This window comes from Maniola jurtina, chromosome 12 (genome assembly GCF_905333055.1).
Source record: "Maniola jurtina chromosome 12, ilManJurt1.1, whole genome shotgun sequence".
NCBI lineage: Eukaryota > Metazoa > Arthropoda > Insecta > Lepidoptera > Nymphalidae > Maniola > Maniola jurtina.
Window position 1 is genome coordinate 11,533,448 of NC_060040.1, and position 59,785 is coordinate 11,593,232.

Genomic DNA, 59,785 nt, shown 5'->3' on the forward strand with positions numbered 1-59,785 from the left:
ATATAAATGACTAAAGGACGGAACGGAATTCGTCTGTGGTGGCGTTTGCTGGCGCGCGTGTTGTGCCTTTTTGGAGTGTTTTTTTGTTAGAAGTGGCCGGTTTTTGTGTTCTGCTGGTGTTTATTGGTAGTGGAACTGACTGGGAAGCGCTCTAAAGGGGCGCCGCATGTATGTCGGCGGGCGCCGGCACAGACGAAGTCCATACTTATACATTAATTCCCTAACTTGACATTGGCTAATCAGTGTAAAGCCAGACGAGAGAGAAAAAAAAGGACGGAACAGACGCTGAAGGCGAGCGGTCCGCGACGGAATGCTAATTTATATGCATTTAACATGTATTGGCGTTCGGACGCGGAAGTTCGGACTTCGGCGTCGGAATTGCCGTCAAGTGTGGCGTAGGCCTAACAGAAAGTGGAGTAATCGCCGGAGGGGGTCCGCGATGGCCGCGACCGGGTAGAGTTCGCGACGCCTCACGCCGGTCGAGCCTCGAGCGAGACTCGAAGTCGAGAGTCGAGACTCAGTCAGTTCCCGCCTTTTGCCGGCAAAGCTCGTGCAACTTCGTACGCGAGACACGCGCCAGCGCTAATTCTGAAAGAAACAAAATCTCGTTAAGGTTTTCGTGAATCGTGATGCTATTGTACTTCTGATTAGCTCGAATAAACACCGAATTTTTCCGGGTGAGTTTTTCCCTTAATTTCTCTCGTTCTTGTTTTCTTTTTGTTTCTGTTTTATTGTTGTCATTTTGAAATATTGTTTTTCTGGAGGGTAGGAGTGATTAGAGTAGAGGGTAGAGGGAGGGTAGAGTAGAGGGTAGAGTGATTTCTTTAATTATTCTTATTTTAATACACCTATCTAATTGTTTTTCTTTGTTAGTTTTTATTTTTGTGAAATATGTATTATTATTTGAATGAAAGTAAATAATAATTTATTTTATACAATTTGATATTTTGACAGTTTTCCAGTGCAAAAACTGACACAATATCAAAAGTATTCCCTGAAGTTACGAGGGTTCCAAACGCGCCCAAGTCTGAGTATATGTAGATACTTATTTCGGGATAGTATAGGTACCTACTTAAAATTAAAAAAAAAAACTACTAAACAGATTAGAATACGCTTTATTTCAACGACATTAATAACTTAATATTAACTAGGTACTTTTATACACTTTTTATATTCGGGACATCCAAAAGAAGTGAATTGAGAAAATTTCCTGACGCTTCTTCAGATTTTCTCTTTCTAAAAGCGTTTACTTTAAAAAAAGGAGAACATTTCCTTTCCCGATTTCGGTTGGAATTTTGCAATATTTCCCGTTTCGGCAGGTAATCGGCATGTAATCTGTGAAATGAATTTATTTCATGAAGCATAACTTATATCATTTACTACAATGAAAATGGTTTTGGAAAGAGATAATCAGCAGAAAATTTTCCCAGTGTCTCGATAATTCATATTCGTAAGGGATGATTTACCTATGCTAGACCGTGCCGGGCCCGAGCCGTGCCTCGTCCGAGTCAATTGGCAATTTGTTGTCACATCAGACGGTTCTGTGTCCGAGTTTCTTGACTCTTCATATTAAATTGCAATCCGTGGATCGGCTGTGCGTCGGACGTGCCGCGGATGAGGCACGGCTCGGGCCTGGCACGGTCTAGCATAAATCATCCCTAACAATATGCGCTGTCCAGCCAATAAGGTTTGTAATAACTTAAAGACAAACTGCTGAAGAGATTTAGGTGTAAGGTTTTAACAAAATATTAGTGAAAAGTGACGATATATTCTGCCAGATTTTTTAACGAAAAAACGCAGTTTCATTATTATGCCAGAAATTGATTTTAGTAATTTTGTACTAATAAAGTAATAACTAATATCAACAGCTAATACGCACAATGCAAAGAACGCAAAAGACAAATGAAACGATCTCCGAATACATACCAAACTTCTGACACGCAAGTTTATGATTTAATTTTTTCTGCCATCACCTCTCTATCTATTAGTTACTTAGGCGTCCATCCTGAACGTCTTCAACAACAACTTACTTCATAAATAAAAGCTATCGGAAACTTTTCCCCACGTCGGAGTTGTAAAAGCTGTGGTAATATAATGTAATTATTCCGAACGCGTTTGCCACTGCGGCCACATTTCTCATAGTTTCATACTTCCTAGGTATGATCGGATTACAAAAAGTTCGTATAATAGCTACCTAGTGCATTTCTTCTTGATCATAATATTGCCTCAACTTTTTATTCGACTGCGGCGTAAACTAAAAAGAGGGTTATGTGTTTGACTTGTGTATGTATTTCCCTTCGTATCTCGCTCGTTACTACTCAAAGGCTCAGTCGATTTTGATAAAATATAATATGTCATTAGATTCGTCTTGATGGCGCTAGTGTCAAAATTTTAATAATGTAAGTATGTACATAAAATTTGTATAAAATCAAAATGGCAGATTTTATGCGCTTTAAAAAGGCGTGGTCTGAAAAAGATACAGTCCATACCGCAGCCGGTATTTGTCGGAATCATTTTAAATTAATTACTAATTGTTGATAAATGCTTGTTTTTCCTTGTTGAATAATATTATAAAGAGCTAAAGTTTGTAAGTTTTGATGTTGATGGGTAGGTAATCTCTGGAAGTAATGATCAAATTAAGATTTTTCATTTTTTTTGAACTGATAAGCAGCCTCATTATCACTGAGTGTTATAGGCGATTTATACGAAGTTATGGGAAAAAGCTAGTATAGAATAAATAAATATTTTTTCATTATTTCTACAAAGCACAAATGCAAATATTTTTGTTACAATAAAGGAAATGAGACCAATAAAGCGACAGTACAAAAGACACTTCAATAAAATAAGAATATACCAACAATGATTTCTATAAGTTGATCGTTCCACTCTGTATAAGATGTAGGCTGTCATGTAGGTGCTTACAATAATAAACAAAACCTGTAATACATAGGTACTAGAAATACTATCCAGTGCGATAAATCGGTAGTGCGAGTTTTCTCGAAATTTTTACTTCACGATTTTTAGTAGCCCACTGTACTTTAATAAGCTATGCCCAGTTAAAACATTACTGTTTACTAAGATAATACACTGATCGCGAGCAATTTGTTCTTATCTATTGAGGAGTTCTGTTCTCCATCTCCACCACCCACCTGCAAAGTATAACCTTTCAAATTCAAAAAAAAAAATCCAAATCGGTCCAGGCGTCTTTGAGTAACAACTTCGGGGAACATACATAAAAAAAAGGTTCCGACGAATTGAGAACCTCCTCCTTTTTCGAAGTCGGTTAAAAAGGTAATAATGCGGTGGGTTCCCAGATGCTTCTGCATGCGACTTTACTAAAGAGTTTTCGGCTCTTAATAATGCTGATATTAATGATAATAATCGGGCTCCGAGGCACAAAGGAAAGAGTCACCTAAACAATTTATCGAGACGAGCCGGCAAATAACAAGGGTATTCTTGACTGATCATCACTTTCCCTATCTATTCTATTAAAAACCATAACAAAATAAAGTTGGAAATCAAACTGCGATCGTTTTAATAAACGCTGAAATATTAGAGTTTTGTGTTTCTATCGCTTTGCATATTTTAATGTTATTGTAGATACATTTATATTCATGAACTCAGAATTTTCTCTTCTTTCATTTGACACCCCACTCGATACAATAGCAAAAATTATTATTGCTATTGTAGTAATAGTGCCCCATTATTTTGATGTAACAGGTCAATTTTTTTCGTATAAAATATAGCCTATGTCACCCGAACATTTACAACGAATTAATTGACACCTCATTCATCAAAATCGGCCCAGTAGTTTAGGCACTACGTGGAACATACAGAAACTGGACACAAACATACATACATACATAGACTTCTAAAATCATAACCCTTCCTTTAGGCCGCAGTCGGGTAAAAAAGTGATAATACAGTGATTTTCTTTGTAAATATCGTGATTCTTTGCGTGAACACTTTAGCTCACATTACTGGGGACACACTTGGTGGGAATTGCAAGTCGTTTAACATAGCTTAGCGATCATTTACCTACTTGTGAATTTGGTTTTAATGTATTTTATAGTCTCAATCGTTTTGAAATTGCCAATTCTTCATTAATCTTTGAGATAAGAAAATACTGTTTATGAGGTTTACATGAACTAAAAATTCGATTTTTAGTCTGATTAAATAGTTTTTTTATTTAATTAGTAAAGTAGTAAATTTAATTAGTTAGGAAACTGTCAGTCAAACGGATACAACTTTCGATAAGAATTAGTAATTTTAAAAGCTGGTACGGAAAAATATAATATACTTACCTAAGTAGTATAATTTTTAAAATGGCAAATAATCTTAATTACCTAATTAAATTTCAATTTAAAAAAATTGATTTATTAAATATCAATATCATGATCCACCCATCGCCGTCCCACTACTGAGCACAGGTCTCCTCTCAGAATGAGAAGTATGCTGGCCAAGTGCAGATTGGCGGACTATATTTATTGGAAAATCGTTGAATATACATATATAAATATAGATAAAAGTGAAAGGTTTCGAATCATGCATAACAGTAATTTACTATGAGATTTTAAGCGTCAAAAACATTAATAAACTCATTACATGTACGATGGCATAAAGTGTAATAAACTTCGGAAAGCAATCATCTTGTAAAGAAAGGCATAAGATAATTCACATGCCGCAATTTATTTATGTCTTTAGAGTTATAATAAACTTGTGATTACCCTTTACGCGAAGTTTTGTAATAAGTGCCTATAGACGAGTATGCAAATTGAAAATTAATAGATTTGCTGATGATGATTTGTAAACTAAAGATTTGATCACAAGCTAAACCCCGGCATGAGCTGCAATACCTCTTCCATTTTCTTGTAGCACCTGTGTACGTTTATGCTGCTATGTCAATAACTTTCACGCAAATGTCAACAACAACTGTACAAAGTTTCAATCGGATGAACAAAGTGTTAATTATAAGACAAACGTGCAAACAATTTTTTTTGCATAAAGGTGATTGATTGTCTTTCAGGTTTCCAAATCATCATTTCAACCTCCTCTCAGAATAAGAAGGGGTTTTGTCATAGTCCACCACGCTAGTCAAATGCGGATTCGTAGACTTTACACCCCTTTGAGAATATTATGGAGAGCTCTCAGGCATGCAGGTTTCTGCAGGTTTCCTCGCGATTTTTCCTTCACCGTTAAAGCAAGCGATAGTTGCGTAAAACGCACGTGTAATTTCGAAAAATTAGTGGATTGATACTCAGTCATTATCACTAAGCTATCACTGCTTTTGGCTAAATGTTGGAATACTACAAAATGAAATGAAATAATATTTTCTTATTCACTGCCTCGTTAGTCGAAAAATTGTTGAGAAAAATCTCGACTTTAATATTTGAACGTTGATAATTGAGCCAAAAAAGTTTGTCTGCGGGCAAACTATCCAACTGCCGTTTTCAAGGCTTGGCTTGGAAAACAAATAAACTCCACTTTTCAGTTCGTAGGCTTGCTTCTGTATTGCAGGCAGTGTAAATAAGAATAGGGAAATTTTGAATTTTCACGGACGTTTTACCCAGAATTTTCACGAAATATCAACAAACCGTCCCGTTCCTAAAACTCTTGATTTTATTGAATGGGGTATGTTTTGAATCGAACTGAGCCATATAGATGCCTCTAGGCAATTCGAACCTTAGAGCCCATCTTTCCTTATCTAGGTGTTCAAATAAATTAGAGTTAAAGGAAAACATCTTGAGACCATAAAACTGAGAGTTCTCCATATTGTTTTCAAAGGTGTGTGAAGTCTGCCAATCCGTACTTGGTCAGGGTGGTGAACTATGGGCTAAGCCCTTTTCATTTTAAGGCACATGGGCTAGCAAGATCGATTGATGATGTTTATGAATAGTCACTATGGACGATTTGACGATTTTGCCAACAAGCTAAGCCGATTCCTAATATGATTTTGTGCACTTAACAAATCAAAGCTCCTTTCGACTTTTGGCTTGTTGGTGCATTGCAGGTCATATAAAAATTAGGTCAGTACGACTCCAACGCTTCGCGCTTGTCAAGCCTCCAATAAGTTATACAGTAGTGATTTACAGTCCCCAGGGATTAATGTATCACTGTAAATAGAGATAAAACATTATCTCTATTTATTAAAGTACCTAGTTGTTTAGCTCGCGAGCATTTACCAATATTTGTGTTTGTATAATGTAATACCTACAACCAACTATTATTTATTAATAGGTAAATCGACATGGGGTTTTCATCTCACGAGTACCCAATTAAATTAGTGGTTTATTAGTGAGATGAATAGATTGGTCTCTAGATACGACAAAATGGTCATCGTTCATTCTAAGTACATTATGTTATGCTCATACAGATTTAGTGTCAGCTTATGAAGTACCTAAGTTTTTGACGCGATTTTAGAGTAACTTAGATAGATAGATAGAAAACTTTATGCACATAAAACATGAAATAACCAAGACAAAACAAATAAATTAAAAACTAAACTAAAACAACTTACTATTAACTTAGATATTTCTTTAAACGTTAATTTTGCCGAAAAGGACCGGTGTTTTGAAGCCGTTATAGAAGTGGCACCACTAGTTATTGGCTAGTGCCCATAGATTAAAATCTCTACTTTAACTATATCCATACTAATAGTGTGTCTGTCTGCCTGCTAACTTTTCACAACCCAACAGTTAAACCGATTTCGATGAAACTTAGTACAAAGGTAACTTGCGTCGCGGGGAAGGACCTCTTGCTATTTTTTATCTTGGAAAATAAAAGATTCTTACGGAATTATTAAAAAAAACTTAAATCCACGCGGACAAAGTAGCGGGCATTATCTAGTTATAATATGTATTATGATAAAAACTTTATATTGACTCATTTTCAAAAATGGAATTCCGCGTATGCTTAGTTTTATTATCACACGCACAATTTTTTTTTTGTATTTTTTTTATTTTTTTTTCAAAATAAAGTTACATGGTAAAGCTTTCTTTGTGCTTGTAAACGCTTGACGGCTTATCTGAGCACTGCACATTCCTCACTTAGATAACTTAGGTATAAACACAAAGGCTACTAACTAACATAAAATAAATAAAACAGGGCATAATAATATATTCCGTACAGCTACTTTTTATTTTTACTATAAATCTGATTCACTGATTTCAACGAAAATTGTCACAAAGCGTAGTTTTTAAGCTTTTACTACGAGTACTTTCATGTATTCATTTATTATTTACAAGTTCATGCCCGCGACTTTGTCCGCATGGACTACACACATGTCAAACCTCTATTTTGCCCCTTTAGAGGTACTTAGAATTTTCAAAAACCTTTCTTAGGAGTAGTTTGAGCTGTGCATTGATAGATCAGTCAGTCAGCCAGTTACCTTTTCCTTTTATAGATTTAGACTCTGTGAATGTACAATTATTATCGTTATATTATCGTATTTGAAATCTGTTTTCGCATTTATACACCATTCGCAATCTGGATTGGAAAATGTGAAAATAGAAACAGAGGATGCAATAATTCAAACAGGAGATTGATCAGGATAGTTCTAAAGTACCTCCAGCTATTCTAGCATCAACACTTTATATCAAAATAGCTTTATACCATATCGACCTTTAAGTCAAAGGGAATAGAGAGTAAGCCAGTCTGAAGGGATTTGATATGCTTGGGAGCTTGGTGGACTGTATATTGATTGCAAATGGACGAGCGATCCGGATAAAAAAGTTATCTTCCCATTTCAGTCGGCTAAGCACATCGGGTTCAGCTAAACCAGTATACTGACATGAACTAATTAAAAACAATGGTTTGTTCACGTTTGTTGGCTCAGTTTTTATTTATCTAGCTACTTGCTCTTCATGTCCTTTTAACGATTCGTTTTTTCTGGTGTACAATAGTGTTTGACTGGTATCTCGTATCACACCTTATAGATAGACTGTAATTGTCACTACAAGGCATAAAATATAGGGATGTCTAATACCAAATACCTAAGAGTCTATTACACCTGTAAGTTTTACACACATAAGTACCTTCCATGTTTAACTTACGACAAAAATTTTATAATTTAATTTCGTCATTATACTTCAGAATTGTATTTATCAGATCAAAGTAGCATGGGTACGTGTCGTCATTATATGTATACTAATTACCAAACACCCTGTATATAGCGGTATAATATTTTAGCAACATAGGACAATCATATCATATTTTCATATTATACATACTATGTTGCAAGAAAGCCACAGCAACTTAAGTTGAATGTAATAACACAGAGCTTCAATATTTCTTGCTCTGGGATGTGCTAGTGTCCCATTTATAGGTTTCCTCATTATACCTACGACCCGATATCGGATCCACTTAGAATAAATTAGATTATTATATTTTTTACTCATTTAAGTAGATAAATGCAAGCAGAAGATCCTACAAACGCGTTTGTTGATTTTCCAAAGATGTTTAATAATTACTAGCTGACGCCCGCGACTTCGTCGTGGATTTAGGTTTTTCGAAATCCCGTGGGAACTCTTTGATTATCCAGAATATAAAGTAGCTTATGTGCTAATCCAGGATATTATCTATCTCCATTCCAAATTTCAGCCAAATCCGTCCAGTAGTTTTTGCGTGAAGGAGTAACAAACATACGTACACACACACACACACATACACACAAACTTTAGCCTTTATAATATTAGTGTGATAGTGTAATAGTGTGAAGTGTGACTAGATGATGCCCGCTATTTCACCTGCGTGGATTTAGGTTTTTTTTTAATCCCGCGAGTACTTCTTCTTTTCCTAGATAAAAATTAGTCTATAATTCTACATCGCTCTTGTTGCTGCATGATAGAAGGATAAAAGCATGAATTATGGGCATGCCATATGGCAGGAACCGTGTTTTTGAGATAAAGTAGCTTATGTCACTTTCCAGGTCTTAATTGATATTAATGTAATAAATTACGTCGATTCGTTTTGCTCCTTTGCGACATGATTGCAAAGAACAAATAGACACACTTTCGCATTTATAACATCAAGTAGAGATCTTAAGTATTTATACTTACCCATTTTTCTACTTTTATTTTTATAAGTAGGTAGGTATGTATATTTAGATATCGTATCGTGCAATGTGATAATGCTCCTATATTTTGTTCGCCTCGGGTGTAACGTTTCAAGTTAAATTGCAAACAGTAAAACAACCATAAAAGCGGTTTGTCTGGTTCCGATCGGGAATGAGAGAAAATATACGTTTTTACATCTAAGTGTAGACAGTCGAGTGAAAAACAGCTTCCAGTCGGGATAACGCTTAAAATCGGGATAGAATAGGGTTATAATTTATAAAATTTAACTTAATTATAGGTAGATACTATTTAAAAAAAATATTGAAAATGTTACCATAAAGCTTAAAGCTTGCCTTATTAAATTACTGGGAAAATTTATTTAATAATAGCTGATCCCGTGACTTCGTCTGCGTGGATTTAGGTTTTAAAAATCTCGTGGGAACTCCGTGGGAACTCTCGTGGGATTTTTCGGGATAAAAAGTAGACTGTCACTCTCCAAAACTAATAATTATTTATTATTATCTATGTACAATAAAAATCACATCACATCAATCTGTCGGCCGTAATTGCAGCGTGATTGAAGAACAAACTAACAAACAAACACATTTATAGGTAGAGATGTAATAATTATGTATAAAACAAGTAGCTATATTATAAACCCAACTTTGCTAATTAATAAAAAATATTTTGTATTAGTTGATAAAAAATGTTATCCCAAAATGTTATTAAAGGTTGATATTGAAATAATGGAAAGGTTCGTTTTAAGAGAAAGGTTGGTTTAAAGAGTGCTTTGAATTTTGATCAGCCCTACTGTACTGTTTACACATTCGTGTTTCATTCAAATATGCGTAAAAAAAGCAATCTTCGAAGTGGTTCAGTTCAATAATCGAGGTAATCGAATCGCCATGCCAGTTGCTTCTTAGGTTTTTTACATCAAGAGAAGATAATATTAATCACGCGTAAACTATTTTGGAACTTGTGTATGTGGCTGTAAAGTCTAAAAGTGTAAAAGCTTTAAAAATAATTAGATAAAGAACGACATCTATCACTACATCAGTTAAAGAAGTCATTGTCTTTTACTCTTTTATTTAAACCAGTTTATTAACAAGTGTAAATTAAAAATTTATAACACCCCCGACAAGTGAAGGTTACAGTAACTAGAAAAGAGCTGATAACTTTCAAACGGCTTTCTTGGATTATAGCTAAGAACACTCTTGATCAAGCCATCTTTCAAGCAAAAAAAAACTAAATTAAAATCGGTTCATTAGTTTAGGAGCTATGGTGCCGCAGACAGATACACAGATACACACGTCAAACTTAAAACACCCTTTTTTTGGGTCGGGGGTTATAAATGTTACACAATGTTATACAACATCTTTATCTTTGTTGAGATGGCTAGTGGACAATCAAAATATGGTAGGTAATTAGTATAACTTAATGTACAAAATACCATTAATAAAATTGTTCCAAAAAGTTCCGAATTCCTACATTATTGACATGAAATTGATGAATCAGAATTTATCGAATTTACAATTCACACGCAATCAATGGTAATATAACTTATCATTATCATCGAAATCGGTAATAAACCATCATTAAAGAAAGGTGCAGTGCTGCTCACTTTTGGGTTTCTCGAAAGTTAAAGTGCAATTTAAAAAGCGTTGAGTTTTGGTAATTGTATTGCATTTATAACATACCATCGCACATAATTTATCATTATCGAAAAAACTCTTTCTCACCTAACAATAATCGATAACATAAATCTTCATTGGCGGGGTTTCCACTAAATGGGACAGCCTCGCAAGATATTGTTTATCGGCTTGCATGGACTTTTGAAAATCTGTTTTGCACCTGTAAATTACATAGGTATTATAACTTTTTAGTATCTTATTTTGTAATTGGAAACACACGTATACATTACATAATAATTAATTATATTAGTACATTTTAATGTTTTACTTTGATACAGACAGTGTTCTAGATAGGTAACCGAAAGTTCTAAATAAATAATTTCCTAGTAGAGAAATTAAGATCTTTCCGTATTGTGGGTAAAATCAGCATTTAATTTTTCGTTAACATTAACAATTATTTACTAGCCGATGCCCGCGACTTCGCCCGCGTGGATTTAGGTTTTTCGAAATCCCGTGGGAACAATTTGATTTTCTGGGATAAAAAGTAGGTAGCCTATGTGCTAATCCAGGATATTATCTATCTCCTTTCCAAATTTCAGCCAAATCCGTCAAGTAGTTTTTGCGTGAAGGAGTAACAAACATACACACACACATACAAACTTTCGCCTTTACAATATTAGTGTGAGTGTGAAGTGTGATGTGATTATTCTCATATATGTTGGTCACAGGGTAAAATATTTGTACACCACACTGTGGTAGGAATAAGTACACGATTCTGGCTTAAATTACACTTACAGATATACCCATTGTATTCACAAATGAATTAAGTTCCCAGAGGATTTTTAAATACCTAAATCCACGCGGCCGAAGTCGTTGCCATCAGCTAGAAAGTAACTTCGAGTAAAGTCTAACTTAAAAAGCGCCAAGTTTTGTTCCTGTTCTCTTCATTGTAGTGCCGTGCGCCGTTTTTGCCGGTGCAGTCCCGTTCACTTAACTTTTCTTAAACTTAAATGTGAAGCTTAACTGTATTGCAACGAAACAGAGCGACCCATTTAAATATTTACGACGAGATAGCGCTCTAGACAACAAGAGGAAAACTTTATTTGCGAACTGCGGGAAGCTGTAAAAATACGAAGTGGATGTAATTATTTATTTATGTCGCCTAGTTGTTTACTATAGCTTTGAGAAATTCTAGCTAAAAAGCTCAACACTTAATAAGAATATTATTATTTTCATTTGCAAACTTTGGAAACACGTTCTAAAGCTTGGTGAGATTTCACAAAAGTTATTTAAACGTTTTAGGATATATGTAAATACTCCTTGTCTGTTTCAAGTTTGTAAGAACAAAATAGCTAAGCATTTTGCAGGCTAGGTGACCCAAAGAAGATCTTAGCTCCCTATCATAGGCGTTATAAGTTAATATGCCTGTCTTTTTACTTCGTTGATCCAGCAATACCTACATAAAAGTCTGTACCTAGTTAGCAATTGATTTCGGGAGAGGGAGGGGGGCGAGGGGAGATAGGGGTAAGTGGAAAAGGGTTACAATCAAAGTCATTTATTTCCCAGGGTTACCAACGCGCCCTGGTCTGAGTAGAAGAACGAAATAACGTAGCCAAGTTTAACATGTCTGATAGTCTCAATAATTCTTCAGCTATCGTTACTCTACATAATTCTAGTGAAAGAAAATCGCAGCCTACTTAGCAATCACAAGAAACATTAATTGAGTTTTGAACCTTTGCACCAGTTTTGAGGCAAACTACCGCGCGGAGACTTTCTCTCACGTATAAAAGATTACCGGGAAACGGAGCAAGTAGGTAAGTACATCATTAAGATGCTAATCAGGTGCTCCTAACTTGAGTAATATTCCGAGTCGGGAGCACAAAAGGTAAGTCACTATTCGCTTGTCTTTGTGGCGTTACTCTTACTTCCTTCTATCCGACTACGACGAAGCAAAAAGGACGAGTTATAATTTATATATAGTTCTATGTATGTTCGTATGTCTGTTTTTATATATGTTCCACGGTAGCGCCTAAACTACTGAGTCGATTTTGATGAATCAATTCGTTTTTATCATCGATGTGTTCTTATAGTCCGGGTGACATAAGCTACATTTTATATGAACTTTGATGTGACGGATGTTACATCCAAAAAACTGCGGGTCGCTCGGGTTTTAGTTTTGATAGGTTTTATAATATCTTTTGACGGAGCGCCATGGAGGAACGCGTGGCCTAGTCGTGATAAAGCATATCAAGATTGCGATTTTTAACCCCCGACCCCAAAAGAGGGGTGTTACAAGTTTGACGTGTGTATCTGTGTATCTGTCTGTGGCATCGTAGCTCCTAAACTAATGAACCGATTTTAATTTAGTTTTTTTTGAAAGGTGGCTTGATCGAGAGTGTTCTTAGCTATAATTGGAGAAAATCGGTTCAGCCGTTTGAAAGTTATCAGCTCTTTTCTAGTTTTCTTATAGAGGTTTTTGTGTCGGGGGTTTTTTAAATTTTGAGTTATAGGTATTGATTTTAATTCAGTACTAATTACTATTAAATATCTTTCTTGGTTTACTCATAAGTTAATAAATACCAAACCACCTTAGGCTTTTAGAACATTGATATGGTTTCACGCGGAGGTGTGACGAATGTTGTTAAACTTTCTTCAACGAAATTACTAAGATATCTTCTTGTAAACAAATTCGAAGTGCCTAATAAAATTTTATATCAACGCGGGTGTAAGCTTCAGTTAGCTACAATATTTTATGATGGAAATTTTATGGTAATGTTTATTGTAAATATTTTTTATTGTGCTAGGTACATAATATTTTATTGAATAATTTTAATTAGAACGTCATGATAAAAGCTCAAAAAATCGTGAAAGCTCTCATAATAAATCTGCACCGTTAATAATAATAATAATAATAAGCCTTTATTTCCCAATAAGATTAATAATATAATACAATTTTAAGATTAATAATATAATAAGATTATTTTATTTTATTACAATATGTAGATATGCTTTATTAGTTCAGTTCATTGAATCTGCACCGTTATAGGTTTCTATTTATACCTACCATAACATGTACTGCTCAGATCTAACTACCTGTTTTTACAATATAAGCAACTACATGATACTCGCCACTTATAAATCCCATGGGAACTCTTTGATTTTCCTGGATAACGCTTTTTAATATTCCTATGACTAAGTCGAGTTGTAATTTTGTACTTACTGAAATCCATTACGCTAATTAATAATCTACTATGTTGGTTTCATACCTAGAACTTCATTTTCTGATCGGCACGACTCATGTCCTCACACCACGCTCACACACTAGTGCTTAGTACAGAGGTCTTAATTTTTGGGTGCTAGCTAGGGGTCCTTATCCCTAATCATTTTGTCAGAGTACTAATTAGTACGCGAGAGATTTAATTTTCCGTCCGAAAGTAGCCCGGTCGTCCATCTAAATAATTTAAATAGAAAATTCTGTTTTTCACCGGTTAATTAGCTATTTACTTTGTAGCATCATTCTCTAATTCAGAAACACTATACATTTTTGATGTTTTTGAGTAGTAGAGATCGTACTAAAAGGAGGTTTCTAAATAAATATCTGTAGCTAGATAAGAAAGTAAAATAAAATTGTATTACTTAACTAGACGATGCCCGCGGTTTCGTCCGCGTAGATATAAATTTCTAAAAAATCCCGAGGTAGCTCGTTCATTTTCCGAGATAAAAACGGATCTATGTCTAAACAAATACATAGATAATGTCCATGAGGTTTGTCTCCGTGAATTTAGGTTATTGAAAATCCCATGGAAACTTTTTCCATTTACCAACTAACTCTGTACCAAATTTCTTTAAAGTTGGTTAAATGGAAAAGCCATAAAAAACTGGCAGACATACAGACTTCATAGTCTCTGATCGTTCCTCCTTGTGTTGAGGACAATACGCGTAGCAACTTTCAGCTTTTATAAAACTACGAAAGTCTGGCCCTCGCGGGCTCTTAGTCCATTAATTTAAGTCTATTCTTGCGTTATTAAATAAACCGACCGTTTATTCTAGCACCTAATTACATTTCCAGAATATTGAATTCACGCTTTCAACGTTTGCTGCGAAATTAACTTCAATTATTTACAGAGGACTTTGTTACAACGTTACTTACTAATTAAGTTTTACAGGAAATTTTCAAATGCTATTTTTATAAGAAAAATACGGAAAAAAAAATTTTGGCACAGAAATTATATTATGAATAAGTCCTTAACTAGTGGATATAGTATCTACTAATTTAGTAAATCCATGATTTCCATGGTGGCTACTTTACTCAATCCATGATTTAGTAAATTAGCCACCATGCCCGTTAATAACCACTTTAGAGGGTATAGTATATTTTTACGCCATTGCCATCTCGACTTGTCGCGAACTATAATATGCAATACCTATCATCATAATCATAATCGTTTATTTTGCTAGAATTATGGTTTTCTTACTAACTCACTAACCTACCTTACCTAACTTTTCAAATTGGGAACATCTCGAATGATATTCACGAAATTCTATCGAGAGCTACAAATGTCATAATAGATCGAAGTTCCGAGTAGAGATAGGTCAAGGGAGATGGACATTTTTATATGTCGGTACGTATTTGAATGTGAAAGAAAATTCAAAAGGTTTGAAGGAAAACGTTGCATTGAAAAGAAGCGTTGAAACAGACGGCACCTACACGAAAATATAAAGTCGGGCTAGTGCGAGTCAGACTAGCACACGAAGGGTTCCGTAATTCCGTACCATTGTACAAGAAATATTATTTCTTAATTTTTGTGAATTCTCATCTTTTAGCGACAACAGCAAAATACACATTCTGTGTATATTTCGGCTCTCTACCTACTAAGTTTCACGAGATACAGCTCACTGACGGACGGACGGACGGACGGCGCAGTCTTAGTAGTTAGCCCCGTTGGCACACTTCGGGTACGGAACCCTACAAACAAGTACCATTTAATTTACGGTTTGAAAAGTTTAATTGACATTAGCATAGGTAATATCAAAAAAAAATCTTTCATTTCAACCTGTCGCGTACCTAGTAACCTAGGTACCTCGAGACCGTTGTATTAAAAATATCGATTTATTTAATAATAATTATTATTGATGGTTCCACCTATAATATAATAATTTAAATTAATTAGACCCATAACTATTCTTCTAAGATAGATATAGATCTGTCTTTTGCGGCAGCTATCAGAAATCCGTTCAGGTTTTGAAAAGAAACTGGCCGGCCATTTTATCGCTTAGTGCCCATCGTCCCATTGGCACTGCAGGAAAGCCGCAGGCCTGTACGTGACTAGAAGAACTCTATTGAATTGAATCCAATTATTCATTTACTATGGTCCTATTCATGTGGAGGCTATTCAAAAGATACCTCTTTTAAAGTCTGGAATTTCGTTTATCTCAAAATAATCAGCCTCATTTAAAACGCTGTTTGATTACATCTACTAACTATGACTACAACTAACTTTATTCATTGGTGAAAACTAGTTAAACTAGTTAAAGTGATATTATTTGATGATACTCCGTTATCAAATGAGGTCTCACGGTTACCTCAAAGATTTCATGACACGAAAGTGAAGCAATTGAAATAATTGATAGTAATGCTACTTACGTATTTTACAACGAGTCAAATTTCAAAGTCTGAATGAAGTAGATATGTATACGAATATTAGGCCAAAGTGATCAAAAATGGAATTCCGTTCTAAATAGGGCCTATATCTACAGAATACATATAATTAAGTATGGAATTAGCCGACGCCTACGTAGATTTAGGCTAGATATTTAAAAATCCCGTTGAACTTTTTCCTTGGATTTTGAAAAATCCCGCTGGAATATGCAAAATCCTTTCTTATTTCTCTGCAACTGTGCGTAATGGAAATAATCTACACAGAAAATCTCTTACATCCAGTAAGTTGGGCATTACATTGGTTACCATTAGATCAATAATTTATCTTTTGTACATTAAAAAAATTGATTTGTGCGGTTTTCATATTAGGAAAACTATCTCATGTAGATACTGGAAATTTAATTATTTTTTTAATTTTAATTGGGTAATTGAAAGTACCTTTACATTTTGTGGGCTCTTAGGAACCGTTAGTATCTAAGTATAGCTGTTAATGGCTATTACTTAGAACATTCGCACTTTAATTAATGATTTCAACGCTTAATTAGGCTAATTAAGAGTTTTTGCGAGCGACACGAATAAGCGAAAAGTTGTGAGCACCCACGCTTTTATATGGTTATTGTATACTTACTGTATTTTGCAGCACTGAATTTATAATTGTATTGACAGTCTGTGGGAGTAATTACGATATGATATTACTGCTAGGATATTGAGTAATCAATTTATTTGTCCCCAATTAAAATTGTAACACGAAGCTTGATAATAAAACGAACTTTTAAAAATACGAGTAAAAATACTAGATAGCTTTTTTGTTTTATCTAAAAGGCCTGTCAGTTTAATGTCTGAAACAACATGCCTGAAAAACTGGACAAATTAAATTAAAACCGGTGGGCAATAACAAAATAAATATACCTACTTAATTGCTATCGAAATTTCTGTTGCAAAAGTTTAACGGCAGGCTTTATTTTATACTAGTATTCAAAAGTTAAAAGTCAAATCATTTATTCAAAGTACTATTATACTCTTTTTGATGGTCAGAATGGTTAGATCTAGTGGTGATAATTAAATATCACGTAAACATAAAACTAAAGCTACGAGGGTTCCAAACGCGCTCAGGAAAAGAGCTTTTTATTATCTTATTATATTGAATTTTCAAATAAGTTCAGGATTTTCGGCCCCATTGACAATATATAGCAACTAGGGGATGCCCGCAGCTTCGCCCGCGTGAATTTTGATTGTTTTAAATCCTGTATAAAACTCTTATATTTTCCGGAATGAAAAGTAGCCTTACCCGGAATGTATCCCAAGTCTGTACCCATTAAAATTGGTTCAGCGGTTGGGGCGTGAAATCGTAGCAGACAGACAGACAGACACACTTTCGCATTTATAATATTATAGTAGATAGTATATAATATGGATATTCATTATTGAATTAATTTCACAGAAATAGACCGCCATATTTTGAAGCATGTTCGTAGCTGTGTCGTTAGATAAAGTCCTAGCTCGATATCAGTCAGAGCATAGAATTCGGCGTAACTTCTGCGCATTATGTGACTTCTCTAAGTCGAAATGAAATGTTGATGAGTAGGGATTTTTCTTTTTGTATGGAAAACATCTAACTTTGCCGGGCCTAGAAAATATTCATGAGGATTTTCGGTACAGCAGAAATTATGTAAACTACAGTTGTTTGTTGTATTCCGATTCTTGAGCTTAAACAGGTCACCCGTGAAAATATATGTACAAAAATGTTTTATTTTACAGGCGCCTTGTGGATATAAATTCATATTTTTATGTATAAACTTCAGCTAGTAATGTTTTTATTTAGGTTTAAGCGCCGTAAAACATTGTAATAGTACATTAAATGTCTGGGAATAAAATTTTAGTTTGGTAGTTTTATTGATCCCTAGATGCTAGATACAAGTGGCATAAATAAAACTGTGGTATGTGGAAGTCCCTACAATACAAAGGAGATCATATTATTTTTTATATTCAGCAAAGTTCGTTTTCGGCCAACGATCTGTAGATTATATATATGTCCGTACCTACTACGCACTAGATTTGACATCCCAAACAATAAATTAATTGAGATTAGTGCTTGATGCTTGTTGGACAGTTTCGTGGGACATATTTTTTGTTTGGGACAGCCATTCTATACAATATTAAATTCAATGTCGAAGATGGCGACCATACTCGTATTTTAGATCCCTAAACTTGCAGCATGTGAAGAATCCGATACATAATCCTATTAATATTATAAATGCGAAATTTTGTATGTATGGATGTTTGTTACTCTTTCATGTAAAAACTACTGGACGGGTTTGGCTGAAACTTGGAATGGAGATAGATTTGGGCAATTTCATCAAATTAGAGAATTCCCACAGGATTTTTAAAAACCTATATCCACGTAGACGAAGTCGCGGGCATGAGCTAGTATACTATAAATGCTGTGTTTAAGATAAGTTAGCAACATCAAATCGTCCGGAGAGTCAACCAAACAATGGAGGTACTTACAAAATTAGGCAAAATAGTGTAGCCACACGGTACACCGATAACTTGAAAAGACTTGAATGAAGCCGAGCTTTTGAAAACCACAAATAGCCGGCGGCACCTTAGAAGTTATCATGTCCTTATCAAATAATAACCAGAATTTAACTTCAGCAGACCGTGAGACAATTACGAAGATCATAAGATAAATAGCGATTAAAAATGTAGGACTTGGCAATTTAAACTCTAATAAAAGTTTGTCCTAATTGCGCGTCCTATTTGTGTTTGGAAGAACTTTATTGAAGTCGGTCGTTTTAACCCCCGACCCAAAAAGAGGGGTGTTATAAGTTTGACGTGTGCATCTGTGTATCTATCTGTGGCATCGTAGCTCCTAAATGAACCGATTTTAATTTAGTTTTTTTTTTTGTTTGAAAGGTGGCTTGATCGCGAGTGTTCTTAGCTATAATCCAAAAAAATCGGTTCAGCCGTTTGAAAGTTATCAACTGTTTTCTAGTTAGTGTGACCTTCACCTGTCGGGGGTGTTATAAATTTTTAATTTACACTTGTGGATACCGTGGTGAAGCCAGCCGTGTTATGCTTTATGCTTTTAATGCTGTGCTATGAAATGAAATAACTTTTATAGAGCAAGATCGCACTGTCGCCAGACCTTCCTTATTTTCTGAGAAACAAAATGTGTAGGATTGGGTAGGTAGTGTGTAGGACTATTAACGTACGCATATGGCATATGGTATCTGATAGCTTGTGCTATGTATTTTTTATAATTATTTAGTTTGTATGTTAAAACCGCTAGTAAGTCTTTAACTAAAAATAAAATCTAGAAAATAAAATAATGGGTCACTGAAAATTGAAGGTAGGGGTGAAAATGCACCCTTTTAAGTTTTTTCAATAGAATATCTCGAAAACGAAGCAATTTTTTTTTTACTATACTTTACATGAAACTTGGAAGAAAACTTAATTTCCCATTGCTGTTTAAAAAAATACATTTCAAAACAAACAAAACGGCAATTCAAAACAACATTTGCTGAAAGTAGGTAACTTTTAAATCCAATCCTTTTGTCAATATTTCTATTAAGGTTAAAATTAAATTGTTTAGTGCTTTCTGCTTTTATTTTATTTTTATTTCCTTGCTAAAAATAACTTATAATCCCAAAGGACGCACCGTTGAGCATAACTCTTAATACAACCTGAAACGGTTTTATATTTTACTTAAAACGCCATAAAAATATTATGATGAACGCGTTGCTGCTCTTAGCGAGTTGAAATTATTATTTTATATTAATTTGAGTTTCGAGTGAAGACTCCTTCATTTGGGTCAAAATTTAATGAATAATATTTTTTATTTTTTGAGCGGCTAAAATGGGCTAAAGTTCTTAAGACTAATTACCTTTTTTAACCCCCGACCCAAAAAGAGGGGTGTTATAAGTTTGACGTGTGTATCTGTGTATCTGTGTGTCTGTGTATCTATGTATCTGTGTATCTGTGTATCTGTGTATCTGTGTATCTGTGTATCTGTCTGTGGCATCGTAGCGCCTAAACGAATGAACCGATTTTAATTTGGTTTTTTTGTTTGAAAGGTGGCTTGATCGAGAGTGTTCTTAGCTATAATCCAAAAAAATTGGTTCAGCCGTTTAAAAGTTATCAGATTTTTTCTAGTTTTCTTGTAGAAAAGAAGGTTAGATAACCCTTAGGTTCATAATATTCAAGTGTCAATTGACAAATGTCAAGCTGTCAAGATGGACGTTGCCTAGATATACTTAATTATTTATTTGAAAATGATGTTATGGAAAACTCAGATACTTTGGATCGTAGCCGCGGAATAGTCCAAAAAAATCGGTTCAGCCGTTTGAAAGTTATCAGCTGTTTTCTAGTTATTGTAACCTTCACTGGTCGGGGGTGTTGAAAATTTTTAATTTACACCTTGGATGATTTACACTTGTTATAATATTTTATTACTATGGCATAAAGCAATAGGTAGGTACTTCACTAATTCATGATGAAAGCTTTTTGATAAAGCAAAGCGAGATTTTTTTTAGATACTATATGAGAATAATAAGATTTGTAATAAATGTTATCCTTTTTTATCACAGAATTCAGAATATATGTATAGAAGTGAACAAGGAGAGCGAGATTGTAGCCGCACACAGTGAAATATCAGCGTGCTTTATTCTAAAAACAGGTGGATTTGCATACTGTGACAGTTTAATTTACGTCGCTTTAGCCCAAATCAAACCTGTCTCACACCATTTCTATTATGTTTCTTTAATTAGAACTCTGTGATACCCTTGGATAGTTATCAATGATATTAATTCGTTCTCCTCACTGCTCGGTAGTATCTTCCTCTTCAAAAAATGATCATTGGTCAATATGGATAGGAAGTACTCATTGTTTATTATAGATCAATAAATTATTTTTACGGCACATTACCGGGACGAAGGACAGAAATAAAATAAATGGATGGGTCTTTAGGATAGCATTGTGAAATCTCTTATAGATCAGAATTTTATTCGGGACCCTAACTTATATGTGTCTGACACGCATTGACCTATGTTTTATTAATATTGTAGCACAATATTTTAATCATAGATACAGTATACTAAAAGCTCAATATATGAATCAAGTTCAACGTACCATGCTTTATCGGCCAATTTATTTATGTTTCTGGTTTCATTATCTTCAGGCTCCTTTCATCCTGAACGATAGCCATTTCATGAACACTTAAGTGATTCTATCTCATGGGACAACTTGATTAATGTTGGCGTTAAGAATTAATAAACTCTAAGAAAGATAATAAGATATAATCGTAACTATTAAAGACTAGGTACAATCTATCTAGTCTTTATTTTATATTATATTTTGCATTTTTACTGTTTATATGGATCCCTAACCTGCAATAAAACGATTTTATTTTTTATTTATTTATTTAAGACCATCTACCTAGTCTTGTAGATGATGGCCGTGACTTCAACCCCGTGGATTTATGTATAAAAATCCCGTAAGAACTCTTTATTTTTGAGATAAAAGTAGTCTATGTCCGTCTTTGGGATGCAAGCATTCTCTATACCTTTCGTCAAAATCAGATAAACGGATGGGCCGTGAAAAGGTGACATACATACACATTTTTGCATTTATAATACGGATGGCTAAAGGACAAAACATTATACAAATCTATAATTATATAACTCATTTATTTATTTAGCGATTTGGAGCGACATCTACTGTTCCACACCGTTTAAGAATATTTAACAAGTAAATTCATCCATCCAGTTACCTCAGTCAACGTTCTTTAACCAGACCAATCTACTGTCGCAACTAAGTCACACTGCATTCATTATAGAAGATTATTTCTTGAAAATTGCACAATATCTTTCTTGAGTGACTCAGAAATGTTAAATATCAATTGGTTTTACTCTTCAGTAACTTATGATACAACTAAAAACATGATTGCAATGCTTGTACCTACAATTTAATATATTATAAGTGTCTATAAATAAATAATAACCATGTTGCTAAATGCCTTGATACATAACATAGAAAACATCGCTTGCTTGATTAGTTTCCTGTATAACTTATGCAGACGACGCAAATAACGATCGCAAACGAATAAATCAACTATCGAGAGAGCTTTTCTCTCATCAAAAATGCAGGAGAAACAAAGGGGGATTTATGTGGGTGGATTGTACCCCTACAAAGATTGTGTAGTCTAATGAATTGTCGGGCTAGCGAGCAGCGATGCATCATGTACTATAATAAAAATCCTTCGCTCCGGGTAAGATGAAGGGTTAACGGATAATGCTTCATACACACTTTTTTTAAAGTAAGTAAAGTAAGTAGAGTAAAATAAAGTAAAGTAAACATTGATTTCAAAATATAATAAGGATGCCCGCGACTTTGTCCGCGTGGATTTAGGTTTTTAAACATCCCGTGGGAACTCTTTGATTTTCCGGGATAAAATGTAGCCTATGTTCGTCCCCGGGATATAAGCTGACCCTGTACCAAATTTCGTCAAAATCGGTTAAACTGTTGGGCGTGAAAAGGTAGCAGGCAGACAGACAGACACACTTTCGCATTTATAATATTAGTATGGAAGTATGGATATGCTAGGTATAAACATTTCTGGATGTAAACGACGGCTACCAAATGGGTTTTGGATAATTTTTGTATAAACTTCTGTAAGCGGACTAGAGTCTCTTACTTTTAGATGACGATATTCCTTGGAATGAGTATCAACTACACTGCACTTGCAGATAAATGTAGAAAAATAATAGTACTTTCAAAGACCTTAATGAGCATTTAATTATGTTGCGTGCCTCGGCAGTATGTCTTTTATTGAAGGAAACTATTCTAAAGCTCTGGTCATCTTATCCTTTAAAGCGGTCTTACTTTGTTCTAAGTCCTGAATATCTCTGATGGACGCTGGCTAACCTGTAAGGGTTATGGCAGTCTTATTAAACCCATAAGGATTCTACGGGGCATACCGAAACGCCAAAGCGCTTGGTGGCACAGCTTTCATAAAGCCACGGTCAAAGCCTTCCACCAGACCAAGTGTAAGGCCTTAGTGTAATTAGCTCTGTCATTTATTATGGAAAAGGTAGTTTTTCCGTCCATATAAAATGACAGATTTACGCGTAGGTTACATACAGGTGTAACCAGAACGCTAGCAAAATCTACTTATTATTATACTACCTTAACACAATCCAAAGTGTGTAGTGATTTAGTATTTTTCAAACCCGCAATGTATAGCATGCTAAACAAGGGTCAATGCCCAACCTACGACGCAATATTGACTTCGAGTGACCTATTTAAGTACGTTCGTTGATCTCAGCGTCAGACAGATGTTTTATTTGCAATATTTTGTAAACTTTTAAAAAATACAAGATTTTTTCACTTTTTTTCTTAGCTTTTTATGGTATCTTATCAGTAATTATTATCTGTCTTCGTTTTTGCTAGCTTTCTGGTTATGGGAATTATACATAATATTATAAAGTCCTAAATTGACCAACCTAGAATGAGAATATGCTAGGAGAAGTGTACATAGGTCCTAACATTGCGATATCATCCAATAAAAGCAATCGAGGGGTCTCCAGTATCGACGTAGCTTTAAATCGCCGGCGGCAACAATTTGTATCCCGGGTCTGACATAAGATAGTATTACTATATCAGCATAAAATACTATATTTACGTTAGTATTATTATACTATGAGTTTTAAATACGGAGACCTCGTCCATACTTCGTAACTCGCATATAGCTATTATGAAGACCACCAACAGGAAAATTTTCCTGCTTGAATTATATTTTACTATTTTTGGGCAGACAGACTAGGTACGTGGAATTTGGATATTTGGATTTCATTTGCCCGCGATTTTGTCCACGTTGGTTTAGGCATTTTAGAGACCCTGTGGGATCTCACTAATTTTACAGGATAAAAAGTCGTCTATAGCCTTCTCCAGGATGCTACGTATCGATGCCACGGTGATATTATGTAGGTACATCTGTACCAAGCAGTTTTTTATAAATTGGTTTGTTGTATCGTTTTATTTCAGAGGCATAACTAATTTAACCTAAAGTTTCTAAAACCGGGTGCTGCCAGTAGCATAATATAGTGTAAGTTGATTTTGTTTTAAATTGATTTGAATTGTCAAAAATAAAATATATTATTGATTTATCTAATGAAGCTAGTTTAATAAAATCGATATTTGGCTCGTTCGTTGTCATACGATCTGTTGTTAGGAGGCTACTTCGAGGGAATTTGTATATATAAATATGGGCGTTTTGAAAGTTTTTATTTTAGTCTCCATTTTGCCATTAGTTTTTTTAGATTGAAACTCTTGGATAACCTATATGCATTGAACCCGTGTTCCTTGCGTAGGTTTTCCAATAATTCGTTAAAATTATTTAAATAATACTTTTTCTGAGTGACGCTTGTAACACGTACGACGTACGTATATAATTTTTCGCTAAGATTTACAGCATCACTACAGTAAATGAACATGAAATTACGCAGATTATGTTGGTTTATACAGTGCAGCGCAGGCTAACCGTGGCAGCAACATTTATACACGCTCCAAGCTGCTGCAATCAGCATAATTACAACGCGTAATACGAATATTTCATATTTTGTATCACCTACCTACCGTGAAAAATATTTTGTGGAGATCTTACTAAAAATATGTGTGTTCATACTAGGTAGCCTCATCGTGATGGCCGCCTAGTGGTCAAGAGGTCCGCCTCACGGGAGGTCGAAGGTTTGACCCGGGCATGCACCTCTAACTTTTCGGAGTTATGTGCGTTTTAGGTAAATTAATGTCACTTGCTTTAATGTTGAAGGAAAACATCGTGCGAAAATATACATGCCTGAGAGTTCTCCAAAATGTTCTCAAAGGTGTGTGAAGTCTGCCGATCAGCATTTAGCGCGGTAGACTTTGCAATGTCGTGTGTTATTTCTTTTCGTAAAACAAAATTGGAGAAAGGTAAAAAATACCTAGCTCCGATTAATTATATTATTTATTATTTATTCTTTTGACGTGACAACGTCTTATAATTCTATAAGATATAATTCTATGATAGAGCCGGCTGCACGCACGAAAAAACATGACTCATGCGGCGTTACCTCGCTCTGAGGCGTTCCATGTAAGGCTTGAAGTGCAAGCGAGAGCGCGGAACGAGCGACAAAGAAGCACAATCGGCCTTTGTTGTCACGTTCAACTATCGTCAGTAAACCGACTTTACAGACAACCAATTTTTTTCTACAGAATATTAACCTGTTTATAACGATTAATATTCCCTTTTCTCCTCCAGCTAAGCGTAAGGCTTGTGCTAGGAGTAGATACGACAATAGTGCAACGGGTGGGGGCTTTTTGTGTGTCCTCTATTTTTTCTCCGACATGGTGATCGGAGACTGATCGCTGACATGGCTTAATTTTTTTTTATTGTTGCCTTGCTCTGTTGGCCGAGAATGAGCAGCTTTGTTTTTTTTTAGCATTTACTGATAGCAAACGGTTGGAGTTTGAACCGCCGACCTTTCGGATATCAGTCCGCTGTCTTAACTGTTGAGCTATTGAGGCTCTGAGGCATTTTAAAAGATAGCGATTTAATTTGTCTCCAACCAGCATCGAATTAATCTCTTGTAACATCAGGTATGTAACCATTTCCAACCGAGTAGGTCTAGGTTGGAAATGGTTGGAAAGGAACAAAGCCAAATAATAATTCTGACTAAAACAGTGCGCTCACCGGGAAATCTAACGCCATCAGAATATTAGACAAGCCTCCTCGTAATTCTAGCATTAATATTTGATTATCATTTGAAATGGTACTGGAGTGCAAAATTACAGTCTATAAATTTTGGATTACACCACAGAGGCCAAAGATTAACAAATTAATAACAATGTTATCCTGCTTTTTCCCTAAATGCATCCCATTTATGGGAAAAGCAGGATAAACTCGTAGGTAGGTTTTTTCATTCATTATAGACAAGCGCTTGACCACAATCACACCTGAAGGAAAGTGATGATGTGACCTAAGATGGCACGCGTTTACTTAAGATACCTATTCCCTCTTGTTTTATGGGTTGCATTACGTATCTACGGTAATCCTATGGTACCTACATCTCATCATTGCTTTTGAAGCACGATTGTCGTCAAGCGTAAGCCTATCAAGCAATTTAAAAAAATACATCAATGAAGAACTGATTGAAAGACGAGACGGATAGTTTAAACTGATGGGTCTAGTAGCATGAAATTTTGCATAAGATATCTTTCGAAGAAGAATAATAATAATAATTATTATCAACCGATAGAGGCCCACTGCTGGACATATTTCTCTTGTAGGGACTTATGATCTTGCGCCGCCTGTATCCAACGGCTCCCTAGGACTCGTTAGATATCATCTGCCCAAAATGTGCCGAAGGTAGGAAACTAAGATTTTTTTAAATTCATCCCTTAAGAGTCGTTTCATATTACTTAGCAGCGAATGGGAGTGAAATTCTAAAATTCACGAAGTATATTGACCTCTATCTCCACAAAGTAAAGCACAAACATCGAAAAAAAAACTGCGAATTTGATTATGTATGTCGGTTGAAATCGCTTCGATTCGCTGCCAAGGAGAATCGACCCTAGGGGGTTGAATAGGGTATAATGGAAAATTACGTCGGGCATACGGCTTTTGGAAACCGGGACACCTACCGCCGTAGTTTGACAACTACTGATAGTAGCTAGCTAGTAGTAACTGAATAAATAAATCATTCATACATTCATAGCTAGCAAAAATATCATAAATCATAACTGCAATATGATACGTAATCAGAACTTTCGTATGCCGGGAGCTCGATTTCAGATTTTTATTGATTTATCGACTGAGCTTGGCTTTAATCAGACCTGCTAACAAGTGATGATGCAGCCTAAGATAGAGCCACCATTCTTTGAGGCACGCTCGTAGGTGTCAACAAGTGTAAATTAAAAATTTATAACATCCCCGACAAGTGACGGTCACAGTAACTAGAAAAGAGCTGATAACTTTCAAACGGCTGAACCGATTTTCTTGGATTATAGCTAAGAACACTCTTGATCAAGCCACCTTTCAAACAAAAGAAAACTTAATTAAAATCGGTTAATTAGTTTAGGAGCTACGATGCCACAGACAGATACACAGATACACACGTCAAACTTATAACACCCCTCTTTTTGGTTCGGGGGTTAAAAAGCACGTAAAACCCATGCCAATATATATTTACCTATGTAGAATGGGTCGCTACGGGGATGTGTAACGTGACACACAAGCTACGAATTTTTTCTTCACTTGTTAAAATACATTGTATGAACTTTAATAATAACTTAGTTAGTTTAATAACATCTATGCAGTAAGTTTAATTTATCTCATATAATGTTATTTGCATTGTATAATGACGACATACCTAGTATGTTATGACGACAGTATAAGCTCACAAGCTTGCACAAATCTAACTATATTATAGGTACAGTCTAGGAATTAGTCATTGTCTCGAGCATTCTGACGAACAGTATCGTGTGTAAATAACTACTGCATACTGTTGGATATTATTCAAATAATAATAATTACAAGTAAGGTACATTGTCATTTGTACCAATATGTAAAGTTAATTTTTAACCCCCGATCCAAAAAGAGGGGTGTTATAAGTTTGACGTGTGTACATCTGTTTATCTATGTATCTGTCTGTGGCATCATAGCTCCTAAACTAATGAACCGATTTTAATTTAGTTTTTTTTTTTGTTTGAAAGGTGGCTTGATCGAGAGTGTTCTTAGCTATAATCCAAGAAAATCGGTTCAGCCGTTTGAAAGTTATCAGCTCTTTTCTGTAACCTTCACTTGTCGGGGGTGTTAAATTTTTTTAATTTACACTTGTAATAAATGTTGTTGTTCATATATATTTTACAGGTCTTATTTTTCCGCGACTTCGTTCGCCTAGAATTTGTTTTTCCGTGGGGCTAAAGATATTTTCAGTATAAAAAGTAACCTATGCCCCCCACCTGATTGCAAGCTATTTCTGTGCTATTCGTCAAAATCAATAATTAGTTATGCGGTTAGACTGTGAAAATGTGACAGACAAAATATAGTCAAGCACACTTTCGCATTTATAATATTTGTATGCGTAGTATGGACATGATTACTAAGTATACAACATCGCCGCACTTGTCTGTTTGCATACGCATTTAGTATTTAAAAAAATATAACAGACTAGGTGATGCCCGCGACTTTCTCTGTGTGGATTAAACGCAGGGAATAAAACGTAGCCTATCTGAATAACCCAGGTCTTTATCTACATATATCCATGTAAAAAACACGCCAATTCGTTGCTCCGTTGTGGGATGATTGAAGGGCAAACCAATAAACCAACAAACAAACACACTTTCGTATTTATTATATATGCGTGTTGAAATGCTGTTTATTATAATCTATATTCACAGAGATATTCGCTTAGTGATATGCTTAGTGCAACTAAGTCACATAGTCAAGTAACATTGCAGAGTTTATAAGTAATAACTTAGTTTACCGTTACTTTATAAAAGTTACTTATACCTGCTAAAGATGCAAATAGCACGTACAGTTACCTTCTCATGGCTATGCAAAGAAGTCAAACATGCGCCTCTAAAAGTGGTCAAATACTACCAAGAGTGTTCCCATGTAATACTTATTTAAATACAATTTGTAAGAATTATATAACTATTTGAGAAACGACTTTTCACCTCTTCCTCCCGTATAAAATACCTACTGATAAGAGTCAAAACAAAAAAAACATTTTGCCATTTAGGATCTAACCACAGTATTAATCCTTACATCCGAATCCTTACATGCATAACTCTGAAAAGTAATGCAATTGAAATAGTAACTCTTAACTTTAGTATCTACCTAGCTATACAAAGTATTTGTTATTTTCAGCTCTACAACTTTATAAAGAGTCAGACTAAAACGTTTGTGACAGACGGATGGACGATACTGAACCATAGACTAATAACGCATTTAATTTTATGATATTGAGTTCATTCCATAAGTATTCCGTCTGTTACCTTTGAGTAAGTAGAGAATAAGTATTAAAAAAGAGGTTGTATTGTGGCTATTGTTTTAAATTTCATCTTATGCTTTATAATAAGATTAAGCTTTTCCAATGCCATAACAATATCACTATTATATTCAAGTTGTTATGTAAAACACCTTTGTGCAGAAAACGTAATATTATCTATAATTTAATCTGATCGCTTTAGAGAATTTCGCTTTAATCAAAATCTTCTTTGATCCCGTAAGCCGTTTTGTGCAGTGCAATATCAAAATAGGGTTGTCGATGATATATTTTAAGCCCCGCATTTCTTCGTTCTTAGAATGCGAACTACTTATAGGTACGTCTGTCCCAAACGTCAAAATCTGTTAAAGAATGGACCGTAAAAACCAAGGAACATAATATTTACTCTAGATGAAGTTGTAACAGATAGATCGAGACAAACGGATATACACACACTTACGCATTTATAATATTGGTATCACACTAATATTATAAAGGCGAAAGTTTGTGTGTGTGTGTGTGTGTATGTTTGTTACTCTTTTACGCAAAAACTACTGGACGGATTTGACTGAAATTTGGAATAGAGATAGATAATATCCTGGATTAGCACATAGGCTACTTTTTATCCCGGAAAATCAAAGAGTTCCCACGGGATTTCGAAAAACCTAAATCCACGCGGGCGAAGTCGCGGGCATCGGCTAGTGGATTATATATTTTTAGTTATCAAGTTTTAGTTATCAAACAATAAATTATATTTGAGCTTGTAACTATACTCCGCATCATATTGTTTTCTTATGTGGAACGCTCCGTCTTAATAAGTTACAAATATTGTAATGTTTAAATCATCGTGAGAGATTTCCGTTATAAGTATAGAATTTAACGGCTCTACTCACTTATTTAGTCAATGACTAGCTTCGAATCCATGGGATCCTTGTTGGGAGCTGAATCTCTGTGAAAAAGGAAACCGGAGGGGTTCAAAACTAGTCGGGCTTAAATTGACTAAATACGTGACTATAGCCGTTATATTCTACACTTACAAAGTTACAAATATTTTACAAAACGTTCTAAACAGCATTGTTTTTAATTGTTTGATGACAAAATTTTTATTATCTATTTTAGTAATTAATGTACGATGTGTGGCAGCCCTAGATCGAATCGAAACCTGTGGTTAATCTTTGATAGAACTGCAATGTTGTTTCCAGACTTTTCAACGGTGAGCGAGCGAGACCAGCTATTTAAGCGTTTATCTATAGCTTAGAGGAGTTTAGATAGATTGAATACCAGGCTGTGGTTAGCTTAGGGCATTTTCACATTATCTGGTAACGGCACGGCAATTGTATGGCGGGCTGATGACGTTATGGGATCAAAATCCATACTTTCATACTCATATTATATATGCGAAAATGGCTTTTTACGCCCCAACAGTTTAACCGATTTTGATGAAATATTTTGGCACAGAATTAACTTGTATCCTACTATGTGGGCTACTTTCTATCCCGGAAAATTTAATTGAGAAAAGACTCAAAGAAATTGGATAACCCTTCAGAAATCCATTAAACGAATAGATCTCTTTCAATTTCACTTTTCCATTTGCCTAATACTTTTCCTTTCATTGATATGAAAAGATCTAAAGAAACTCCTTTATTATTCAAATACAGTACCTATAAGAAATAGGATGCCGGTAATGACTATGATGACATTCGTCGGCAACTTTCGAAATTATCATCATTTTCAACTGATAGATTCCCACAGCTGGACATAGGTTGGAAAGGACGCCCACTAACCATATTCTTATGTCGCACCGCTTGAATCCAGCGGCTTCAGCTGCTGGACTGGACGAAACTATGAAGGTTCCTTATTTCCTTTCTTATGGAACCCTAAAAAGTGATATCAGACCACCATCGAGCTTTAAAAAAGCCACAAATTAAAAGAAACCTAAATCCTAATGAAATTAAAAATAATAGCATGGAATATGGTTAAAAAAAAATTTAGGTGACTGTAATATGTTTTTTTACTAATATTATGTTGAAGGTAATGTATCCTGAGCAAAACAGGGTTGGCATTTCGCTTATTTGATTAGGACCTTCCTAATGTGTTTTTGTGTGTATGTAAATTGATTTATGGTGCTCGTATGAATGTAATAAAAGAAGTAACTTGCATTTTACTCTAGATGGGGTGTTTACATACCGTTATATATTTGAATGAATAATGTTTTTAAGGGACTTGATTATAGCAAGCGCCTAAGGCCAGGAAAGGACGAGTATTTGAAAAAAAACCGGGCAAGTGCGAGTTGAACTCGTGTGGACAGGGTTCCGCACGATGTATATGTAATGCACAATATTGTAGGATGTTATTTTTGTTATTTTAGGACCATATTTTTCTTATAATAATAATATAATATAAGCCTTTTATTACTGAAAATGAAATTTACATTTTAAAATACAATATTATGTAAGTTATACATGCTTTTTAGATAAGTTTACATAATTCGAATTTTTAATCTTATAATTACAGTAGCAAAAAATATTAATTTTAAAATTTATTTCATTATAGGAGAACCTAAAAAAATATTTTTCTTATAGGTTTTCCTATGTACATATTTGTAATATTTTGGTAGGTGCCCTACAGGACATCGAAGTGATCCTCTAAAGGTTATAAAGGTTTTTTTCTCTGTAGATACGGAACCCTAAAAATAAAAATAAATGTATCGTTTCTAACATAACTCGATCAGGCTAATCCAATACATGGGAAAAGCGGACTTTCTAGCAGTTTGGAGGCAATTACATTTACACACATTGCTTGAAAGCGTTTTAATGGTCCATTCGACTCCGCGAGCTTTGACCATAAAGTTTTATTTTGCAGGTCAAGAATGAAATTGCGAGTTTATCGTGTCTATCTTTAACTAATATCTTCATAAAAGTTAAAGTTAAAAAATTGAGCTATAGAGATAGTAGTAGTAGATAGTAGATAGAAGTTTGGAATGTATATAGTATACTAAATTAAATTATATAACCCCTAGAGTGTTGAAAAGAGGATACCGTTTTTAAGTTATATCCAAAAAGTCAAAAAATAAATGTTATCGGTTAAAAATAAAAAAATACCCGATTTTTGAAAATTCTACCGCTATGCATATTCAATTCAATTTCAATTCAATAATCTTTAATGCGGATTTGGGTTAGTTTACTTAAAACTATTATGTAGTTTGTATGAAAGGCCGTCATTTCTTTAAAAATGTGCACGAAAATGGGTATTTCGGCATTCGGTCAAACATGAAGAAGTATTCGTTTCAGGATTTTTGGAAATTTTATCCCCTCACTGATCTTTAAAAATTATATTCAAGTAAAGCCGGGGCGGGTAGCTAGTAAGGACATAATCTCTCTATGGAGAATTCCTTTCATAGCCATAGCCGTATTACCTATATACGCCAACAATTTTGTATAACTTTTACACTTCGTTAAGCAAACTCAAATAACGAATCTCCAGGGAAAACCAATAACAGATAAAAAATATGTAAGTACATGAAATAGGTAAGTTGAAGAAACCAAGTGAGTGCTCTCGCTGTTCCTCTTAAATTAAGGCGGGGGAAGTGAAATCAGGTCGGAGCAGACATGCCCTACTCTGTGATGAACTAGTTAGGTACTACCTACTTGTATTTAATCTGTTGAAGCCAGTACAGCCTTACACTATACTACTATTCAGTGGTTACACCTAGAATAGTAGGTATTCTAGAATAAGACTAGATTGAATGCGTAATTACAAGTGTAAATTAAAAATTTATAACACCCCCGACAAATGAAGGTTACAGTAACTAGAAAATAGCTGATAACTTTCAAACGGCAGAACCGATTTTCTTGGATTATAGCTAAGAACACTCTCGATCAAGCCACCTTTCAAACAAAAAAAACTAAATTAAAATCGGTTCATTCGTTTAGGCGCTACGATGCCACAGACAGATACACAGATACACCGATACACTGATACACAGATACACAGATACACACGTCAAACTTATAACACCCCTCTTTTTTGGGTCGGGGGTTAAAAAGAAATCAAATCATAATTGAATTATGTCATGTAGGACAACTATTGTCTCTTATGCTACCACCGGTCTCTACTCTCTACCACCGGTTCAGAATGAAAATTCTACTGAGTAAAGCCGGTAAGAAACTCAACAGTGGCTCTTTTTAACCCCCGACCCAAAAAGAGGAGTGTTATAAGTTTAACGTGTGTATCTGTGTATCTGTCTGTGGCATCGTAGCTCCTAAACTAATGAACCGATTTTAATTTAGTTTTTTCGTTTGAAAGGTGGCTTGATCGAGAGTGTTCTTAGCTATAATCCAAGAAAATCGGTTCAGCCGTTTGAAAGTTATCAGCTCTTTTCTAGTTACTTAACCTTCACTTGTCGGGGGTGTTATAAATTTTTAATTTACACTTGTTATATTAGTGCGATTATCACCTTTGTTATATTAAAACTTTTATTGCGGTGCTTTTTCTGTTGGTATAAAACCTTTTATCCCGGAAAATCAAAGAGTTCCCACGGGATTTCGAAAAACCTAAATCCACGCGGGCGAAGTCGCGGGCATCGGCTAGTGGATTATATATTTTTAGTTATCAAGTTTTAGTTATCAAACAATAAATTATATTTGAGCTTGTAACTATACTCCGCATCATATTGTTTTCTTATGTGGAACGCTCCGTCTTAATAAGTTACAAATATTGTAATGTTTAAATCATCGTGAGAGATTTCCGTTATAAGTATAGAATTTAACGGCTCTACTCACTTATTTAGTCAATGACTAGCTTCGAATCCATGGGATCCTTGTTGGGAGCTGAATCTCTGTGAAAAAGGAAACCGGAGGGGTTCAAAACTAGTCGGGCTTAAATTGACTAAATACGTGACTATAGCCGTTATATTCTACACTTACAAAGTTACAAATATTTTACAAAACGTTCTAAACAGCATTGTTTTTAATTGTTTGATGACAAAATTTTTATTATCTATTTTAGTAATTAATGTACGATGTGTGGCAGCCCTAGATCGAATCGAAACCTGTGGTTAATCTTTGATAGAACTGCAATGTTGTTTCCAGACTTTTCAACGGTGAGCGAGCGAGACCAGCTATTTAAGCGTTTATCTATAGCTTAGAGGAGTTTAGATAGATTGAATACCAGGCTGTGGTTAGCTTAGGGCATTTTCACATTATCTGGTAACGGCACGGCAATTGTATGGCGGGCTGATGACGTTATGGGATCAAAATCCATACTTTCATACTCATATTATATATGCGAAAATGGCTTTTTACGCCCCAACAGTTTAACCGATTTTGATGAAATATTTTGGCACAGAATTAACTTGTATCCTACTATGTGGGCTACTTTCTATCCCGGAAAATTTAATTGAGAAAAGACTCAAAGAAATTGGATAACCCTTCAGAAATCCATTAAACGAATAGATCTCTTTCAATTTCACTTTTCCATTTGCCTAATACTTTTCCTTTCATTGATATGAAAAGATCTAAAGAAACTCCTTTATTATTCAAATACAGTACCTATAAGAAATAGGATGCCGGTAATGACTATGATGACATTCGTCGGCAACTTTCGAAATTATCATCATTTTCAACTGATAGATTCCCACAGCTGGACATAGGTTGGAAAGGACGCCCACTAACCATATTCTTATGTCGCACCGCTTGAATCCAGCGGCTTCAGCTGCTGGACTGGACGAAACTATGAAGGTTCCTTATTTCCTTTCTTATGGAACCCTAAAAAGTGATATCAGACCACCATCGAGCTTTAAAAAAGCCACAAATTAAAAGAAACCTAAATCCTAATGAAATTAAAAATAATAGCATGGAATATGGTTAAAAAAAAATTTAGGTGACTGTAATATGTTTTTTTACTAATATTATGTTGAAGGTAATGTATCCTGAGCAAAACAGGGTTGGCATTTCGCTTATTTGATTAGGACCTTCCTAATGTGTTTTTGTGTGTATGTAAATTGATTTATGGTGCTCGTATGAATGTAATAAAAGAAGTAACTTGCATTTTACTCTAGATGGGGTGTTTACATACCGTTATATATTTGAATGAATAATGTTTTTAAGGGACTTGATTATAGCAAGCGCCTAAGGCCAGGAAAGGACGAGTATTTGAAAAAAAACCGGGCAAGTGCGAGTTGAACTCGTGTGGACAGGGTTCCGCACGATGTATATGTAATGCACAATATTGTAGGATGTTATTTTTGTTATTTTAGGACCATATTTTTCTTATAATAATAATATAATATAAGCCTTTTATTACTGAAAATGAAATTTACATTTTAAAATACAATATTATGTAAGTTATACATGCTTTTTAGATAAGTTTACATAATTCGAATTTTTAATCTTATAATTACAGTAGCAAAAAATATTAATTTTAAAATTTATTTCATTATAGGAGAACCTAAAAAAATATTTTTCTTATAGGTTTTCCTATGTACATATTTGTAATATTTTGGTAGGTGCCCTACAGGACATCGAAGTGATCCTCTAAAGGTTATAAAGGTTTTTTTCTCTGTAGATACGGAACCCTAAAAATAAAAATAAATGTATCGTTTCTAACATAACTCGATCAGGCTAATCCAATACATGGGAAAAGCGGACTTTCTAGCAGTTTGGAGGCAATTACATTTACACACATTGCTTGAAAGCGTTTTAATGGTCCATTCGACTCCGCGAGCTTTGACCATAAAGTTTTATTTTGCAGGTCAAGAATGAAATTGCGAGTTTATCGTGTCTATCTTTAACTAATATCTTCATAAAAGTTAAAGTTAAAAAATTGAGCTATAGAGATAGTAGTAGTAGATAGTAGATAGAAGTTTGGAATGTATATAGTATAATAAATTAAATCATATAACCCCTAGAGTGTTGAAAAGAGGATACCGTTTTTAAGTTATATCCAAAAAGTCAAAAAATAAATGTTATCGGTTAAAAATAAAAAAATACCCGATTTTTGAAAATTCTACCGCTATGCATATTCAATTCAATTTCAATTCAATAATCTTTATTGCGGATTTGGGTTAGTTTACTTAAAACTATTATGTAGTTTGTATGAAAGGCCGTCATTTCTTTAATAATGTGCACGAAAATGGGTATTTCGGCATTCGGTCAAACATGAAGAAGTATTCGTTTCAGGATTTTTGGAAATTTTATCCCCTCACTGATCTTTAAAAATTCTATTCAAGTAAAGCCGGGGCGAGTAGCTAGTAAGGACATAATCTCTCTATGGAGAATTCCTTTCATGACCATCGACGTATACCTACCTATACGTATACGCCAACAATTTTGTATAACTTATACACTTCGTTAAGCAAACTCAAATAACGAATCTCCAGGGAAAACCAATAACAGATAAAAAATATGTAAGTACATGAAATAGGTAAGTTGAAGAAACCAAGTGAGTGCTCTCGCTGTTCCTCTTAAATTAAGGCGAGGGAAGTGAAATCAGGTCGGAGCAGACATGCCCTACTCTGTGATGAACTAGTTAGGTACTACCTACTTGTATTTAATCTGTTGAAGCCAGTACAGCCTTACACTATACTACTATTCAGTGGTTACACCTAGAATAGTAGGTATCTATACTAATAAATAAAATTGGAGTGTCTGTCTGTAATTTCCAAATAACTACCTCATATTAAGCTCATAGGGTTATTTGAACGATACCATAACTGAATCACACGTTTTTAATATTTTTGTCTGTCTGTCTGTCTGTTTGAAAAGGCTAATCTTCGGAACGGCTGAACCGATTTTGACAGGATTTTCACAGACAACTAGAGGATTGACCAGGGAGTAACATAGGCTACTTTTTAATCGACTTTCAAAAAGGGAGTTGTGTTTTTCTACCTATGTACACCGAAATCTCCGAGATTTCTGAACCGATTTGCGTCATTTCTTTTTTAATCGATAGAGGAACTTTGCGACATTGTTTCATAAAAAATTTGGAGTCCAACTCCTCAATCCTGATGCTGCAGGATCTGACCAATCCACGCGGGCGAAGCTGCGGGCATCAGCTAGTTCTAGAATAAGACTAGATTGAATGCGTAATTAAAAGAAATCAAATCATAATTGAATTATGTCATGTAGGTCCACTATTGTCCCTTATGCTACCACCGGTGTCTACCACCGGCTCAGAATGAAAATTCTACTGAGTAAAGCCGGTAAGAAACTCAACAGTGGCACTTTTTAACCCCCGACCCAAAAAGAGGAGTGTTAAGTTTAACGTGTGTATCTGTGTATCTGTCTGTCTGTGGCATCGTAGCTCCTAAACTAATGAACCGATTTTAATTTAGTTTTTTTGTTTGAAAGGTGGCTTGATCGAGAGTGTTCTTAGCTATAATCTAAGAAAATCGGTTCAGCCGTTTGAAAGTTATCAGCTCTTTTCTAGTTACTTAACCTTCACTTGTCGGGGGTGTTATAAAATTTTAATTGACACTTGTTAAATCATAAAAAGTAACAATAAATTATTATTAATACCCTACACCATCTTCTGGGCAACTGAGTTAACTTGAAAAGGTACACTAGACGAGAGCCTTAGCAACTAAAGTTCTACATATGTACCGTCTATAATATTATGATTTCAACCTGTTCCAACCTTTTTTATTTTCATTTGTAGGTTTTACCCTTTTACCAGTTAACAGAATTTTGGAGCTTTAATGTCGCATACTAACATGAGCCAGACAGAAAGTTTGAGTTTGTCATATCGTAACACGAACCAGACGAAAAGTTTGGTGTTGTCGGCAGTCAGGAGGGTCGTAAAACTGTGTAATTATAACAGGTTTTATACCAACAGAAAAAGCACCGCAATAAAAGTTTTAATATAACAATGGTGATAATCGCACTAATATAATAATGACGAGAGTTTGTATGTATGTGTGTATGTTTGTTACTCTTTCACGCAAAAACTACTGGAAGGATTTGGCTGATATTTGGACTGGAGATAGATTATGCCCTGGAATAATACATAGGCTACTTTTAATCCCGGAAAATCAAAGAATTCCCACGGGATTTTTAAAAACCTAACTCCACGCGGACGAAGTCGCGGGCATAAACTCGTGTCAATTAACTTTAAAACTACAAAATATGCTATTAGCAAATATATATACATACAAATAAACGTGGAGTGCTTTTTGAGGTCAAGATTATTATTTTATTATTATTTTATACTATTTTGCGCTAACCGTTACGCAGTCTTACTCCAGAATACTTCTGCCCCAGTGGTCGTTTATTCCGTCATTGATATATTCTGTACATTATTGAATATTATTGTAAATTGAAGAATTAAAAAGAGCAACCGCCGAGTTTCTTGCTGGTTCTTCTCGGTAGGAACGTCATTCCAAACCAGTGGTAAATTATTTGACGATTCAAAAGCACTCTTAAAAGTCTATTTGAATAAAAATCTATTCCATTCTATTCTATTCTGAAGATTTATAACTAGGCATGCGCTTGACTGTTATCACACCAACTGAGGAGATGATTATGCAGACAAAGGTGGAGCGCTCTTGACTAGAAGATGACTATTCACTCTTCTTTTGAAGGTCCCAATATTGTAAATGGCAGGGAAAGCGGGAGCTGGAAGGGCATTCCATATCTAGCAGTGCGTATTAGAAACGAGGAAGCGAATCGCTTCGTACGACGTGCTCTGCAGTACTAACAGTGTTCCAAAGATCAAACAAATTTCTCAGTATAGGTATATTATAATCGGAAAAATAATGGGAAAATGTTAAATTCTCTAGGGTAAAATGACTATAAAATACGATTTAATAAAAGATAAGCCCCTTTAATAGCTTATATTTTGAGCCGCTTTGATTGTCTTGTATAATACGAATCAAACTTTCTCAATTAAGAAATTCTCAGCTTATTCCATCTTCAGAGGTAAGGATTAAAGTTGCTTTGGCGCAAAGAGACGACTTACAATATTTTACGAAACAATTTTATCTAAATAGCTGCTCTGAAGGTCAAAAATACGCTTTGAAATAGGAACCTTCTCTTTTCTTTCAAATCTTTTATTAGGGTATCGTATACGAAGGTTGCCAACGGGGCCCTACCCTATTATAATATTATCTGTCCGTCTGTCTGTCAGCGGGCTGTATCTCAACAAGCGTTATACGTAGAGAGTTAAACTTTTCTCGGAGTGCGTATTTCTCAAATAATAAAAAAGCAAGATGGCGAATTTCAAAATGGCCGCATGGCATGCAAATTAAAAAAAATTAAAACGTGCATAGTGTTATATCTTGAACGCTATAGCTATAGGGTAGATTTTTTAATTCAAAATTTCTCTTTCCCCTCGAACTAAGCATGAAGCTTGTGCTAGGAGTGGATACGACAATTAGTGCAACGGGTGGGGTTCGAACCTCCATCCTTTCGGATTTCAGTCCGTTCCTTAACCGTTGAGTTATTGAAGCTCATCTATTTGCAGCAAAGATTGCTTATCGTCTACTAAATTGCCTACTTATCGTATACTATTCCTACTTATCGTATACTATTGTATACAATTTATACAATTATAGGGATTATTGTTCGGTAGATGAGTTGATAAATAAATAGAAAGGTGAATAAATAGGCTGGCCGATTCTGATTAGTTATCTATCGGTTTAATTGCGATTACAAATGCCTTTTGTTATCTGCTCTTTGTCTATTAGGCCGATGAATCGATGAATTTGCAAAATGTTAATTGGATTATAATAATAAAATTTAAGCTTATTGTTTTGAAATGGCTTATAAAAATAGATAGCTCTCTGATCATAGAAATCCTATCGCCATTGGTGGTTTGACCAAGATTTACAGTTCATAGCAATAAGATCACCTTTGCACCTTTTATTTAGTTTTTTTCATAGGATTACGGATAATTATAGAAGTGATAAGGGATTTTGTCGCCTGGTGAAACATTAGTGCACGTTTTTATATTTGTATTTACAGAGTTACACGAAATTTCGTCAAAATCGGTTAAGTGGATGGGGTAGAAAAGGGTAACAGATAGACAGATAGAGAAAAAGACAGACAGTCAGACAGATAGTCTTCTTCTACTTGAGGCATGTTGGCTTTAATGCTCTAGTGAGGGATAACTCTGGTGGTTATTCTAAGAGGATAACCAACTTTTAGGTAAGTATATTGTGTGGCACAGTTTGAGAAATAAACTTTTTTTCTTTCTTCTTTATTTACAGACAGAATCTGTATACTTAGTTTCAACAGAATTTCATACAGACTAACAAACATTTAAATAATATTTGTTTGGATGTGTGTAGAACCCTTAACTCGAAACTATTGTGAAACATTTTTCCGCCCCATACTGGCGTTAAATCATCAAAATACAGGCGTTTTCCCCGTATTTTCTTTTTCCCTGTATTTTCTTTATGTGTTCAATCGTTCCCATACAAAATACCTGTTTGTCGGATTTATGGGAGAATCCGTAAGTATAAAGCTGGCGTGAACGGGTACAATTTACTGACGTACTTTTGCTGGGGTTATAAAAATGTTACATAATACGGATCAACACTGTTTTATGCACCTATTCATAATCCTCTAGACTCAAGAGTCTAGTTAAAAAGGGATTAAAGTTATGAAAATTGAAAATGATTACTCAAAATAACTTGAGATCTTATAGCACCAAGTCTCTGTAAGTAGGTAAGAATAATTTAATAACAGATTTTTATATATAGAGGGACGGACACACGAACAGACGGACGGATAACGGAGGTTTAGTAATAGGCTCTCTTTGGTACCCTTCGTGTACGGAATCCTAAAAATACGCATTTGAAATATTAATACCTATAGGTGTAGTCTTTTAAAATTATTTTCAATGTTTTCCCCTGAACACGAGGCGTCTTATCATCAAATATTTATCAGGACGATAGGTAAGTTATCAGCACCAATTCGTTCGACTTTTCTCCGTAACGCTCCATTTAATACTCAAGTTGAATCGTAGTCCCAGAAGTACTTTCTTTACGTGAATGTAAGTCTCGAAGGGCTGAATTTTATCATCATTTATCTATTCACTTGATTTATTTCTAGATTATTTGCTATGGATACAAAGTAAACACGGATAAGGCTAAAGAGACAACGTATTTCATTTAGATTTATTTTATTTTTATTAAGATTATTTAGATTATTGCCGGTCTACGTTTAGAATGCAAGCCAGCTACAAAACTAAAATTTGCTCATAGGGTTTTCGTAGTTTTCTCATAGTTCATACCCTCTACATAACTATGCCATTAAACAAATCTTAAGGCTACTCCGTAGTCAATATTCCTTCAGAAAATTTTGAAAAAAAGGAGTCGCGGTAAGGGGCTAGTGAGTTCATCTTTTTTCCAACATTAATACTTCTATAATACTGATATTATATAGAATGAAAAATTTGTTAATTTTGTATGTATATGGTTATCTCCAGAAATAATGATCCCAGTCTGAGAATACTTTCACTGATAAATAGCTACATTATCTGCGAATGCTATAAAGAAAGTTATGAATAATGGCTATAAAATAATATCACACGGGGTCTTCCCCGTATATTTTACCCGCAAGTTCTTACTTGCGGGTAAAATATATACCAACAGTGAACTTTGCGCAACAAATGAAGATTATAAAAAAACTTGACCTTTTTAATATATTCCCATAGAATTTGAATACATTATAATAACCGTATAACAGTAACGCAAAAAACCGAGTATCCGTTAATATTTTCCAAAACAAACAACATTCGAGAGTCCATATAACAATACAGCAAGTCGTAATGAATTCAATTAGTACTGTCACAGTTTTCCTGGAATCGCGGTCATCTTGGCCCATTGTTGTAGAGATAGACGAAACTGTCAGATAATCTACTTTCTTCGTCACATTGGAAAATCCATGAGCTTGTCTGTCTGCCATCTTTTTACGGTTCATCCGTTTAACCTCTTTTAGCATTTGGTACCGAGACAACTTGAAATGTAAAAAGCATGGAATTTTATTGAACCGGTAAGTAGCAGCAAAATTCGGCTGCATCTGCTTTGAATTCATACACTGTACTTTATTATTATAAATGTTAAAGGGTGTTTGTCTACTGATTTGTTTATCTGTCTCTGTCTGTCTGTCTGTCTGTTTGTTACTTTTCACGGTTCATCCTCTTAACCGATGTAGACGCAGAAATAATTTACCTACCGAGACGGACTTTTAACCATTTGATTTTCGCCTTTTACAATTTTGCTGTATTATGACATGTTATATAGGTACCTTTTCGCTTTATGGAGGTTAGAAAGCTGTCCGATATCCGTAGTGCCCATTCATATCAGCATTCAGCTGAGATGACATAGCAAATATGGGGACTGTTGAATGTGTCAAGAGGTAATATTTGGGAGGAGGAACTTAAAGTGGAGCAAAGAGAAACACTGAAATCCATACTAATATCATAAATGTGAAAATGTATCTGTCTGTCTGTCTGTCTGTCTACCTTTTCACGGCCCAACAGTGAAACCGATTCTGACAAAATTGGGTACAGGGTTAGCTTATATCCCGGGGACGGACATAGGCTACTTTTTGTCCCGGAAAATCAAAGAGTTCCCGTGGGATTCCTAAAGACCCATCCACTTAACCGATTTGTATGAAAGGTTCCGAAATAGCTTGCGTTCCTATAATCGAAATAGGCAAATCAAATAGTTCCCACGGGATCTATAAAAATCTAAATCCACGCGGACGAAGTCGCGGGCATCCTCTAGTGGGAAATAAAGAAACTTCGCGTTCTAAAAAGCTTCATTAAAGTCTTGCAAAGATACAACGCAGGACTGCGCTAATTCGCGACGACGATGGTAACGAGGTCAACTCCTACCTATATAGTACTTACTAGCTGATGCCCGCGACTTCGCCTACCTGGATTTAGGTTTTTAAAAATCTTGTGGAAACACTTTGATTTTCTAGGTTCGAAAGTAGCCTAAGATACTCTCCCGGTTTTTTACTATACCCATACAAAAATCACGCCGATTCGTTGCACCATTGCAACGTGATTAAATAACAAACCAATAAACCAGCAAATGGGTAGTAATGGGTAGTGATGGGTAGAAATAGCTTACATCCTGAAAACGGATATAAGATGTGATTGAAGTCGCGAAAAAAAGACAAATCTACATTTACATATTCATATATACAATATGTACTATAAACTCGAAAGTGTAAATGTTTGTCTATCTGTCTGTCTTTCTGTTTGTTATATTTTCACAGTCCATCCGCTCAACCGATTTTGATTAGTACAGAGATTGCTTGCATCCCGGAGACATAGGCTAATTTTACCCCGGAAAATCAAAGCATAAGATTTAATGAATTCACCAGACGACGTCGAGTGCTTCATACTTATAGTAGGTATACAAAATATTTCTTATATCATTATAGCCAAGTTTTCTGAAGCTTTTTGTTCGGACCTTAAATCTAATTTACAAAGGGTCTCATTGTGTTTTCCGACAGCGAACTCAGTTATAATTTCGTTAGTCTCAAATTGCAATTCCACAATTACGGAGTTAAGAGGAAAACACCGAAATTCCGTTGTCCGACTAGTCTCGCAGAAAGTAAACGCAGGGTTAACGGTATGGGCCTTCGTGACAACAAAGTTCGGCGAACCCGGTATTGTTTGCGGAAAAGCATCAATTTTTGTATCGCGGTATGGATGAGATTGCGCCTTTAGTACACTTCCACTGCGAAATCGTATCAGCGAAACTATTCCGCTACGGTTTATGAGTTGAGTTGAATGAATTGCGAAACAGCAGCGAAACTGCTTATTCTAATGTAGGGATCTGACTTTGTTTCCCGGAATACGCACTAGATATGAATAAGCTGTAAATGTTCTGTGAGGCTGTAAAAATTAGTACGACACTGCTGGACATCAAGAAACAAGCAACAGTGAGTTGCAATCCCAAAAATTATATTGTTCTAAATAACCCATCTAATACGTAGTTCAATAGATATCATTGTTTCAGTGCTTTTTTATCGTTTTCATTTATCATAGGCAAACGCTTGACCACAATCACACTCGATGGAAAGTGACGATGCGGCCTAAAATGGTACGCGTTTACCTAGAAGATGCTTAAAGATACCAGGATTGTAATTGGTAGGAAGTTAGGTGGATTGAGTTTTGCTAAACGGAATCTTTAGTAGGTTTGTTATACCTATTTATTGTGGTGGAGACTTGCTAGGTGCCTGAGTACCTTCTTCGCCAAAATCTCGTGGGAAAGATGGGCTATTAGTCAAATCTTTGCGTTAGAATATGCAGTTTACCTTTAGTTTCGCATGTGATCACACTAATATTATAAAGGCGAAAGTTTGTATGTGTGTGTGTGTGTGTGTGTGTGTGCGTATGTGTGTATGTTTGTTACTCCTTCACGCAAAAACTACTGGACGGATTGGGCTAAAATTTAGAATGGAGATAGATTATACTCTGGATTAGCACATAGGCTACTTTTTATCCCGGAAAATCAAAGAGTTCCCACGGGATTTTTAAAAAACTACATCCACGCGAACGAAGTCGGGGGTATCAGCTAGTAAGTCATAAAAAAACTTGTGCGGTTTCAGAGAGAATGTGCTAAGGGAACTGAAACATATCTACAGCTCGGTGATTCGTACACCCGGGGGTGGTGTAGCCTCCGAACGTACAAATCGCAATATCTCGAACAGAGGTATCATTTACTTTTGGGGTGTAATGGTTTGAAAAATTACCTCAACTTGAATGTAAAAGTACTTTCTTCCTTTCTTTCTTTCTTTCCGTAAAAGTACGTTTAGCAAAACTTACGACTATATTTAAAACGATACTTATCCTAGATCTTGTAATATTTCGAGCGTTTGCATTGATTGGAAGTGGAACACGATACCAATATTTTTATCTCAGTACATTTATGTAGATTCTGGACTTTGTCAGTCAGTCTCTTTGGAAGTCATACTTTACATCATTCAGGAAATTGGTGCTGTTTTTTACATTTTCAATAATTAATTAGTGATTTATAATTAATTATACGCATTATTATTTTCAAAGCTCACGATTTGGTTATTTGGGCGTTTTTTGGCCGCTACTCCTAAGTTTTTTTCCATGCATGACAACTCTCTGACCTCATATCGCCTTTGGAATGCCTGCCTTACCTTTGATGTCTACAGTAGTTGACGTCAAAAGGATTTCAATTTACCTCCCGTCCCGTAGTCCCGTCTTCACTATAAGCACACGTGGGGTACGAGCTCAGAGCCCCCGGCCTGACGAGTTGCCCAGAAATACCGAAACGTACCTATGTACCTACCTATTTTTAACCCCCGACCCAAAAAGAGGGGTGATATAAGTTTGACGTGTGTATCTGTGTATCTGTCTGTGGCATCGTAGCTCCTAAAGTAATGAACCGATTTTAATTTAGATTTTTCGTTTGAAAGGTGGCTTGATCGTTGTTTTTTTTTGTTGAAGTGTCGTGCTACTGCATTCCACGCTTTGTATTTGTTCAGGTAAAAAAGCATTGTGCTTATTTTAGAGTTCCGTACCTCAAAAGGAAAAACGGAACCCTTATAGGATCACTTTGCTGTCTATCTTTGTGTCCGTATGTCGTGTCTGTCAAGAAAACCTATAGGGTACTTCCCATTAACCTAAGATCATCAAATTTTGCACGTAGGTTAGGCACTTGTAACACAAGTAACAGAAAAAATCCAAAAACCGTGAATTTTTGGTTAGGACATCACAAAAAAAATGTGTTCATGAACAAATAATAATTAGTACTTTCAATTTTCAAAGTAAGGTAACTATACCAAGTGGGGTATTATAATGAAAGGGTACCTGTACATTCTCAAACAGATTTTTATTTATTATTATGCATAATAGTTTTTGATTTATCGTGCAAAATGTTGAAAAAAATAACCGACTACGGATCCCTCGGTGCGCGAGTCTGACTCGCACTTGGCCGGTTTTTCCTACGGAACGCGGTCTGCGATTAGAACAATAGATAGTTAACCAAATTATAAACGTTGTACAACATCCTATTGTAAAACTTTTGCGCCATTTATAATGTTAACCGTTAGCTGAATATATTTTTCGTGGAAACTTTTTGGATGATTAAACAATTAATCAAATTTAATTAATCTATAATGTCCGTTCGTTGCCATAAACTTTCGGAATTAGTTAAATAACTTTTGTTAGGAAATAATTAATTTTGTTTAAATCTAATTTAGGGCAGCGCTTTGCAGTATTTATGGACTTCATCTATTTATTATTATAAACGAAGGATTCATGAATTGTATTAATTTTCTTTTAATCTTTGAAGAAAAATTAATGAATCATAATATCTTCTTAAGTAGACACGCTTTTTAACGAAGATAGGATTGTATAGTAATTAGATAAGGCTGGCTTTAAGTTTTATTGTAATATTTTCAATAAAAAAAAATAAAAAAAAGTTTATTGTAACTTTTTTTATTATTTTTTTATATAAAAAATTATATAATTTTTTTTTTTAAATTATTAATTTTAATAATAAAAAATATTACCACTTCCTCATTGTGACAAGTAAAGTGGACGAGTGCAGTTAGGGTGCCTTATTAAAGCTGAAATGGTCCATAAAGTTTGTAATTACTCTGAGAGCGTCATATATTTTATTAAGGCCATATTTCGCTGTGTTCTTCAGATATTATATACTTAACGAGGGTTTCCTCTTTCGCCCACATTTTGATTTCTGTCCAATATTTTTGCTAAGAATAACTTTGCTTATATCATCGCTATACAATCGAAAGCAACCTAAAGGTCCAAACGTGCGTTGGGATCTCCTGAGTTCACTGTGCAATTCAGAGTATTCGTCACACTTATGTGAATCTTTATCTATAGATTACCAGATATCCTGCAAAACATACTATACATAATATAATATTATAGTTCTAAATATCTTACGTTTTTTATTGCAAGATAGGCTTGCGCTTGATAATAATCATGTTTCCTAAAAAGCAATGATCACTTAGGGAACAGTGCAAGTTTTATCAAAATCGGATTAGTAGTTTTCAAGATATGGTCTAATACGTGAACATGTAAAAGTGTGACGGCTTGGGTTATCGTTGAGTCGTTTTTATTTTATTTTCGATTTTATTTCTTGGAATTTGCAGCAAGAATCTCCAGTCGTGTTACACATTCAATCAGGACATTAGCATCTGCATACACCACTCCGTTACATAACTATAGCATGCGATTACAGATTACAAAGATACGCGGTTCCCATGGTGTAACCTCTCACGGCCATCATCCTAACGGTCGTCGTCGAGCGCCGCCTGCCGGTGCTCGTCGGAGCGTGGCCTGATGGGCCAATGACTGTCTTTTGCTCACTTTGCACGCTAATTTCAAAGATTTTGTCGCTGAGTTGTGTGACGAACGACGATAAATAATAATAGCTAGGCGCCATCTCCACGGCCACGGTCGAGGGAACCGCAACGAGTCCAACCTACTAATCGTCCGCGATAGCATCGCCCTGTGGAGATTGGTCTATAAAGGAATTTACATTACGAAATTTGTTAAATACTCATTATAGGCGATGAATTCCCTCGCCCGCGGAGATGGTCTCCGAGGGCGAGGGAATTCAACGAGTCCAACCTGCTATTCGTCGGCGAAAAAATCGCCTTGTGGAGAATGGCCTATAAAGCGGAATTTAAATTACGAAATTAGAGGCACGAAATTAGTTTCACGACATTAATTTCGCCACAAATTTCGTAATTTCATTATCAATTGCACGTATTCGTTTACACATGCACCAGCGCCTGCTGTGCCTTCCTTCTTTCCATGCAAACTGTGGAATCAACTCCCATCGGCGGTGTTCCCCACGTTCCCACTAGATTACAACGTTTGGGTTATTCAAGGGGCGGACCAGCAAATTCCTGAAAGGCCGGCAACGGTCGGCGGTACCTCTGGTGCTGCAAATGTTCATGGGTGGCGGTAATCACTTAACCCGGTAACTTAGCGAACAAACGAGCAGGTGACCCGCCTGCTCGTTTGTTCGCTATTTTATTATTAAAAAAAAAAAGTCAAATATCTGTGTCGAATCCGTCAGTATGTAAACGCTTTTACTCTTACTAAGTAATGGGTAGGTATACACCGATACAAGTAGCGATACACTGGTTCGTATCACTTGCCCGGTTACCGCATCTTGTCGCGTGTCGCGAGTTGACTGACCTGTTTAAAGCATTGTACACACCGATGATATCTAATAAAGTATTACTATATTATAAAGTATTTTTTTACGTGACAACGTCTTATAATTCGATAGAGCCGGCTGCACGCACGAAAAAACATGACTCATGCGGCGTTACCTCGCTCTGAGGCGTTCCATGTAAGGCTTGAAGCAAGCGAGAGCGCGGAACGAGCGATAAAGAAGCACAATCGGCCTTTGTTGTCACGTTCAACTATCGTCAGTAAACCGACTTTACAGACAACCAATTTTTTTAATTAACCGGGTAAGTTAATTTCAGAGCTGGAGTGGAATATTGTTTATCCATATTAATATTATAAATGCCAAAGTGTGCCTGTCTGTCTGTCGGTCTGTATGTTTGCTTGCTTTTCACGGCCCAATAGTTTAACCAACTTTAATGAAATCAGCTTACATCCAGGAAATTGACATAGGCAACTTTTTATCCCGAAAAATTAAAGAGTTCCTACGGGATGTAAAAAAAACTAAATCGACGCGGACGAAGTCGCGGTCTTTAAGATGGATTAATAAACCCATGTTTTTGGGTGTTTAATAAACAAAGCTGCCTCCGCATTAAGTCAGTTACAAGAGTCCATTCTTGTTCTGATTCAATAAAACCAGTGCTAATTGCGATAGTGTGCTCACAGCTTAACATCGTTCCAGTGTCAAGTGTCCCAGATCGTTTGCAAACAACTTGTCAAAACACAACCGCTTGCTCGGGTCAGAATAAGGGCCCATTCACATAGGTCATATAGTTTGAGGATCTGGTTTTAATAAGTATAAATTACTAGATGATGCCCGCGACTTCGTGTGCGTGGATTATGGTTTTGTGAAAATCCCGTCGGAACTCTTTGATTTCCCAGGATAAAAGTTGCCTATTTCAATTTTCGGGATTCAAACTATCACTGCACCTTTCATATAAATCGGTTAAACAGATGGGCCTTTAAGAAGTATATTAAGTATACATATAAAACATTTATCTAGACTGATTTACTGGTATATAACGCTCAGCCAAAACTGCTGGAAATAATAACTTGAAATTTTGACAGTACATTCCTTTTACGACGTAAGTGCTCACTGATTTTTTTTTATAATTCTACCCATAAAGAAGTTTTATAAGAGAGGTAAGTGTCATTTTTAACCCCCGACCCAAAAAGAGGGGTGTTATAAGTTTGACGTGTGTATTCTGTGTGTCTGTGTATCTGTGTATCTGTGTATCTGTGTATCTGTCTGTGGCATCGTAGCGCCTAAACAAATGAACCGATTTTAATTTAGTTTTTTTTGTTTGAAAGGTGGCTTGATCGAGAGTGTTCTTAGCTATAATCTAAAAAAATTGGTTCAGCCGTTTAAGAGTTATCAGCTCTTTTCTAGTTTTCTTGTAGAAAAGAAGGTTAGATAACCGTTAGGTTCATAATATTATGTCAATAGACAAATGTCAAGCTGTCAAGATGGACGTTGCCTAAATACATAATTATTTATTTGAAAATGATGTTTTGGAAAACTCAAATACTTTGGATCGTCGGGGGTGTTATAAATTTTTAATTTACACTTGTTAAGTTAAGTTTATATCTATAAAAATTGGTACCTATTTGTCCTTTCGACCAGAAATAACAGAAATAACGATTTAGGCATGTGTTCAAGGATTTTTGAAAATTCTGCTGTATATACCTAGGTACCTACTTATGTATAGTTATTAAATACTGAATCACAATATTTGGTGTTTGACTTTTGACTATATTCAACTAGATTAAGTTACATAACCATTATATAATAATAACTAGAGAAAAAAAACGAGTAAAACTAAGAACCTCCCTTTTTAGATCGATTAAGAGTAAGTGTGTACACAGCTCAACAGCGCTTTAATGTCCCAGTTCGTTTGTAAATAACTAGACATTACACAAAGGCTAGTTCAGGTCACAGTTATGTTCATCCACGAGGAAAGCTTTTCAAAATATTGTATTACTTAGCGCACTACGTTGCAAGTTACATTGTTGTGCTTACTAAGTAACATTAAACTTGTGTTATTTGTGTTATCTATACTATTAAATGAAATTGAAGTGTCTGTCTGTAATTTTGTGGCTATGCGAACTGTACCATAACTGAATTAAACGTATTAAAAATTTTGTCTGTCTACCTGTCTGTTTAGAACGGCCTAATCTTTGGAACAGCTGAACCTATTTTGACGGGACTTTCACAGACTCAATTAAGATCCTCTACTTGGATTAACCAACACAGGCTATTATTTTTAACCGACTTTCAAAAAAGGTGGAGTTGTGTTTTTCTACCTACGCAAACCGAATACTCCGAGATATCTGAACCGATTTGCGTATTTTTTCATAATCGATAGGCAAACCTTGCGACTGCCCATAAAAATTTGGATTCCAACTCCTCAATCCTGATACTGCAGGAGTCCTTAAGTAGGTGCTAAAAACCTCGGTATAAAATTTGAGCTTAGTGAGTTAAATTTCATTGCTAACTATTGGGAAAAACTTTATTATAGTAACATCTCAACGTGCGACTTTCTTAACTTTATGCCTGTAACTTGATTGCAAAGCTCCTACTCATTCAAATAGTGAGCTAAAACATAAATGTTGAAATAAGGCTGGCTGTAAACCCCAAGTTATCGCAGAATACTTTTATACGACAAAACATTCTCAGTTACAAAAAATCGCTGATTTTTACGACAGGCAAACTACATAGAAACCGCAATAGGCTCGCAAATCCTACGCTCCGCCTCAGAAAAGTGGGAAAGTCATTTGTGGGAATGAGTGTAATATTTTATAATAAAATTACACAGTCAATTTTAGACTTGCCTTTACACTGGTTTAAAAAATCTATTAAAAGTATGCTCCTGAAAAAAGCATATTATACAATAGAAGATTATGTTAATGACAAAAAAGCATGGATTTGACTCGCTCCAGCAATGCGCGGGGCTGTAATTGCTTGTATAGTATGGCACATTATTTATATTGTAGAAGCAGGCGTTATTTTGCGGAAGTCCACGATATACAAGGAACCAAAAGCGTAATTTGCCAAACCATGGTTATACCATGGTAATGGTTTGGCGGATTATAGCAAATTGAGCTTTTGGTTCCTTGTATGGCATATTATTGTAAATTGAATACTTGAAAAGCGGAACCGCCGAGTTTCTTGCTGGTTCTTCTCGGTAGGAACGGCATTCTAAACCAGTGGTATTATTTTGACGATTCAAAAGCACTTGTAAAAGTTTATCTGAATAAAAATCCTATTCTATTCTATTCTATTCTACTAACCTTCCAAGTACAGAAGGATCACTCAACAAAGAAGTTTCAATAAATGGCTACTTTTGTTACGACATAAGAGAGTGCTTTTCAGCTCGTGCCTATCGTATCGTATAGGTATACGTACAAACCTTCCTCTTGAATCATTCTACCTATCAATGAAAACCGCATTAAAATCCGTTGTATAGTTTAAAAGATCTAAGTGTACAGAGGGGCAGACGGCGGGCAGCGACTTTGTGATCTCAGATTTTAGATTTACAGATATACTAGGTGGATAAATCTTAGGTTGATAGTCTTAGCGTCTGTAGTCATCTTTATTGTTATTTGTTCACGCCATAACTCGTAGTTCAAGTTTACGCGACAATGACCGTCGCTTTACTTGTTTAACAGGTTTTTTAATTTTACAGTTTGTTTTGCCTATCGCTGCTGATATTGTGTTGTTTATTGTGCGGTCATAAGTTATAGTCTGTGTAAGCATTTATGTAAGAGAATATACAAAAAAAAAAAATTGTTGGACTTCGTCTGTGTTGGTGTTAGCTGGCGGGCGTGCTCTGCCTTTTTGGTGTGTTTTTTTGTCAAAACTGACTGGAAAGCGCTCTAAGGGGGTGCCGTGCGTATGTCGGCGAGCACCGGCACAGACGGGGTCCATACATGTATAGTTTAATTGTTACAAATTACTACAAACTTGACATTGGCTAATCTTTGTAAAGTCAGACGAGAGAGAAAAAAAAAAATTGTCGTATGCGCTTATGTGTTTAATATTGATGACATGAACGACGCATCTTTAATTCGAAACTTTAAATGAAAGAGTTTTAGTTGAAGAGGAGTTTATTATAAACGCATTCCAAAAGTGAAAAGAGCGAGGCCTGAATCGCATTTTACTGATTGTATTTTGTCAATCGTTAAAATTCAGTAGTCACTCTCAGTGTATAATATAGTAAAGTTCTAAAACCTCATAAGAGAGCGCACTCTAAACGCACAGTATTTGAAAGCATTTTGAAGACTTTGCTATTTATTTGCAGCACTGTGCAAATAAATCGCAAAGAAATATTGGTACGGTTACTAGCTACGACTTAAACGACTTAAACCTCGTAAGTTTACGTAACTTTTTAGGGTTTTGAAAGGTGCCAACGAGACCCTATTAATAAGCTTCCCCTGTCCGTCCGTTAGTTCATCCGTCCATCCGTCTGTCCATCAATCTGACAATGGGTTGTATCTCATGAACCGCAACAGGTAGAGAGTTGAAATTTTCACAGAATGTGTATTTCTGTTTCCACTATAACAACTAATACCCATTGAACACAATTAAAAAGACAACCATGCAATTTAAAAAAAATGTTCTTGTGCGATGGTATAAAAGCCTTCTTGTATGACTTTGACTTGCACTAGACTTATTTTTCCAAAGAATAACTCCTCATTACTCATTATGACTTTGATCAATTTCAGGTGAATGGGAGCGTTGAAGGGCAGGATGCGTTCGGCTCTGTGGGTAGTCCTCACCGCGGCGTGCGCGCTCGCTGATAACCAGAACAGGTAAGGCTGGTTTCACATGAGATCAGCCGGGCGATTCAGAACACTCGATTCGGTAAGTTATCGTTCGATAAGACGTATTTTTCAATGAAGAGTACGTCATATCGAACGGTAACTTACCGAATCGAGTGTTCTGAATCGCCCGGCTGTACGGGTCGCCCGTAGTACGGGAGGTCTATGCGAGTAGCACCCGCAGTGCTCTGAAACGAGTGTTGAGTGTTGTTGTATGGAGTTTACTCGGAGCGTGTCCCGTATGGAACAATCCCGCGTCGCTGTGAAACGATGTTCTAGCGCGTCCCGTGTTTCTCCGCTCAGGGAGCCCGTACAGAGGGCCCACACGGGTCTCCCGTACAGCTGTGAAACCATCCATAAGATATCGGTTATTACATCCAAACAACTAATTTTTCCCAAACCGAATTTCTGTTACGATAGGTTATCTCTACGGGAGCTCGCCAAGCGACCCAACAGGAGAGGGAATCAGGATTAACAGCTTTACGTGATTTTGGTACCACGTTGGGCCCCAAACTAGAAAGGAAAACCCTCCACTAGGTCACAGACGACATCAAACGAGTCGCTGAGAGCCGTTGAATTCAGGCGTCGCACAACCGTGGCGTGTGGAAGTCCCTACAAGAGACCTATGTCCAGCAATGGACTATCGGTTGATAGTGATGATGATGATGTGCTCCTTTTGAGGCAGGGCAGCTTAATATCCCCAACTTCCTAAATACGGGACGTTATTAAAATTTTTTGTCAAACAAACTCAATAACTTTTTTAGCTTGACAATTACAGACCTCAACTACAATTTGCAGCTGAATAAACTAGCTTCAAGACCTTCCAGGCATGACACCAACTCGTAAATTTACATAATATTATGCAACGTAGACAATACAATAAAAGAAAACAAAGACTATAAATACTTTTAAGATATTTTTGTCTTAATGAGTTACTAATACACATATCCTTTCATTTTCAGACGGACAAAACTCCCCTACATAGCTGATGCAGTTGGCAACAGTCTGCCAGCACCATCGAGTGTTCCAGCAACTGTTGGAAGTCCAGTTAATCTACTCACTCCAGACAGATATGAGTTCTATACATTTGATGAATCTGGAGAACTAGTGAAAAGGCTGATGACATTAGAAGAAATCCAAGCAATAGTAGCAGCAGGAGAAGAAACTGAAGGCCTGGTCACTTTTGCAAATGACAATCAACCAACTATAGCTTTTAATTTTACTCAACCCTCACAAACAAAAGTTCATAGCGTAGTTACCAATGTACAAAATGTCCTAAAAGCACAAATGGAAGCTCAAAAAAACAAACCAAATAATATACAACCTACATTAGACACACCTGATGTTTCAGATTCTTGGAGTTTGATATTACCTTCAATATTTGGAAATACTGGAGTAGATATTGTACCCGATAAAACATCTGGATCCTTCATTACACCTGAAACAGAAACGTTTGAAATAGATAATTTAAATGATTACAAAAATTCTCAAAGCAAGGAAAGTAATGAAATATCTACTGTTTCTACGTCAGAGCAAAATGATGATGCAAATATCATCCCGACTAAAAATACAGAAAATCCTATTTCAACTCCTGCTTCTATAAAAAATACATCACCTGTTTCCTTTTCTCCAACAAAACTTTCCTCAACGACGGAAAAGCTTTATTCAACTACTAATACTACGACTAAGAAACCTGAAATAAAACCCGCTAACAAAGTTACAACAAGTAAACCTCACATATCTAGTACAACTACAACGGCACGTACAACTACTTCTACTACAATCAAGTCTACAGTAGATACTTTAATCAATGAAATTTATAAAAAGCCGAATAAGACGCAGGAAATTTCTTATAATAATGACAAAAATACTTACAACATAACAAAAATTAATCAAGAATCGTTATCAACAAAGGAACCAATTCAGTACGAGAGAATAAGCACATTTTTACCCAATTCCACAGCTGCCTATATGACTGAGAAAACAACCAATAAACCTACAATGAGTACTAAAAAAACAAATAGTAATGAAAAAATTAACGAGAATCTGTCTACAACTACAGTTTCTAGCAAAATTGTAACAAGCACCACATCAGCTCCTACATCTATTAATAAACATAAAGAATACGAGAAATTAAATTCGACCACTATAACAACTCAGTCAGTTTCTCCATCGACAACTGTATCTTCAACTGAATTTATAACTACCCATAAAAATTACGGGCTAACTGATACTGGTAAGATTGAACAAACAATGATTAATGCCGATAAAAATCAAAATGATAAAGATAATCAGCCAATAATACCCATGTTTGATGTAGCTCAGAGTATTAGCCAAATAGCCTCCGATCTTGGCAATAATTATGTTCCTATTCCTACCTCAAATAGTTTTGTTGATTCAACAAAAACTAGTAGTTTAGCAATAGAAAGTAAAGAGAATGTTGAAATTGAAATTCCAACGGAATCGGAAGGTTTGAATGAGATAAATATTAACACGACAAATAATCCCGAAAATTTCGTAAAAGTATCAACCTTTGATCCCCAAGAACAGATAAAAAACAAAACTAAAGAAACCATTGACGTACCTAACGAAGATTCAAATGTTACTGTTTCTACTTCTCCTCGACCTCTTTCCACACCATTTATTACAAGCTCAACAAGTAGTAATATTATGGATGCAGTCATATCAGAATCAATGGGTGACCTACTCTCGCAGGTTGTTCATGATAGTCCTAGCCCTACATCCATAATTTACTCTCAAAATAAGACACAGACTGCTGAAGTGGTAACTACACAAAGCCCTACACAAATTACAAAAATTCAAGAATCTACAACTAATCCAAAAGAATCAGTCGCAACCACGATTCTACCATCATCAATCGTACAAAATACAGTTACAGAAAAGTCTGAAGATACAAAAATAAATATAACTAATAAAGCGAATGTAGAAAATAGTAAGTATGAACCATCTACCATTATAAAAAGCGACGTTAACAAAATAAAAATTGAAACCAGTACGTTAAAAGAAAAACTACAAAGCGAGCACCTCAAAAGTGATACTTTACCTGGTAATACAACAAACGATAGCATGTTAGATTCAGAGAAGAAAGAAGACAAGATAATTGCTCCAAATAATCAGGACTTACCAAATAATAATTTAAGTTCTAGTCCTCATCCAGTAAAAAATGATTCAGCTACTGAAGTGAAAAATGTTAGTTCTAGTAATAATATCTACAAATCGTCGTTGATGGACAAAATTGTTGCAATTGATAAGATCCAAAAACAAAAGATAAACGAAGAATTACCGAAAATTGATGATTTTAAAAAGAAAATACAAAAAGTAAATATAGACGACAAGGAATTAGCAAATGAAAGAAATAATTCATGGAAGTTAATACCACCAGTAAATCCACCCAAAGCAAATGAAATAGGAAAAGACAAGCACAAAGTTGAGGGTTTTTATACGCCGGAAACGAATGAAAATAAAAATATTGTCTTAGAATTCCCAAAAGAAAATCAGGGCTTAGAAGTTACAACGAAAGATTTAGGTGATGATATTGTACAATTTACAGAACTTTGTAATGAATTGGCTTTTCGATATTGGAATGTAATGGTTGATAATGTCGACAAAAAACGTAGTATAGTTTTTTCACCATACTCAATAACATCTATGTTAGCGATGATGTTTATGGGCGCAAAAGGGGCTACATCAGGAGAAATGAACGAAATTCTAAAATTAGATGATATGGTAACATTTAATCCACATTTTACTTTGAAAAATATATCTGATTCTATTGAAACTAGTTCTGCTTCAGGAGTAGTTATATCTGCGTTTGTTAGAGAACTCTTCAGTGAAAGGAATAAGGGGAAATTGTTGACATTCTACAAGGAACGTGCTCAACATTTTTATAATGGACATGTTGAAGAAGTTAATTTCAAATTAATCAGCGATGTAATAAGAAGACGAACTAACCTTTTAGTGAAAAGATACAGCTGGGGCAAAATTCCGGAATACTTGAAAACAAACAGCATAAAGATGAGTCCTCCACTTGCAGCATTTTCAGCTAACCTCTTTTATGTAAGTTTCATTTGCATTATATTTTCACTATTCACACGAGAGTCATGAACTCGTATTTTCATTTTATTTAACCACAATAGCAATATACTCTTTGTGCTAACATGTTCCTGGTTTACTTTCTAAATCTATCTGCTATTTGACTTTTGCAACCAGTTAAGGATAAACGAATATCCACATTAGTATAAAATTAGTTCCTAATGTAAGTTAACTCTTAAGCTAACATTACTTTGTTAGTTACAATAACCAGGTGCCAAAAATAGGCATATACAAAATTCAAACCATTAAGAGGGCTCTCTCCGTCACTCGTTTCATACAATCGTAGTTCTAATTTCATTTGAATACTAAGCAACCAAAGTCCATGAAATTTTGCAGACATATTCTAGAAACTAATATCTGTGTCTGTGGTTTTCCAGATTTCTGTTAAAATATTCGGTTTCAAAGTTACGCGGTCTTAAGAATTTTCATACAAATCTTTGAGCCCCTGTAATTTTAAAACTACATTTTTTTTAGAAAAATCTAAAACACCACAGACACAGATATTAGTTTCTAGAATATGTCTGCAAAATTTCATGGACTTTGGTTGCTTAATATTCAAATGAAATTGGAACTACGATTGTATGAAACGAGTGACGGAGAGAGCCCTGTTAAACTCACCTACGCACAAATCACCACCCCAAATCCTAAAATTGTATATTGCAAAGAAATAATTTTTAGACTAATATATTTCTTTTCTAGTGATTTTAGTGATCTAAATGGCTATAAAACTCTATTATAAATCTTACTTGAAGTTCTTTAATAATTGTTTCTATTGTAAATTTTCAGACCGACTGCACTGGATCATCTGTTGAAGCACGAGACGGCGAAATGTACTTCGTCGTGTCACCCAATGTCCGCCAAAGACGTTTGGTTCCAGTTCCCGCTGTAGTCTTCAAAAGCAATTTCTTGGCTGGATACGATCCGGTTCTGGATGCTACGGCTGCAGCATTGGGAAATACTAATTCTGTTGTAAGCACACTCTTCCTTATGCCGGGCCAACAAGGAAACGTCGTACATGCAGATGACTTAGAGAAACTTGAAAAACGCCTTTTGGATGCTAGTCTGACTACTCCAGTGTGGAACGGTTTATTGCGCACGTTGCTTCCTCGTATCGGCCTTGAACTTCAAATTCCAAGATTCTCACACAAGTCATTATTTAACGTTTCATCCACTTTGAAAAGGATGGGTTTGAAAGACTTGTTCGATCCAAGTCACGCAGACTTAGGTGGACTAAACGGCCCATCGAAGGATCTTTATTTATCTGACATGTTGCAACTGACAACTTTCGCTACCTGCGCCGAAAGTGGTATTGGTGGTCAACATCACGTTGAGGAATTTCCCGATACACAGGATTATTTGCGCAAACGGAGAACATCAAGATGGATTACGGGCTGGGACGAGCCGAGAGATTACCAACGTGCTTTCCATGATCCTCATGACGTAGGAGAGGCTTTGCATTTACCGTTGCACCTTCGACCGAGACAAGCACGTCTTCCAGCAAGGAGTTCGCAACCAGCTCGATTAAAATTCGACCGACCTTTCCTATACTTTGTTCGACACAACCCATCTGGGATGATACTTTACGTTGGCCGATACAATCCAAGGCTTTTACCTTGAAGGCTCAAAAAGACTGCTAGTTTAGTTTAATTTACTTAATTCCTAAAAGGAAAGTGATGAGGTATACTGGCGCGTGTGATATATTATGTATGTGAAAGTAATGTCATTTTGAATTTACGTGACAGTATTACTTATTAGTTTATTGGTATGCAGGTAGTTCAGCACATTGTTTACTTTAGAGACAGGGTTGATCGTACCTCTATACTAATTGAAAATGAAATGTATGTAGTTAGAATACGGTATTGCATATAATACAGTGGATTATTATGCGAAAATTGTAAATTTAAGTAAGTGGTAAAGTTTCATAGCTCATGACATTTCATTGTCATCATCCTTTAGTTAAAATTTAGAAATAAATTAAGGTAAAAGTATTGGTTTTATCCTTTTATTGAGATGTAAAATTCTCGGCATTCATCAAATCTTTACATTCGAAGCAATCTTTAGACTGTACAATCCTGCATTTGAGAAGTACGCAATAAGGCTGTACAGCGTTTCTCTAAGTTACTATGGTCTGAACGTCACGATACGCCTACGGCATAGCTTTGACTTGTCCAATATTTTTGACTTCCAAGTGGCTTGAAAGCAAAATTTCTAAGAATAAAATTCTCAGTAGCTAAAGCCTAGGAGGCTATGGAAGCCAGACTATAGTAGTTAATTAAGCGATTTTAAGCCTATAAAGTAAATAAGAATAGGATAAAT

General features: G+C 35.4%; 1 protein-coding gene across 1 annotated transcript; it reads left to right on the plus strand.

Annotated features, from left to right (window-relative positions):
• The first annotated feature begins 535 nt into the window (after positions 1-535).
• On the plus strand, positions 536-59,429 carry LOC123870027 (uncharacterized threonine-rich GPI-anchored glycoprotein PJ4664.02). The gene is made up of 4 exons (XM_045913186.1): positions 536-677; positions 53,261-53,347; positions 54,319-57,433; positions 58,256-59,429. The coding sequence occupies exons 2-4, from the start codon at positions 53,265-53,267 to the stop codon at positions 59,084-59,086; spliced, it is 4,029 nt and encodes a 1,342-aa protein (XP_045769142.1). The 5' UTR covers positions 536-677; positions 53,261-53,264; the 3' UTR covers positions 59,087-59,429.
• Positions 59,430-59,785: the final 356 nt, after the last annotated feature.

Coding starts and splice junctions, on each gene's coding strand:
- LOC123870027 (XM_045913186.1), top strand. CDS start 53,265: ATGGGAGCGTTGAAGGGCAGGATGCGTTCGGCTCTGTGGGTAGTCCTC. Junction 53,348..54,318: donor CTCGCTGATAACCAGAACAG/GTAAGGCTGGTT, acceptor TTTCATTTTCAG/ACGGACAAAACTCCCCTACA. Junction 57,434..58,255: donor TTTCAGCTAACCTCTTTTAT/GTAAGTTTCATT, acceptor GTAAATTTTCAG/ACCGACTGCACTGGATCATC.